This window comes from Scyliorhinus torazame, chromosome 1 (assembly GCF_047496885.1).
Source record: "Scyliorhinus torazame isolate Kashiwa2021f chromosome 1, sScyTor2.1, whole genome shotgun sequence".
Lineage (NCBI taxonomy): Eukaryota > Metazoa > Chordata > Chondrichthyes > Carcharhiniformes > Scyliorhinidae > Scyliorhinus > Scyliorhinus torazame.
In genome coordinates, this window is record NC_092707.1 from 72,057,746 (window position 1) to 72,129,834 (window position 72,089).

Consider the following 72,089-nt stretch of genomic DNA (forward strand, 5'->3'; position numbering starts at 1 on the left):
GCCCCCGCGCATGCGCCAAAATAGGCCGGCCGGTCTGTGCATGCGCAGAACCATGCTGGCGGTTTCGCACATGCGCGAGATCACGCCGGCACTTCGCGGTATGCGCGAACTGTTAACTGCAATGTTTTTGCCAAATCTAACAGTCTGCTTTTAGTCTCTGTCCGTAGGGTACTGCGTGTGACCATCTCCACCCCCAAAAACTTCAGAGCCTCTGAAAGAGCCATTGTCCACAATACACTCGCTACTTAAACTAAAATACCACACCTGAAAAGCAACCACAATACGCTCACCCCTCACTGTCTTTAGGTTCACTCAGCCAATCCAATAAATAGACTTTTATTCCGGACGAGTCCCCAATTTGTTATGGGCCAGGGTTTAGAGAACTCCAAAGTGTATCATGGAGTTCACCTGACCCACAGCTTTTAATAGATTGTGGTATGGGGAGCACACAGCCCACTCTACAGGTGTGGTACAGCAGAAATGGAAAAGTATTTTTTAAAGCAAAACAATGTTCATTCTATGAACTCAAGTTAATCTTTTTGAAACATACAGAGAACATCTTAGCAACCAGCAATTCAAATACAACCCCCAAAGAATACAACACTAAGTAATCCTTAACAACTTCCCAAACAACATCCAGAAGACAGAAGAAACACCATTCAACAGAAGCACATTAGGTTTACATGCACTGCTGAGAACATTTATAATTCTGAATTCACCAAATGATCAAGTTCTTGTCTTTTGATGGCAGAGAGAACAGCAGTACATGTGTTTTGTCTGGCTTCAGCTCCAACACTGAAAACGAAACTAAAACACACCCTGCAGCAAACAGCCTAAAACGAAAGTAAAAAGCTGACAGACAGTCCAGCTCCACCCACACTCTGACATCACTGATAAGCACCCATTTCTTAAAGGTACATTTCTTAAATACCCATTTCTTTAAGGTACTCTCACATGACACACAGGAGGGTCCCGCACCACTTTAAACTCTTCCACAATGTTTCAGCACGACAAATGGCCCACCACAGACAGCATCACTCTCAGTGGATTTACAGGACATGTACAGCAGGGATACATTATGGCCCCCGTAGATATTCAAATCGGCAACATTTAAAAAAATAAATCTTCTTATTGGCATTTCTCATATTTATAAACAGTTGTATATATACACATCACATTTTTCTCGCCTGCGCTAATTTCCTTTATTATACAGAGGTTTAGTTTGTCCTTCGTTTAACTGAGCCTACGTGCCTTTCAGTGCCCTCTGGATCGGTCTATGGTTCCTCCCCCTTCCCCGTTCACCCCCCCTCCCGCCCCCGGCTTCGGCTGTGCTTTTCTTTTCCGGACAGAGTGGAATAATCTCTCGTGGTTTACCTGCCTTCCTTCCGCCCCCCCCCCCCCCCCCCCACCCCCGCCCCGGGTTGCGCAGTCTTTTGGTAACTCATCTATCTTGGTGTTTTAATCATTTAAAAAAAAAAAAAATCTTATTAGTTTACTCCTTGTTCTTGGCCTCCAACAGGTTTTGGAACAGACCGACAAACTGCCCCCAAGTATCCAGGAAGCCGTCCTCTGACCCTCGGGTGGCGTACTTAATCTTCTCCAGGTGGAGAAATTCCGAAAGGTCAGCGAGTCAGTCTGAAGCTTTGGGTGGTGCTGCCGATCGGCAGCCGAGCAGGATTCTCCGGCGTGCGATTAGGGAAGCGAAAGCAAGGGCGTTGGCCCCCTTCCCCATGTGTAACTCTGGCTGCTCCGATACCCCGAAGATTGCCACTATTGGGCATGGCTTCACCCTCACCCCCACAACCTTGGACATTGCCTCGGAGAAGGCTGTCCAGAACCCAGCAAGCTTGGGGCAAATCCAAAACATGTGGGTGTGGTTGGCCGGGCCCCTCTGGTTCACATTTATCCTCCACCTCCGGGAAGAACCTGCTCATTCGGGTTCTGGTCAGGTGCGCTCTATGCACCACTTTGAGCTGCATTAGGCTTAGCCTTGCGCAGGAGGAGGTGGAGTTCATCCTGCTCAGTGCTTCGCTCCAGAGTCCCCATCCTACCTCTGTCCCCAGTTCGTCCTCCCATTTTTGTCTGATCCCATCCAGTGGAGTCCGGGCTCTGTCCAGTAGCTGTCCGTATATTTTCCCACTGTGTCAGGTTCTTGTACCCATCCCCTCACTCTTTCTGCCGTTGCTGCCCTGTGGTAGTATTGTAGGTTTGGTAAGGCCAAGCCCCCTTTGATTTTCCTTCTTTGCAGTCTCTGTTTTGGGATTCTTGGGTTCTTACCCCACCCCCACACAAATGCCATGATTAGACTGTCTACGTTTTGGAAAAAGGCCTTGGGGTTGAAGATCGGAATGGATCTAAGCAGGAAGAGGAACCTTGGCGGTACGTTCATCTTGATCATCTGTACTCTCCCCGCCAGGGAGAGTGGGAGTGAGCCCCACCGTTGAAGGTCTCTTCTTACTTCCTCTACCAGGCTGGTCAGGTTCCACTTGTGGATCTGTGTCCAGTCTCTGGCTATCTGGATCCCCAGGTGGCAGAATCTGTTCTGGGCTGTTTTGAACGGGAGCCCCTCCAGCTCTCTCCCTCCCCCGCTTGGGTTCACTGGGAATGCCTTGCATTGGCCCAGGTTAAGTTTGTAGCCCGAGAAGGTTCCAAACTCTTTCAGCATTTGCAGTATTGCCTTCAGTCCCTCCTGTGGCTTCGAGACATAGAGGAGCAGGTCATCTGCATAGAGTGAGACTCTGTGCTTTCTGTCTCCTCTCCGGATTCCCTTCCAGCTTTTCGCGTCCCGCAGTGCTATCGCCAGGGGCAAATCGGCAACATAAACACCAAGCATCCCGTTGTTTTAGTGGACTTGCCCCAAACAGCAGAGCACATTTTAGGAACCGACTTTGTGAGCTCACACAACCTTTCCTTTCACCCCGTGAATAAGTGTGTATGGAGAATGGCCAGAACAGCAAGCCATGCTCACAGCTGGAGACTACGAACATCGAATCGGCTCAATAGGCAACTATTGGTTTGATCTGCAAGCCATTAGTACAGATAAGATGATTAGAGAGGGCCTAAGAAAACATAAAGCATCCGTCGGCCAGCACAAGCATGATTGTGGAAAAATTCCGGCAACAGTCACAATTACAGGTCCTGATCCCAAGCCCCAGAAGCAATACGGTTTCCCACAGCAAGCCAAGGGTGAGATTGCAAAAGTTATCAATAGCTTACTAGATCAAGGAGTAATTCGGCCCGTAGCCTCAACAAACAATGCCCCAATTTGGCGCGTAAAGAAACCCGAAGGTTCATGGAGATTGACCATTGACTACCGAGAGCTCAACAAGGTCACCCCATTAGCAGCCCCCACCATTGCCACGAGTCCCGAAACCATGCTGAAGCAGGGAGTACATTCTAAGTACTTTACTGTGCTGGACATTAGCAATGGCTTTTGGTCCATTCCCTTGGATAAGGCCTGTCAACACAAGTCTGCGTTCACATTTCCAGGACAGCAGTATACGTGGACATGCCTCCCGCAAGGTTTCCACAACTCCCCCTCCATCTTTCACTGACATTTGGCCAACGGACTATCCAAATTTTCCCAACCCGAATGCCTTATTCAGTATGTGGACGACTTACTCCTACAGAAGGACACAAAGGAAGAGCATGTTAAGCTTCTTTCCGAATTGCTAGGTCTCTGACAATCAATTGGATGCAAAGTCAACCCGATAAAAGCCCAGATCCTGAAAGAAAAGGTCCATTATCACATACGGGAAAAGAGAGATCAAACAGAAACGGATTGAATCATAGTTAAATTGCCCCTGCCCCACAATGTCACTGCACTCCGATCATTCTTAGGATTAGTTGTGTCTTGTAGGAACCATATAGATGGTTTTCCAACAAAAGGAGCCCCACTTTCAGAACTCCTTAAAAAGAACGCCCCATGGGAATGGTTTCCTCAGCACACGGATGCCATCGATTAATTAAAACACATCCTAGGCACAGCCCCCGCTTTGCAGGTACCAGACCCACACTCTCCCTACGCCATAGACATAGCGACCACCGACCGAGCCCTCTCTGCAGTACTACTACAGGTAAGACATGACCGTTTAGGACCCGTAGCCTATGCCTCACGAGTTTTGGATTCCGTGGAGCAAGGATTGTCAGCCTGCGAACAGCACTTGCTCGCAGTCTTTTGGGGAGTTCAATATTTTGCATATATCACAGGCCTCAACCCCGTAACGATTTTAACCGAGCACACCCCAACGCAGCGACTGTTGGATGGTAGGTTAACGGATGGTTCAGTTAGCCAGATCAGAGCAGCTCGCTGGACACTGTTATGACAAGGAAGGGACATCACAGTTAAATGGACAAAGACCCACATATTTTTAGCGGACAACCTGCAGTATGAAGGAACCCCACATGAGTGCCAGATCATTGCAGCCAAACACCACATAGGACCCTTTATTCCGAAATCACGACCCACACGAGCAGGCATCAGAACACAGAATCCCCCGACCACGGATGACACTTAAAAAATTTATGTAGATGGTTCCTCCACCATTGACAATGGAAAAAGAATAACAGGATGTGGTATTTATGTGGAAGACGCGCAGGGACGTGCATTAGAGGAAATATCTTTAAAATTGCCAGGCCACTTAGGATCACAAGCAGCCGAATTAGCAGCAATAGCATATGTAGTGCAGCACCCAGATTCTTTCCCGACCCCCGCAGATATATACTCAAACTGTTTATATGTCTGCAATAGTTTGACAGAATTCCTGCCCCTGCGGGAATCTAGAGGATTCATATCCGCTGATGGTAAACCCCTACCCTCAGCCCCATTATTGAAGCATATTCTTGAGACAGAAAAAGGCCGCACATATGGCATAATCAAGGTGAGAAGCCATCATCATTCCTCCCCACCTAGTAACGTAAAGGTAGACGCCTTAGCCAAGTCAGGATCACGACACAGTCACTTTTGGCAATCCCCCGCAGCATTGAATCAGACCAAGGTTCCCATTTCACCGGCAGACTAATGCAGAATGTCCTCACGATTTTTGGAATAAAACAAAAATTCCACATTGCTTATCACCCCCAATCCAGCGGTATTGTGGAACATATGAATCGGACCCTGAAAGTGACTATTAGGAAAATGGTGCAACAGCACACCACATGGGACACAGTTCTCCCATTCGCCATTATGTTTATTAGGAACACAGTGTCAAGTTCCACAGGTTTCACTCCCCACACCCTCATGACCGGACGACCCATGAAAGGAACTGAATATTTATTAGGACTTGATTTGGCCAGCCCCACAGTCACAATCTCACCCACGAAAAAGCAGTCCAACAACTCACGGAAAATATTAAAGCAGCCCAGCTCGCTGCAGCTGTCGGACTAGGCGCTCGGAATAAAGCAGAGTAATGCCTGCTTTGATAAAACAGTCCGCCCAGTAGAGTATACAGTCGGTCAGCAAGTGTTGGTTTCCCTGTATAATTCCAGTTCATTCCTCACCCCTAAATTTGCAGGACCCTACTCCATTTCAGATAAAGTGAGCCCCTCTGTGTACAAAATAACGTACCCCAATGGAAAAACAGGTTGGTTCCATATCAACCAGCTTAATGTTTATGGAACCCAATGTAGTCACTCCCATCACGTCTCCCTAGCAATGGCAGCCGATTCCACCCTGCCCATCAACAACTTAGACCAGCCCCTCCCCAGCCAAGACAGCATGTCCACACCCACAGGTCCGACCTCGCCTCTGCCCACAGGTACGCCTTTCCACCTTGAGCTTGATTTGGGCGTCAGCGACAGCCCCTGGAATCACGACCAGGACATGTTTGGCCCCCTGTACCCCCTTTCAATGCTACAGCCAGAGCCACTGCCACCGCCCGACAGCGGAAATTTGCCCTTTGCAGCTACTGCCCCTCATGACAAACGAACCTCCCATTGGCACCGCGACAACTCTTGTCGATTAGTAAGGAATGACGATTCGGATCCCACGGCGGCTCACGCGGCCACGGCACAAAAATGACAGAAACGAGTTTGGCAACCGGGAGATGGTGATAACTCAGAGTCTGACGCCCATTACGGTAACCCTTTCGCAACGCTTTTTGATACGGAACCCTGAGGTGTCCAGATGATGAGAAAAAGGAACCGCATGTGAATTATGGTGTCCTATTTCCAGATGGAACCTGCCCACTTCCTTTCTTTCTTATTGCTACATGGTTTTAATTAATGTCGGCCAGTTACAAAACTTCTTGATACAGTCATGGTTACTCTTCTGACGCCATTTACTGTCCAATGACCGTTAAAGGAACAAATTGTTGGATCCCATATGTTACAAATTCTTTCCGCTCATTCAGTCACCCAGGTAGGGAGTAACGGCACTAATCCCGCCCCCTCCCCCTACCTGAGGACCCTCAATGCATCTGGTCAGCCAAGCTCAGGTAAGCAACAGTACTGATCACCACCACCCTACGCAGGGAATCCCACCCATTCTTGCCCTGCCATGGCCCACACTCACCTCATGCTTCGATCACTTTAAGTAATCTGAAATGTTTTTTTTTACACTCCTTACTGTCCTTGGCAGGTCTTTGTTTCCCCTTATCTGCTCTTTAGTGTGGTTTAAAGAATGATGAAGACAGGACTGGTGACCTACATTGTGATCATCACTGGACTCCTACAACTGCGTGCGTTGACAGCATTTGTACCCCACACCACACCGGCTCCGGACATGACCGTACAACGTGAGACCCCTAGCCCGGACACCACACCTCACATGAAAATAAACACTGATACCCCTACATGGTGCGAAAATATTGTAAAATGGTATTCCCTTTCCTGTACAGTAGAATCCCTTTTGGTAATAGCAATACTCTGCAGTGTAGTTCAGACACTTAGACTCCACAAATGGCGAAGGAGAGCCTCCCGCTCCCCGATATACACACTCCTAGCCCCTTTCCTTGGAATCCAACAAACCCCACAAACCTTTTAAACCTTTTTCACTGACAAAATAAAAAGATTGTACTTCTTTTATGACTGTAATAGATTAAGTAGAGATGTGATGCTGCTGTTTATTTCTTTAAAATTTTTGTATTGCACATAAGTTCCTTTTTGATATTTGCCAGCAGCATGAGAGTAGCTCAGGTAATGATGGTTAGAGGTTCCCTTGTGTAAATGCATTAAATATGTAATGATTAAATGTTTTCTAGTGGCCCCTTAGAGTTTATGAATTTATGATGTGTTGATAAAATTAGGGAAGTGCTCCAAAAACATAGGACAGAGTAGTGTAGAACCTATCCTTGACCAAGGGTATCCGGCACACCAAGGACGGATGAGGATCAACAGTGTGATCCACCGCGCTTCGTGTTCAGGATCAAAAGGACGGGTTGTAGCCATCTGGGCTGGCCATTTACAAAGGATCCCGGGAAATATGGCCACCTGCAAAGGACCATGGGAAATATGCTCAACCCAGGACTCAGACGCTCAGAGCTTATGTATATTGGCAACTCAGATAACTGGATGCTATCGAAACCCCCAGCTATTTTGCATTCTAATGGCCCATTTTCCTAGAACAAAAGACTCAGGTAACAAATACAGAAACAGACTCAGCGGCGCCATTCCCTTTGCTCAGGGAGCCCAAAAAGCCAAGGTCAATGACCGCTCAGGAAACGCCCCTCCATCAAGGCACCCGCCCCTTTATTGGCCAAAATCGAAGGCAGTAATCGAAGCCTGCCAAATTATTGGGTCCAAAGCTAAGGACTGCCCAAAAGAGCACGAAACCCCAGAAGGATAAAGAGAGACACTGCCATGTGTTCAGTCTCTCTTGGCCCTGGCGCTCGGTCTCTCTTGGCCCCGACCGACGCCTAAAATCAAGTGTAGCATCACGAACAGAAGACAAGTTCAAGACCAACGATCGCTACCAGGCGGATGAGCCCAGCAGAAATGAAGTCACTTCTCCAGACCCAGCCACGCAAGATCCGAACGAAGGCCTTGTTCCTCTGCATAAAGCCGGGTGCCTGAAGTTAAGTACAGGTTGTTGTCGTGTTAGGTGTAATTTAGCTTGTAGTGTTTTATGTTGCATGTCGAAGCGAAGTAATTCTTGTGTGTAAATAAACTATCATTGAATTTGAACTAACTAACTGGTTGTTGGTCTTTGATCGATATCCGGTAAAACCTTGTGGTGGTATCATTTGATACCTGACGACTCTGAAAAGCAATATCATCATTATTAACGGTCATATCAGTATCCAGTTAAAAAGAGCAACATTATTGGCGTCTCTGGTGCGAATTGGCAACAGCCTGCCACACCAGAAATAGATTGTGGGCAGCCTCATGAGCAACTGGGTGCCAAGGCAACCTGGCAAAAGGCTGCCTCAGTTTTCTGTGACTTTGTCTCAATGATTTTATTTTAGGCCTTCTAGTCCTCACCCTTCACATCCCGCAATAACCTAGAAAAATGCACTTCCATTCATGAAAGATCATCCAAAATGTGTAAATCCCCTTGGGTGATTTATCTCTTATAAAAACAAATAAACTTCTATTTATGTCCCCCACATTAAAGACAGCTAATCCTTTAATAACCTCTTTAAGCTGTCAATTAAGCTGACAATTAAACTGTAAACTGAGGATCTGCCGCTGAGATAATTATCGTTTGTGAATTATTAGAACTGCTAGAACAGAGTTTTTCAATTCTTACTGACACAAACAGCATGTTTAATGTTTTTTTAAAGGACTTGAGATTTAAATAACTTCAAATCATGACAGTTCAACAGACCTTATATGTTAAAGAATTTACATCAACTTTAAACATTTGTGACTCCCACACTGTGGGTTAAGGCCTTGGCTCCAGCGAAATGGGGTGGGATTTCCACATTCGGATCCCATCCACCATTTTTAAAGGTTCACGGAGTCTCCACAATGCCACAAAATCTGGGCCTTGATCTCTGTTCATCTAGGTTTTACTATATCAATATTATAATCACTGCTTTTTTTTTTTCAATTTCTATTCTATTGCAGATTTTTCACAGTAGAATCAAAGTCTTAGGTCAAATAATGGGTTAATAGTTCTTGACAATGAAATGGAATAAAATGACCATATTCCAGGATTGATTTACCCTAAAATGTACTTTTTAATTTTCATTTCATCGTGACATAACTATAATTTCTAATTTTACTTAATTGCTCTGTTAGAATTTGAGTTATTGATATCATCAGTGTGTTAATAAATAATAATTCAAGTTTCTCGAACAAAAAGACGGTCAGACTACAATGAAGTTAAATCGCAATGTATTTGTTCAAAGTTTTAAAAAGCAGCATCAGATAAAAGGATCTCGTAATTTGTTCCTTCAACCTTTGCATATCAAATTCAATCAATCCAACAACTGTCTGCAAAGGAGCCATTTGCCTTCTAGTCTTGTCAACTTGCCTGCATCTATAACCAGCTATGGAGTAAATACTTACCAGAGTTGTAATTATTAATCAAATATACTCACAATCAAGACTGACAATTAATGTGTTGAAATTTAAAAAAACAATGTGCAATAGAAATGGCTTGTAATTAGATCAAATAAAGAATATAATGCTTGACCCAATAGTGAATGTATACCTGCCTTGCATCCAGGTTATAAGTTTAAGCTTCCTGTGTTGGCTGTCTTGCAGATCCGCCAGCTGAGTAGAGTCAATTTAGTCAGTTCTTGAAAGCTCTGCGAGATAGAGTAATGTGTGCATGCAAGGATGTTCTGTTCCTGAAGGTTTATGACCTAACATAGCTTTCTGGCTGTCAATCCTAAAGCATCCTTTCTAGCGATTGGGGAACTTCTGCAGCTGAAACTGGCTAAGGTAGGTTGTGTGAAAGGTCTCCAGATGGGAGGAATAGGAAAATAAAATTGAAAGATTATAATGTTCGGTATGTTAATTATGGTGACTCCTTTACTAGTTTAATTCGGCATTGCAGTCAGCCAAGGTTTATTAAGGAGCTCTTTGAAACGAAAAAGGTTAAAGCTTTCAGTACTGCTCATTTATGAAACCATATCCAAATGATTAGCTTTTCAAAGTTTACTTTAATGTTGATGCACATATTGATTTTTGAACTATAAATATTGACACCAGAATAAACTTTGAATTACTACTCAGCAGATAAGAGTTTGATCAATTCATATTGACTGCGAGAGAATTGGAGCTCCATTAGTTACAAAGCATCTAGGGACCCACTGCAATGAGTCCACCAAAATTATATAAGAAACTAGCCATTATAAAGTTTATTTTGTCATCATTGTCCATATATTAACTTCTCAGCAGTTCAGGCGTTGACGTATGAGTCAATATCATCCGGACACCCATAAACAATGTGGAAGTAGCCAAAGTATTTATCAAGCAGCATTGAGAGTAATGCTGAGTATATCCTGGACTGTGTATAATGCTTTCCATTTTATGCTATGCTAATGGCAATAGAAACAATTTAGCTTTTCTTTCATGTGGATGTGGGATAAAAGCCTTGATGTATCTCAGGGGTAGGAGGAAGTCGTTTGAAAGCATCTAACGTTCTGTCCTGAGATGCCACGTGATATATTCTATTGTGACTGCTCAGTAATTGATCTTAGCTTATAATACAGTCTTACGCACTGACAACAATGAGAAGATATGCCTAAAGCATACATGGAATCATCCTTTTAGATAGGACGTTAATTGTTAAGTATGTTGTCTTATATTGGAGCTGGCAAAGCTCCTGCAACAGTCAGGAACAATGTGTTCTGAAAGCAAAGGTCAAATTGTACTGTGTTGGCTGTCAGTGCTTTTAGATAAGTAATGATGTCAATTTATAAATATATCATAGTAGGCACAATTGCCATCACACAAGTTAAAAATCAGGAAGTTAAGAGCAAGAAGGAAAGACAAGCAGGGCTTTTCATTCAAAGGATAATAGACTTAGGGAAGACGTTTCTAGTGAATGTCGCTGTGGGTGACAGTATAAATAGGTGATTAAATAATCAGTTGAGTTTATTGGGAGAGGAGTGATTGAGGCCAATAACTCATGGGTGGGCGGGTAAGGGTCATTGATCCACAAGGAACAGGCTTGCAGGGCCTAGAGGTCTTTTTCTGTTCCTAAAATGTTTTATGTTACAATACAAACAGTTAAACGACTCATGATAGCGGCAAACATCACCTTCTGAATATAGTTGAGCCTTGAGAATCATACCTCAGGTCACATCCTCAGGAGAAGATTGGTTCTGATACTGCCATTATAAATTCTCTCATACAATGGAATCCGGGGACAGTTTCTTCACTTCTGGCAGCAGTAAATGGCAATATTAGTGTTAATGATGGAAGTTGTCTTCTGCTGGTAGCAGTAACAATGTCCAGACTTGTGGCAACATTAATCATCGGACTTAAACCAATGAAGAAAATAACGTAGCCACACGGAACCCAAAATGGGGCAAAACCTATTGTGTAAAAAAAAATCAGTGTAAAGTCAATTTTGGTTTTATGGTTCTTAAACCAATCCAGAATGTTCAAGTGTTTGTTACAACGCAAAATATACCTCAGAAAAGAGGTACTCTTATATTGTGTTCTCAGAACGAAACTTGTCTTCTGCTCTTATATGGTACCAGAACAGCAACAGCTTTCAAACTCAAAACTTCTTGGGAACTACCCAGTCATGCTAAGTGTTATAAACACCATCAGTACTAATACAAAATATTGGTCTGGAGTTTACAGCAGCAAGGACATCAAAACTGATGGTGAAACCCAGAAGTTGCTATCAGTGATTCCCTTCTTATCCATAGGGTACACTGTTGAAGTCTCCTCGGATAGCAATCAATTAGAAATCACAAAACTGATTAAACTTTGCCCTTTTACATGATTAGTCTAATTGTAAAAACACGAGAAAAAGTTACACCCCTTGTTGAATAAGATGTAGCTAGGTTTCTAATGGTTCACGATGGTCATCTTTTCAGATGAACAGCCTCGCAGTCCCTGTAAACCTAATTTTATATTCATGGGATGTCACCTTTCTCCATGAATATAAAAAAACTCATATTTTTAAAATAACGTAGAAATTTTTAAAATTATGATATTTCAGTTTCTACTTTGATCCCATGTATGTGCTTTTTATTTCACTCACTAATCAAATGTAATTAAAAGTGACGGAATTCAGCTGCTTTCACTTCCGGGTTTGTAGTTTGTGAGAATACTTCAAGGAGATTGGTTGCTCATCCTGCTTGTTGACCTCATTGTTGTTGCACACCTGGAGATCCTCTTGACTTGGTGCCAGATTCAAATTGACACCAGAAAAGGAGACATCCCACCCACCCACCACCAACACCCTCACCACCACCCCCCCCCCCCCCCCACCCACACCCACCCCACCCGCATGCACACTACCCCTCCATTGCAGATCCACCTGCGGCACAACGGACCGGGCTCACACGGTCGCCGATGGAAGCGTGTCTATTGCAGGCCATGGAGGATGGTGATGACCCGCTCTGCAATGAGCTCCTGGCTCTACATCGTTGAACAATGTCTGACCCATGGCCACAGTACCACCCTCCACCCAGACCATCCCTGCATGCGGCCGTGACACTGCAGCGCACGGTCCCGTCCTCTGCCGGGGGGATGGCGAGGGCAACTCCGGGGGGGGGGGGGGCACACTCACCTGGGGCCGACGTAAGACCACCCCTCACACACACATTGGCGCTCAACGCACACGACACCCCAGCACGCTTCGGACAGAACACAAAGGCAGATTCTGTAGGTGCCCTAGCCCCTATAACTCGTCTGTGCCCTGCACCCGGGCCAACTTACTCAGTGTCTAATTGTTTGGCCTTACGGGCTCTTTGACTACGTCTAGGTGTTTCCCCAGACGGCACAGCAGGACTGGAGGTGGACTCCTGTGATTCCTGCCCTGTGACTTGGGATCCCTTTGGCGGCCGTTTCCTGGGGCAGCCCGGCCTAAATGGGCCAGGCTGTGGCTCGGGTGACTGGGATGGCGAGCTGCCAGCCTGTCCTGCCCTTTGCCCACCAGATGCACCTGGGATGGAAGGGGGGGAGTCCGAGGTGCCACAGTGTTCCAGGACCTCCCCTACAGGGGGACCCAGGACGGGCCCCAGCACCTCATCCTCCCTCAGGGTGCCCGATGGCCCTCGGGCCTCTACATGGGTCGGGGGTGCGAACGGACCGGCCATCCGACGCCCCACCCCGACACCTGGTGCTGCCAGTCCTGGAGGCCCGCCCTGGTATCGACAAGGGTCTGCAAGTTTGCAGCCATGGAGTTCAGGGAGTTGGCCATCCCTGTCTGTGTCTGGGCGATGCCGGCCAGCACATGGGCAATGGCACCAATGCTCTCAGCGATGGACTGCTGAGACTGGGCCACCGCCTGTAGAGACTGGGCCATGGCCTGCTGAGACAGGGCCACGGCGTTGAGCGCCTCTGCCATCTGCCGCTGGCTCTGGCTCATGGCTTCCTGTGAGAGGGCAGCCATGTCCTGGGCCACAGACGCTGCCTGCACAGAATGCCCCAGGCCTTGCACACTGCTCCCCATGTCTGACACCGTCGCACCCATTGCCTCCATCGCGGTCGCCATCCGTGCGGTTTAGGCCTGGGTGGCACGCACGACCGGCACCACTCCCAGCTCCTGGACGCGGGTGCACTCCTCCACCTGCGTCTGCAGCCGCTGCAAGCCATTCGTCACCCCCTTCGATCGTCCCTGTTTCGGTGACTGCATCGGGTCTGTGGGTGGGTGTGGTAACTCCAGGAACCCGGGATCCGTCTGGGCGGCAGATGTTTGCTTGCGCCGGGATGCCCTCCGACCTCTCGGCCCGTCTGCTACTCCTACCTCCACCTGCTGTACCAGGACGGCTGTGTTGTGCGCACCAATGAGTGTACCAGACGCCTCATCACTAAAGTGCCCAACCGAGGTGAGTGTCTCTGCGATGGTGTAGGGTGTTGGAGACAGCAGTGGCGTTGTGTCGTGAGCATCGTCCGACCCAAAGTCCATGGTCCCTGGGGTGGCGGTTCCTGTCCACCCGTCCGCTGTGTGTCAGTGTCCTGTATTTCAGTGTCATGTGTGTCGGTGTCCCGGGTAGTGGTGTCCCGGGTAGTGGTGTGCCGGGTAGGGCTGTCCTGGGTAGGGCTGTCCTGGGTAGGGCTGTCCTGGGTAGGGCTGTCCTGGGTAGGGGTGTCCTGGGTAGGGCTGTCCTGGGTAGGGGTGTCCTGGGTAGGGCTGTCCTGGCTCGCCTGCAACGGGTGCCTGTGGCTGTCCCCCTCGTCGCTGGGTGTCACATGCCTGCGTCGCCGCACTCGCACGAGCCGGGGGCGTCGTCACCCTGTCGCTCTGGGCCTGTCCCTGTCTTGTGGCCGCCCTGGGGCGTCGTGGAGACGTTGCATGCCGGAGGGGCTGGGCCTGTCCCTGTCCCGTGGCCACCCTGGGGCGCCCTGCGGGCGGTCGGCACCGCGGGGACGGGTGCCTCGACGTTTGGTCCTGCAATACACAATACAGCATGCATGGTTAGACACGCAGGCGGTGATAGGGGGAAATGTGGGAGGGGGGATATGGGGGAGGGGCGATATGGGGGATGTGGGGGAGGGAGGATATGGGGGTATGGGGAGGGGGGATATGAGGGAGGGAGGATAAGGGGGGATATGGGAAGGGGGATAAGGGGGGATATGGGGGAGGGAGAAGAAGGGTGATATGGGGGAGGGAGGATATGGGGGGTGTGGGGGAGGGGGGATATGGGGATATGGGGGCGGGGTGATATGGGGAGGGGGTATATGGGGGATATGTAGGAGGGGGATATGGGGAATATGGGGGAGGGGGGATATGAGGGAGGGGGGATATAGGGGAAGGGGGAAGAACCATGGGAGGTCTCACTTGGTGGTCCTCGGGTCTGCCTGCCAATTCCAGGGCCCTCTCCTCATGAACGGTGAGTGGTCTCTCATCAGCTGGGCCCCCTCCGGTCCTCTCACGCTCCCTGTTGTTGTGTGCACGCTTCTCCTGTGCAGGGCGGGCGGGCAGGGATATACATGCAGGCCAGCGGTTGTGTGTATATTGGCAGAGGTGCGCAGTTCATTAGGGTTAGGGTTAGTTGCACCTGGGGGGGGTGCCGCACATCGGGGGGGGGGGGGGTGGCTACTCACCCTAGCTGCCCTGACGAGGTCATTCAACTTCTTGTGGCACTGGGCGCCTGTCCTTGGTGTTACAGTCACAGCGCTGATGGCCTCTGCCACCTCCCTCCACAGGCGCTGGCTGAGGTGTGGGGTGACCCTGCGGCTGCGTCTGGGGTACAGGGCCTCCCTCCTCTGCTCTACTGCGTCCAGGAGCGCCTTGATGTCGCTCTCCTGGAACCTCGGGGCTGTGCGGCGGGCGGCCGTCTTGTCGGGTCTCCGGGGGGGGTGACGGTGTCTTTTGTGCTGTGACGCCGCCCGGCGTCAATGACGCCGCACGTCCGCGGCGGGTGACGCCGTCGCGAATGGCGTCACGCCGCTACTGGCCCATTCGGGGCCGGAGACTTTGCGCCATTTGGGGGGGCCCGACGCCGGAGTGATCCGCGCCGTTTTGGTGCCGGGTTCCAGCCATCGTGCCGATTATCGGAGAATCCCGCCCTCTATGTCTCAATGAGTGAGTCAGGCAAGTAGTGCATTGGCTAGAAGCACATGACATTCCTGCCATAATCGAGCCGCAGTAAATCAAAGCAGAGTTGTGCGTGCTTGTGTAAATTCACTGGGTGTTATGCACAAATCCAAATAAGTCAGAACACCTCCAAGATGCGAAGAGGTTTTCACTTTATCCTTTGATTGGGTTATTGGTCCTTGCGGGTTTCAAAAGCAAAGTTCCAAGAAGCTAAATTTAAATGTTTTTCTATTGTTTTATAATTAGGGGGCAATTTAGCTTGGCCAATACACCTACGCTGCACATTTTTGGGTTGTGGGGGTTCTACCCATGCAGACACGGGGAGAATGTGTAAACTCCACACGGTCAGTGACCCGGGGCCGGGATCAAACCCGGGTCCTCGGCGCCGTGAGGCAGCAGTGCTAACCACTGTGCCACAGTGCTGCCCTCCAAGAAGCTAAATTATGACCTCCATATGCACGGTATGAAGTATTGCCACCCCGTGCAATGCCCCCCTCGACCTGTAGCACTCCTCCGCCAACCCCCTCACCCACTTCAATCCCTTCCCAAGCATTTGTGTGGCCAAATTTTCCTCATCTGTTCTTTTTAAGCTTCATTTGGAAATTTTCCATAATGTGGCTTCAATATTCATTTGATTGGCAAACTATTAATTTCTAATTTTAATCTGGAGTTTACATTTTCCCACCATGTACTTCTGGCATCGAGCCTCGCCCACGGGGAACGTATGCTGGGAAACTGCAGCTCACAGTATTTCATCTATTATTTTAATGGATAATGAATCAAGAGCTGTGCATGTGGTTTACCGATAAGACTGCACAGTAGGCAAGGGTCTGTGCCAGACGGGCATTATCGGGAAGTTTACCATCAGCTGTCAATTCAAAGGCCAACAGGAAATGTAAAACTGAGAAAAACCTATTTATTCAATCAAGATCGTGCCCTTCGACAACTGCATAGTAACAAGCAGTGCTTGATTAATTCAATCATCAGACAAAGATGATAGCCCGGATTTGACTGTGATAATAAAGGCAAAACTGCCAGCAATCATCATCACCAACTCCACTGAAAATAGACAGCAACTTTGGGAGTTTGGACATGCGCAGAATACTGCCAAAAAATCAGGAAATACCGCTCGTTAGTCTGTGCCCCTCCATGGGGTGTACTAATAGAAGTACCCACAGAACGCTGTCTCATGAAAACTCCCACTCTAATTCTCTTTGTCTGCAGTAAAAACCCTGGAAACAGCTACACTTTGTTGAATGATTTGCAACTTTTTAACAGCTTCCAAACTTCATAAATTCTGATGAACAGCATCACTATCATGAAATAAAAAATAATATTTGTGGAACGTCAAATTTCTTCACATTTAAAATTCCACATGAATTTTTTTTGAACTTTTCCTTTTTTAAAAGTCTGTTCATCTTTAGCCTCTATCTTAATACAGTCACTTTGCTGTCTGAAAATTTAAACGAAATGTGAAGGAGTTTGAGTGCTCCTTAAATTTCCAATTTGCTTTGTGTGAATGTTTCAATGTGATCGGTTGGCATTACTGCTGCTGCATGCCAAGACATCCCTTTGATTTGGCGCCAGACTTAAACTACTGACAGGAAAGAAGAAAACCCATACCACAGAGATTGTTTTGTTGAAGACCTCCAATTCCAGGCCCTCAATTACAGGTAATACTTTCAGGGAGAACCTGAAGGCAAACAAATCAGAAACTGTATGATATCAGCCGAATACTATTCAATTTTGATTGTTGCCATTCCACAATTATATTCGCAATGTCCTAAAAGAAGGCATGCCATGTCCATTACTTATCCTCCTGCCATTTCATTTTATTTCCTTAAAGCCTCAACGCTTATTTGAGAAAAGATGAAACGGCATTGGAGGTAGTTCAGAGGAGGTTGACTAGATTGATTTCAGAGGTGAGGGGTTTGTCTTATGAAGAGAGATTGAACAGTCTAGGCCTATACTCTCTAGAGTTTAGAAGATTGAAGGGAGATCAAACTGAGGTATAAAAAATGATAAAAGGATGGATAAAGTAGATGTGGAGCAGCTGCTTCCTCCTGTGGGGCATTCTAGAACGAGAGGTCATAGTTGCAATGATATGTATATAGGTACGCCAGTGAAGGGTTAATTATTACATCTCAGTGTAATACAAACACTAGAGGGCACCACTAGTTCCCAGTATAAATATCAGACCTCAGGGAATCTTGGGTAGTTAGGTGTTAGCAGACGAAAAGTATTGATCACAGCACGAGGAGTCGTTTAGATTAGAGAGTAAGCACAAGAACATCATTAGTTATAGATTACTGTTTAACAGATTCAACCTTTCCTAATTAGTAGTTATAAGCTCTGTAGTGTGTGCAAACTTAATTTAATTCATCGTTATTCAATAAATTAGTTTTGCTTCAATCTAAAGATTGGTGGTTTCTTTATCATCATCGCATCAGCCCATTCTGGATCAAAAGACAAAGAATAATGACATATTACCACAAAGTGTAATATAACTCTCAGGATAAGGGGGAGCAAATTTAAACAGAGATGTGTCTGGTGATATGCCTGTAAGCAAGATAATAGATGGATGGTGTGTGATCTCCTACCAGTAGGTGGTGGTGCAGACACACCATGTGGTCTCAAGACAGTGGTCTTGTGACCAGGGGCTCCAATATAAGTGGGGCACATCCGGCCAGATGGTTGTAAGACGTACAAGGCAACAGTTGTGCTAAGTGTAGTTCCAGAGAAGTACAAAGAAACTCCATGATAACTTGCTCTGACAGATCGCTATCTTACCAATTGTGATGTGGAGATGCCGGCGTTGGACTGGGGTGAGCACAGTACGAAGTCTTACAACACGAGGTTAAAGTCCAACAGGTTTCTAAAGTCCATCGAAACAAACCTGTTGGACTTTAACCTGGTGTTGTAAGACTTCGTACTGTTACCAATTGTGATTCAATAAAGCTCCTGGTTTGGACAAGTTAAGGTGTTTGGTGAATTCCTTTGCAAGACATCGAAAGCCAAACACAACAATGAGGAGAAACTACTTCTCCCAAAGGGTCGTGAATCTGTGGAATTCACTATCCAGAATGCGGTGGATTCTGGGACAGTGAGTAAACTTAAGGTGGAGTGAGACAGATTTTTAATTAGTAATCAGTTGAATGGTGACAGAGAACAGGCAGGACAGTGGAGATGAGGCCATAATGAGGTCAGCCATGATCATAGTGAATGGTGGAGCAGACTCGGGAGGCTACATTTTCTACTCCTGCTTTTAGTTCTTATGTTCTGAGGAAGAACTATTCTGTCTAATTCCACCTTCCAGCTCTTGGTCGTAGCCCTGTAGATAACAGCACCTCAAGCACAAATCTGGTGTTCTTGATTAATAAGGGGATCAGAGATTATGGGGAAAAGAGAGGAGAATGGAGATGAGGAGCACATCGGCCATGATCGAATAACAGAGCAGACTCACTGGACCGAATGCCCCATTTTTACTCCTGTATCTTGTGGTCTTATGGTTTAATTAATCACGGTCCAAATGTGGAGTGAAAGAATATAACAAACACTGTCCAAACTGTGTGAACCTTTTAGATTCCAAATATTGTTTGGCCTTCATCAATATTCTGGAGATGGTCCTCAATTTGAGTACCCATCTTTTCAAACAATGATGATAGTACTTGCTAACTCATACCACAAATGTGATCAGTTCCTATATAGTTTAAACAGCACAAGGTTATTTTCTCACCATTTTCCTGGCGTGAGTGCATCTCCATCTTCCTGTTTAATAGCCTCCTCCTCAAGAATTTGGGTCCGAGATAGGAAAGCCATGGTTCTAAGGCAGCTTAATGAATCACACCCCATTACTCACCCAACAGCACCCTCTGGCGCACATCACTCTGGCCTAACATCCAGATACCCCATCTCGCATGCACGCAAGCACACATACATACACTCTTCAATACTGACAGCCTCACACTGACCTCTTATTGCTTCCACGTACCGCCAGCTACTGAACCATGACATGTGCATTACACAGAAACAGTGCAACACAATCACTTTTCATTGTTGGACAATGTGGCACACAGCAGAAGGAAGCAGAGGAAATTTGGTTCACAGCAACATGCGGCTGACCGTGTTGGTACCTGTCACGGTGACGGGAAATAATGACTAAGTGAGACCTACCTTTAAGTTCTGCAGCTAACCAAGTGATGTGTTGGGTAGGCTGCGTCGATGGGGACTGCACTTGATGCAGTGTAGCGAGAGACAGACCTCCAACACTTGATAAGATGCAACACGATTTTATTTAACATCTAAACTATTATACATATTCAACTGTGGGTTGACACTATGCTGACTTGACTGGAGACCTGATACTAGCCTAACCAGACTTACTAGCTACCACATAGTGTTTGCACTGGCCAGCTCACTAACTCTGACTGTCCCAGAGGCTGGGTCCCGAGAGAGCGGGAAAACTGGTTCCCTCTATCTTTATAGTGGTCGTGTACTGTCTGGTGATTGGCTGCTCTGTTCTGTGTGCTTACTGGTCATCCTGTGTGTCAATCACTGCCTGTCTGCACTCCATTATATACATAGATGTATATTATGACATCTCCCCCCCCTTTTATTGTGTGTATTGAGATAATAAATATTAAGGTGCATGTGCGTGTGGATGTGTATATGTGCGTGACTATATATAGAATGTGCTAAAATGACCTTATGTACACAGGAAGGTGTCGCTAGTGCAGATGAAGGGCAGATGAAACGGTAAAAAATGATATTTACAGAGGTCAAAACGATAAGGTAACACAGTTGTGCAAAGATTCAGTCTATAAGTTTAGTCTCTGCGGCGGGCGACAAATTCTGGTTGACCGCCTCAAGGGGGATCAGGGGCCGCCTGTACTTGGATAGGCGGGACCGCCGCCAATGCGGTGGTCGCAGAGGTCGGCAGGATTGCTGGTAGATCGGTGGCCTCGTGGTAGGGCACGTCCGGAGGAAGCATTGTGTGAGGTGGGACATCATGGTTAGGTGGCGGGTGTGGAACTCTGCGCAGCGCCCGTCTGTTGGGTCGTAGGAAGGAGCCATCAGCCATGTGGACGAGGAACTATCTCGGGGCCACTTGCTTGACCACCACAGCTGTGGCAGACCAGCCGACGTCAGGCAACTGCACACGAACACGATCAGTTGGGACCAGCTCGGGGAGATCCGTGGCATGAGCGTCGTATGCTGATTTCTGTTGGGTCCGAGATTCCTGCATCTTTTGTATGACTGTGAGGTGGTCAAGGTCTGGAACATGGATGGCTGGAACCGTGGTTCGCAGTATGCGGGTCATGAGCATCTGCGCGGGAGACAACCCAGTGGACAGCGGGGATGCTCTGTATGCCAGCAGCACCAGGTTGAAGTCGGAGCCTGTGTCTGCAGCCTTGCATAGTAATCTCTTGATGATATGGACCCCTTTTTCGGCCTTCCCGTTTGACTGCGGGTAGTGGGGGGCTGGAGGTTACGGGACGCAAGTTGTATAGGCGGGCAAAATCAGACCATTCCTGGATGTAAAAACAGGGACCGTTGTCACTCATCACCATGAGCGGTATCCCATGCCTGGCAAACGTTTCTTTGCATGCTTTAATCACCACCTTCGACGTGAGGTCGGACAGTTTCACCACTTCAGGGTAATTGGAGAAGTAGTCGACCAGGAGGACATAGTCACGCCCCGTGGCGTGGAAAAGGTCGACACCGACTTTAGACTATGGGGTGGTCACTATCTCATGTTGCTGCAGAGTTTCTTTGGGCTGAGCTGGCTGAAATTCTGACATGTGGGGCAACATCCTTGTTGATGCCCGGTCAATAGACTGCCTCTCGAGTACTGCGTCGACATTTCTCGACCCCCAGGTGACCCTCATGGTGTTGGCCGAGCACCATAGCTCGCATGCTCTGCGGAATTACAATCCTATCGAGCTTCATGAGGATGCCGTCCACCACCATCAGGTCATCCTTGACGTTGTAAAACTGGGGACACTGCCCCTTCTGCCAGCCATTTGTGAGGTGCTGCATCACATGCTGTAGCAGAGGATCCTTGGCCATTTCCTCACAAATTTGGATGACCCTCTCATCAGTGGCTGGAAGGTTGGAGGCACACAATTGCACCTGCGCATCAATCTGGCAGACAAAGTCAGTTTGTTCACACGGTATGGTGATAGACCTGGAAAGGGCATCTGCAACAATGAGTTCTTTGCCTGGCGTGTAGACAAGTTCAAAGTCACAGCGGCGTAGCTTGAGAAGGATTCGTTGTAACCGAGGCATCATGTCATTCAAATCCTTCTGGATTATGTGGACTAATGGCCTGTGGACCGTCTCAACCGTGAATTTTGGGAGGCCATACACATAGTCGTGAAATTTGTCGATTCCCGTTTGGAGGTCCAGGCATTCCTTCTCAATCTGAGCGTACCGTTGCTCAGTGGGCGTCATGGCTCTGGAGGCATACGCAACTGGGGCCCATGAGGAGGAGTCATCCCCTTGGAGGAGCACCGCCCCAATACCGTCCTGGCTCGGGTCAGTGGATATTTTGGTCTCTTTGGTAGGGTCGAAAAACGCCAGAACCGGGGCTGTGGTGAGCTTTGCCCTCAGCTGCCACCATTCGTTCTCATGAGCGGGCAGCCACTGCAATTCCGTCGACTTTTTGACGAGATGGCGGAGGACTGTGGTGTGTGCTGCCATGTTGGGAATGAACTTCCCGAGGAAGTTGACCATCCCGAGAAAGCGGAGGACCACCTTCTTGTCCTCTGAGGTCTTCATGGCGTTGATCACTGAGACCTTGTCAGCATCTGGCCGCACGCCTTGCTGCAAGATGTGGTCACCAAGGAATTTGATTTCTGATTGACCGAACGAGCACTTGGCTCTGTTGAGTCGGAGGCCATGCTCATGGATTCTGTGGAATACCTGCTTGAGGCGATCGATGTGTTCTTGAGGACTTGTGGACCAGATTATGACATAGTCAACAAACACGCGCACCCCCTCGATACCCTCCATCATCTGTGCCATGATGTGGTGAAATACCTCTGAGGCAGAGATGATGCCAAAAGGCATCCGGTTGTAGCAGTAGCGACCAAACGGGGTATTGAATGTGCACAGCTTGTGACTGGATGCATCCAGCTGTATTTGCCAGAACCCCTTGGAGGCGTCCAGCTTCGTAAAGAGTTTGGCATGAGCCATCTCGCTGGTCAACTCTTCTTGTTTTGGTAATGTTCCCTCATGATGTTGCAGTTTAAATCCTTGGGGTGCATGCAGATTCGAAGCTCCCCTGATGGCTTCTTGACACAGACAATGGAGCTGACCCAGTCCGTGGGTTCTGTGACCTTTGATATGATGCCCTGGTCCTGAAGGTCCTGTAACTGCTGCTTGAGGCGGTCCTTGAGGGGTGCCGGCATCCGACGTGGTGCGTGGATCACAGGGGTGGCGTTTGGTTTGAGCAGGGTTTTGTGTCGGTATGGGAGTGTTCCCATTCCGTCGAACACGCTGTGGTCTGCGTGATGATGTCATCAATTTCAGCCTGGAAGTTTTCATCAGGTGAGGCCGTCGCCTGTGAGGATGACATAGTGTGGACTCGCTGAACCAAGTTCAGGAGTTTGCAGGCCCGAGCACCGAGCAGGGATGCTCTGTCAGGTCCCACGATCTCATATCGCAGTGTTGCTTTAATTGACTTATTGGAAACTCCGAGTTGGCATGAGCCACTGGCAGCTATGGCATTGCCATTGTAGTCAAGGAGCTGGCAGGCCGGTGAGAGAATGCTTGGTCTGACGCGGATGGTGTCGAGATTGGATTTGGAGATGAGGTTCGCCGTTGCGCCGGTGTCCAGTTTGAACCAGATGCGAGCCTTGTTGACAGTGAGGACAGCACACCACTCATCGTCGGGATCCACGCTGAGGATCGGGAGGTGCTTCGCTGTCTTGGAGAAAGGCAGCGCATGCTTCGTAATGATGCCCACCCGGTATGGAGATTTGAGGCATGCAGCATCAGGATCTGTTGGACCGTCAGGGTCAGAGTCTGGCATGGCCTGCTGTATTGAACGGATGCTTATGCGCCGCGGCTTGCATCGCTGGATGCTGGGAAGTGGAACAGATCTGCAAAGGGCTGCGTAGTGGCCAAGCTTGCCACACTGTAGACACCATCGTGATTTTGCCGAACATTGCCGCTTTAAATGGGTGGAGCCACAATTCGGACACGTCATGACGCCGACATCAGCGTGTTCCGTGCGCCATCGCGCATGCGCAGTGCAGTTGAACGACGTACGCACCTGCGCCATCTGGTTGTCGGTCTCGCCGCCCCCTCCGCCATGGCACGCATGCGCAGGGGCCCGGGAAAAGCGTTCGGAATGGCCACTCTCGTCGATACTTAGGCCCTGCATTTGTGCGATGGTCTGCACCCGTTCCACCTCGTGGGAGGTTAGCTTTGCCGTTTTTGCCGCCCTGATGTGGGAGTACCGATTGTTAGCATGTTCGTGGAGAACGCACGTTTCGATGGCAATGGTGAGGGTGAGCTGCTTGACTTTCAGTAGCTGCTGCCGAAGGGAATCGGAGTGGACCCCGAAAACGATCTGATCCCGCATCATGGAATCAGTGGTCGAGTCATAGTTGCATGACTGCGCAAGGATGCGGAGATGGGTCAGAAAGGATTGAAAAGATTCAAACTTCAGTAGGACTGTTTTAAATTTTGTCTTGTCTTCGCCTTCAGCAAATGTAAGGGAGTTGTAGATGTGGGTGGCGTGGTCCCCGGCTGTGGAGAGGAATAGTGCGATCTTCCTGGCGTCCGATGCGGCCTCGAGGTCGGTGGCTTCTAGATAGAGTTGGAACTTTTGTTTGAAGATCTTCCAATTTGCACCGAGGTTGCCGGCGATGCGGAGCTGCGGAGGAGGGCGGACGTTTTCCATGTCACCGGATGGCTGTTTGTTGGTCAACGCTGATTCACTCTAGATAGGTCCGTCTGTTTGCTGGTCAACGCTGATTCACTTAAGGTAGGTCCGTCATGGTGTTTGCACTGGCCAGCTCACTAACTCTGACTGTCCCAGTTGCTGGGTCCCGAGAGAACGGGAAAACTGGTGCCCTCTGGCTTTATAGTGGTCGTGTCCTGTCTGGCGATTGGCTGCTCTGTTCTGTGTGCTTACTGGTCATCCTGTGTGTCAATCACTGCCTGTCTGCACTCCATTATATACATAGATGTATATTATGACACCAAGGACACATTGAACTGTTTACTGAACTGCTTAAAGAGGACCTGTGTTTTTTTTTATATATAAGAAAGGCCACAGACAAAAGATGGATATCGGCAGTCATCTGCGATGCGTTTGACGGAAATGAAACAGAGTTCTGTGTCCAGTGCATTTAGTTGGGTGTTTCCCTGCATTGGCAGCACAGAGAATGACCCCACTATTAAACTGGACTCTGTTTCATCCCGCCCAGAGTGTCCAGAACATTAACACCAACAAATATATAATTCTCAATGTATTTAGCAGTTGGTAGAAGCTCAGAGTCCATAGACTGTGACCCTTCTCCTCCATCTTAACCCTTTTAAAAAAATATCCCATCCATTTTATGTCTCATTGCAACCACTCCCCACCACTCCCCCCAACTCCACCCCACACTGGGTCACCCGTCTCTTGTTCTTAAGAGTGCTACATTTTTGTTGCAATCTCTCCTAGCTATGGTTTATTACCAAACACATTTTCTCTCTTTTTAGTTCTGATAAAGAGTCAAATGGACTTGAAACATTGGCTCCACTTTCTCTTCTTGCAGATGCTGCCAGACCTGCTGGGTTTTTCCATCATTCTTTGTTTTGTTTCAGATTCCAGCATCTTTGTTTTGTTGGGTTGTCTGTCGGGGTTAGCTGCATTTAGAGTTATATAATCACAGAGATCACATCACGTCTGAGCTGATCAAAAACAACCACCTAACTATTCAATTCCATTTTCCAATACTTGGCCCATAGCCTTGTATGCCTTGGCATTGCAAATGCACCACTCTTTCAGGCAGCGAGTTCCAGACTCCCACCACCCACTGGGTGGAAAAGCCTTTCTTCACATCCCCTCTAAACCTCCTGTCCCTTACCTTAAATCTATGCCGCCTGGACATTGACCCCTCAACAAGGGGAAAAGTTTCTTCCTGTCTACTCTATCTACACCCCTCATAATTTTATACATCTCAATACTGTCCCCCTTCAGCCTCCTTTGCTCCAAGGAAAACAACCCCAATTTATCCAATTTCTCTTCATAACTAAAACTCTCCAGTCCAACATCCTGGTAAATCTCCTCTGCACCTTTTCCAGTGCTATCACATCCCTCCCATAATGTGGATTCCAGAACTGCAAAGAGTGATCTAGCTGTGGCCTAACCAACGTTTTATACATTTCCAGCATAACCTCCCTGCTCTTAAAATGTATGCCTTTGCCAATAAAGGCAAATATACCATATGCCTTCTTAACCACTGTATCCAACTGCTCTGCTATATTAAGGGACTGGTGCACATGCACACCAAGCTCTAATACTTATACTTCTCTTGTGGTCTTCACAATTGTGGTTTGCCTTAGGGGTATTGATTTCCCTTGTTCTGTTGCTTTGGGGGGTGGGTTTGTCCCCAATCTGATCCAGGTCATTTGATGGCTAGCCAGCTTATGTTGCATTGCCGTACGACATTTTGACTGAGTGAGGCGTCTCCTTCACTGTCTGTCTGCTAGTTTAGGAATTTTCTCTGTCCCTATTTTAAACCTGATAGAAGGTGTTTGCCAACCAGACCACTGGTTCAGTAGCTTCATTCTTTTAAAAATTCTACAGGCCTTGACTTGGGTTCCTCAAATCTCCTGGCCTGGTTTTGGCTTCTGTAGCTGTTATAACCTGCCTACTTACCATTGGCTGGGGACTAATGACAATCCCACAATCCTGTGGGAGTATGAGCTTCCCCAATGAGGGGGGCGGAGAAACCATTAGTAAACAGTATAAATACAGCTGGCCAGTTTGGTGTGTGCGTGTGTGTGTGTGTGTGTGTGTGTGTATGTGTATGTGTATGTATGTGTCAAACAATATCACCGCAAACGAGCGCCAGGTGGTCATATTGCTCACCGCCTGCGGCCCGCATATGTTTGGGGTGATTAGGAGCCTTACGTACCCAGCTGCGCCGGACACCAAACCGTTTGATGAACTTGTGAATATAGTGGGGCAACATTGTAACCCAACCCCGTCCACGATAGTCCAGCGTTACCGGTTTAATACCGCTGAGAGGACCCCAGGAGAATCCCTTGCCAATTTTCTATCCAGGCTACGCAGGATTGCGGAGTACTGTGACTATGGTGAGACCTTGTCAGAAATGTTACGCGACCGTTTGGTTTGCGGTATTAACAATGCGGCCACCCAGAGAAAGTTGTTAGCTGAGCCAACATTGACTTTTCAACAGGCCATTCAAATAGTATTGTCCCAAGAGAGCGCAGAACGAGGAGTGCAGGAGCTACAGGGAATGGAAGTGCATGCCTTGCGGCGCAACCCCTTCCGTCCAAAAAAGTCCCCCCGCACTCCTGCGGTACCTTGGGCGAGGCAACGTCCGGACCGACGCCAGTGGCCGTCGGACATTCCTCCCCGAAGGGAGCCTTCTCCAGAACCAATGGATGAGGAGCCATGTCCGTGTCAGACTTGTAGGCGCCAACCCCGTCGCGGATGGCAGTCCTGGGGGCTCCAGAGGCACCGTCGTTCCGACTGAAACTGGGACCAGCCCAGGGGCCGTACCTTCCATGTGGATGAACCTGCGGCGACTACTCCTGAGGACGTGGAGACGGAGGACAACTGCCTGCAGCTGCATTGTGTGGCAGCTCCCCGTGTGGCCCCCATTAAGGTCACAGTACGGGTCAATGGCCACCCGCTTGAGATGGAGTTGGACACTGGCGCAGCGGTCTCCGTGATCGCCCAGAGGACATTCGACCGCATCAAGCAGGGTATACAGACCCTTGCATTAACTGACTCACAGGCCAGGTTGGCCACCTACACGGGGGAACCGCTGGACATTGCAGGAACTACAATGACCCCTGTTGTTTATGGACGCCAGGAGGGGCGTTTCCCACTTATCGTGGTGCGCGGCCATGGGCCCAGCCTGTTGGGTCGGGACTGGTTGCACCATTTGCGGTTGCAATGGCAGCACATCCTCCAAACAGTTTCTGAAGGGTTGACTGAGGTGCTAGGATGATACCCAGATGTATTCCAGCCTGGTTTGCGGAAAATAAAAGGGGCCGTAGCCCTTATCCAAGTCAAACCAGGAGCCACACCGTGCTATTTCCGGGCGCGCCCGGTGCCTTACGCCTTGCTCGAGAAGGTAGAAGGGGAGCTCATTCGTTTGCAGAGTTTGGGTATTATTAGGCCCGTCTGTTTTGCTGACTGGGAAGCACCAATTGTACCTGTAATGAAGCCAGATGCCACAGTTCGCTTGTGTGGCGACTATAAACTTACAGTGAATACGGCTTCCCAACTCGACCGATATCCAATGCCTCGCATAGAGGATCTCTACGCGAAGCTTGCAGGTGGACTCTCGTTCACAAAATTAGTTAGGAGTCACGCCTACCTGCAGTTGGAGCTGGACCCTGCCTCCCGACCACATGTAACGATTAATACACTCCGGGGCCTGTATGAATATACACGGTTGCCCTTTGGAGTATCCTCTGCCTGCGCAATATTTCAACGTGTTCTGGAGGGCATTTTGAAAGGTTTACCACGTGTTGCTGTCTACTTAGATGACGTTTTGATTGCAGGGACGTCGGAGCAGGAACATTTGGAAAATCTGGAGGCTGTCCTTAGACGCCTTTCAGAGGCTAGAGTCCGTTTACGTCGCACAAAGTGCTTATTTCAGGCAAAGGAAGTAGTCTACCTAGGTTATCGGCTGGACCGCGAAGGTTTGCACCCCATCGCTGAGAAGGTGCATGCAATTCAACAGGCCCCCGCCCCGACTGACACTTCGCATCTTCGTTCTTTTCTCGGTCTCGTAAACTATTACGGGAAGTTCCTCCCCAATCTGGCAACTACGCTGGCCCCTTTGCACCTTCTGCTAAAGAAAGATCACACAGCCGCAAGAAACCGCTTTCCGGCGGGTTACTAACCCACTATGATCCTGGAAAGCCTTTGCTCGTCACATGTGATGCATCCCCGTATGGTATTGGGGCTGTCCTGTCCCACAAGATGGTGAACGGGGCCGAGCGACCGATAGCTTTCGCCTCCCGCACATTGACTGCAGCAGAGAAAAAGTACGCGCAGATTGAGAAGGAGGGCCTGGCAGTGGTTTTTGCGGTGAAACGCTTCCACCAGTACGTGTATGGCCGCCATTTCACTATTGTGACTGATCATAAGCCTCTGCTGGGACTTTTCAGAGAGGATAAGCCAAGACCGCCCATTGCTTCCGCACGGATCCAGCGCTGGGCTTTGTTGCTTGCTGCATACGAGTATTCTCTGGAGCACAAACCAGGTACGCAGATAGCAAATGCTGACGCACTGAGCCGATTGCCTTTATCGACCGGCCCCATGTCGACCCCCACGACCGGTGAGGTGGTTGCAACCCTAAATTTTATGGACACCTTGCCTGTCACGGCATCACAGATCCGTGAGTGGACCCAGACGGAGCCAGTCCTGTCAAAGGTTCGGCACATTGTCCTGTATGGTGGGCAGCATAGACAGCTCCCAGGCGAGTTGCGGGCATTTTCCTCCAAGCTGTCAGAATTCGACGTGGAAGACGGCATCCTCTTGTGGGGACGCGTGTGAGTGTCCCGGAAAAAGGCCAGGAGCTGATACTAACAGACTTGCACAATGGGCATCCAGGTGTGACCAAAATGAAAATGTTGGCCCGGAGTTATGTCTGGTGGCCAGGCCTCGACACCGACATTGAGAAGGTGGCCCAAAACTGCTCCATTTGCCAGGAGCATCAGAAGCTTCCGCCGGCCGCGCCCCTACATCACTGGGAATGGCCAGGGCGGCTTGGGCACACTTGCATGCAGATTTCGCAGGCCCTTTTCAAGGATCCATGTTCCTTCTATTAATTGACGCCCAGTCTAAATGGCTAGAGGTGCATAAGATGCAGGAGACAACGTCCTGCTCAACAATTGAAAAGATGCGTTTGTCTTTTAGTACGCATGGCCTCCCCAAGGTGCTGGTCACGGATAACGGCACTCCATTCACGAGTGAGGAGTGTGCTAGGTTCACGAAGATGAACGGCATACGACATATCCGCACTGCCCCTTACTACCCGGCTTCAAATGGGTTGGCAGAGCGCGCAGTGCAGACATTCAAAAGAGGCCTAAAGAAGCAGTCTTCCGGATCAATGGACACGAGACTGGCTTGCTTTTTATTTACATATAGCACCACCCCCCATGCGGTGACTGGGGTAGCTCCCGCAGAACTCCTAATGGGCCGGAGACTTCGCACCCGCCTTAGTATGGTTTTCCCGGACATTGGCGCAAAAGTACGCCGCACACAAGAACGGCAGGGACAGGGATTTTCTCGGCATCGGCCGATTCGGCATTTTGCGCCCGGTGACCCAGTGCGCGTTCGGAATTTTGCTGGTGGTGCCCAGTGGGTTCCTGGTGTAATCTCTCGCCAAACTGGCCCTATATCTTACCAGATGCAAGCCCAGGGTCATCTCCAGCGCAAACATGTAGACCACGTTCGGTCCAGAAGACTATCCCCTCAAAAGATTCCCCACCCCCGAAGCTCATTTCTACAGCCGCAGAGACCAGAGACAAGGGAAGGTAGTCCTCACAATCTTCCACTGGTGCCTCACTCGAAGCCTGCGCAGGTCACTACAGAACCGAATGGAGATAGAGACGCTGACATGACGGAGGCAGCAGACTCTGACTCCGAGATGGAGACACAGGATGCATCAGAGGGGGAATCCTCAGGTCCACGGGCCGTGGATGTACAACCGTTGCGCCGTTCATCATGGAAGCGCCGGTCTCCGTCTCGTTACACGCCGTCCGATCCAGCATTGCATGAAAATGGTGTCCGGCCTGCGGCAAAACGGGTCCGACGCCCTCCTTCGCCAGGGTCTTCGGTGGATTCCTTGGACTTTGGGGGGGAGGGATGTTATAACCTGCCTACTTACCATTGGCTGGGGACTAATGACAATCCCACAATCCTGTGGGAGTATGAGCTTCCCCAATGAGGGGGGCGGAGAAACCATTAGTAAATTCCAAGCATAAATACAGCTGGCCAGTTTGGAAACAGCAGGAAGGAGTGTGCAGCAAGGGAAGTTGCTGCTGCTGTTATATAGATATATTGTAGCCACGTAAAATGGCTGCGTTCCGATTAATCTGGCCAAACCCAGTTTGAAATGGCTAACCCGAAAGACTGCTGGGAAAAGCAGCTAACAAGACACAAGCAGGCAGCTGCAGACAGTATTGCATATTCGGCTCTGGGGAAGTTAGCCCAGATCAATACTCAGGGCTATCAACAGCCCATCAACCCAGGTATTTGCAGTTACATTCAGGACTGTTTGCAGCCCATCTATCCAGACATCTGCAGTTAAATCGACTATCCCCGGGAACAATTGCAACATATTAGCAATTGAATACCGGACCAGACCGGTCGGCGCCTGCAGTGGCCGAAACAAAGACAGGTGAACGACCACCCCCCGATCGAGGAATCACCTCACCATTGGACACATCGACCCCAGGGATTGGGAACAAATCCAATCACTTGGGACTCAGGGTCAAGGGCCGCCCCGGGAGGCGGGAAGGCCCTGGGCCCTATGAAAGTGAGGGGCCAAGTTCCGATCTCTCTCTCTCTCCTCTTCGCCTGCTCGGCAACTGTAAGTTTGAATCCAGCGATCGCTATCCGGTAGAGACACCTAGCCACCGACCTGTAACAGCCTTTTGAATCCCACGGGCCAGATCTGATTGGACAAGCCATTTGTTTCCCTGACCTGGTGGGCTCTTCCTAAGTTAAGTATTGGCCAGTAGTGATAGGTTTATTATATAGAAAGTAGTATTAGGGTATTAATATTGCTTGTTGTATATAATAAATGACCGTTGTTTTAATCCTTACTAAGCGGTGTGCTGTATTATTAATCATAACCTGAACTTGAACCACGTGGCGGTATCATAAAGATACCTGGCGACTCGTGAGCAAAGGTGACGTAATCAGAGCCAATAGACTAAGGTTAAAAAGAGCAACATAATCGGCGACATCCTGACGGGACCCGACTTAGAAGTGGAAAACCACTCCGGGAGAACCCCAACATTTTGAATTAGAATCCAATCGGAAACAACAAAAAAAAAATCCACAAGTGTTCAAGCGGTTCTGGTTAATAATTCACAATTCGGAAGTGTGTATATGCATGCGTAACTAACAGGGTTATAAGGCAAAACTGATAGATTTTTTGTTGCGTCAAAACTATCGGCAGTTGGTATTTCAGAAATTAGCGCAAGCCGTATCCGCATCTACCACACCACCTTAGCCCCCTGTTCCAAATTCAAACATAACGAGCAGATAAGAGAGAGCCATGCAGGCAATGCAAGCGATGCAGCGCCTCATGAACCCCGAAGATTTTGCTGTCGCACCAGTCAGCAGCGTAGGAGCAGGACAGTGTCCCGTTTGGGAAGTGGAAATCCGCAAATTTCTGCAGGACAAAGGATGGCCCATGTGGAAGGATTTCTGCAATAACGACGACTCAGGTCCTGGAAGTATAGGGCATACTTGGTGGGAGAACCTGAGTGAGATCCACAAAAAGAGTTTAGCAAAAGCGCGCAAGCCGATGGCAATTGTGTCCTGTCTGGCACAATTGCGAGGCACAGAGGAGGTCGTCAGGACTCTCCGCAAGGAAATAGAAGGCATATATCGGATGAGTAAAATCGATGTATGCGAAATTGAGAAAGAGAATCTGGAGTTAAAAGGGAAATTAGCAGCAAAGGACGAAGAGGTGGCTGACGCCAAACGGGATCACCAATCTTGTCTGGCGCACTTGAGTAGTTTCCAGTCACAATATGAAAAGGCTTATCAGGACCTGCAGCGTGCAGTCCTGGTAAAGAAAGAAACAGAAAACCAGGTAGAGACGCTCCAGAAACAATGCAGTGATCTCAAGGCAGCCTTGAGAGCGCTCCATGCCACAACCACGGAACAAAGGCAGAGTACTTTGGACCATGCAAAGTGCCGAAAGCAGATTGCAGACTTGAAAGCACTGCTTTCTGTCCAAAAGGGATTTCAAGAAACCTTTGGGGAAAGTTTCGACCAGGAAGACGGCCCTGATTGGGAAGAATTGCAAGAGACAGCGCAGAGATATGTTCAGGGAACATGTGCGCAGGGAAAACCCCAAAGGAGGAAAGCACCCCCACCCCCCACACAACAGATAATACAGGCTCCCATGAACCCTGTAACAACCCACCGCACCGCCACAGCAGACGAGGCGGAGGTCTTATATTCCACCCCCCTCACAGTGACCCAATTACGGGACGCGTGTGCCAAAATCACACCGTTCCTCCCCGCTTCAGACCCCCACCAGTTCTTTGCCACCGTCAAACACCAGGCGACCATGTACGGCGTGGGTGAGAAAGAGCAGGTAAAGCTCACGGTCCTCAGCTTAGACCCATCTGTCGCAGCAGCCCTTCCCGACCCACAGAATGTAGGAGGAGGCACCCTTGCAGAAATGCATACCGCCATCCTGGAAACGATTGGGTGCAACCGGGGCGACCCCGTAGACGGTCTGAATAAATGCAGACAGAAAAAGTCTGAACACCCCACAGTGTTCGCAGGACGCTTGTGGATTCATTTTGAAGCCGTTTTCGGCAACGTAGATCGTGCCCATTTGTCCCCAGACAATATGGCCAAATGGACCCACACCCTTATCTCCCATGCCACGGAAGCAGGACAGAATGCCTGGAGCAATTATGACCCCTCGGAGGAGGCTCATAATGAAAAGTGGGTGGTCAAAAGATTGTCCCGCGTTTGGGAACAAGCGGCTCATGGCAAATCAGCAACTAGAACCCCCGAGGAAAACCAAGCCGCCGCAGACGTGCAGGCAGTAAGACCCACTCTCCACAACCCCGCCTTGGTAAACGAGGGAAAGAACAGCCCCCCAGCCAAACCGCAAGAGTGCTACAATTGCGGACACTTGGGACATTTTGCTAGAGAATGCAATGGCCCTAAAAACCCACAGAGAGCCCATCAGACCGGCACTCCCAATAAGAAAAAGGCAGAGCCCACACACAGCGTTAGCGCCCAGTCCGATCAGACAGACGTGACCGGAACAGTCTGACGGTGTATAGGCTCACCCAGCTGGGTCTGCGATACCCTTTGGGATAGGTCAGGACGACCCGTAGTCGCAGCAAAGTTTAGGGGACAGCCGATCGAGCTTCTCTAGGACACAGGAGGGTCCCGCACAACCTTAAATTCCTCCACCCTTGGTAAGGACACGTGGCCCACCACACCCACTATCACCCTCAGCGGCTTCACAGGCCACTCACAACAGGGGCATATCACGACCCCTGTACCCATCCAGATCGGAACTATTAATACAAAGCACCCCGTAGTGTTAGTCGACCTGCCCCCAACAGCAGAGCACATTTTAGGAATCGATTTTATGAACTCACACCACCTCTCCTTCGATCCAGTCAACCAGTGTGTCTGGTAGATGGCGAAATCCGCTAGAGCCCCCGCAACACTCAATATAGGGGACTACATGAACAAAATCAGCGCCGTAGGCGAGTTTTGGTTTAACCCCAGCACACTCAGCACGGACAGACAGGTTAGGGCAGTCCTGCAGAAAAACAGGGCAGCATTTGCAACCCATAAACACGACTGTGGACGAATGACCGGCTCCATACAGATAACCGGACCGGACCCAAGACCCCAGAAACAGTACCAATTTCCCCTAGAAGCAGAGGGAGAAATCCTAAAGGTCATAGAAAGCTTGTTAGAACAGGGCGTCCTAAGACCGGTAGCCTCGACTAACAATGCCCCGATTTGGCCAGTAAGGAAACCCGACGGATCATGGCGTTTAACCATTGATTATCGGGAACTCAATAAAGTCACCCCCGCAGCAGCCCCCACCGTTGCAACAAGTCCCGAGACCATGCTCAAACAGGGACTCCATGCCCGATATTTCACGGTTTTGGACGTCAGTAATGGGTTCTGGTCCATTCCATTGGCAAAGGCGTGCCAGTACAAATTTGCCTTCACTTTCCGAGCTCAGCAGTACACGTGGACATGCCTGCCACAAGGCTTCCACAACTCCCCCTCCATTTTCCACCGACAGCTGGCAAATGGACTAGCAAAATCTTCTCGCCCCGAATGTCTGGTACAGTATGTAGACGACCTATTACTGCAGACAGACACCAAGGAAGAGCACATTGAGCTTCTGTCCAAACTCCTGGAATTGTTACAGTCAATTGGATGTAAAGTAAACTCCAAAAAGGCCCAAATATTGGAAGAAATGGTGATATATTTGGGTACTATCATCACACACGGCAAACGCGAGATCGAGCACAAAAGAATTGACTCGATCGCTAAATTGCCCCTTCCCCAACACGTGGCAGCCCTCCGGTCGTTTTTAGGATTGGTTGGCTACTGCCGAAACCACATTGACGGTTTCGCCAGCAAGGCAGCGCCCCTCTCGGACGTCCTAAAGAAAGGAAGCCCCTGGGAATGGCTTCCGCAGCATACGGAGGCTGTGGAATCACTAAAACAGGCACTCATAGCCGCCCCCGCACTATAAGTTCCCGACCCGCTTTCCTCTTTCGCCATAGAGGTAGCGACCACAGACCGCACCCTTTCAGCCGTGCTCCTGCAGGAACGGCACGACCAGCTAAGTCCCGTAGCTTATGCCTCCCGAATTTTAGATGCTGTGGAGCAGGAATTTTCAGCCTGTGAGAGGCACCTGCTCGCAGTTTTCGGGGCAGTCCAGTACCTTTCCTACATTACCGGACTGAACCCCATCACCATCTTGACCGAACACCCCCCCCCACACAACTTTTACTGGACGGACGACTTAAAGACGGTACCGTCAGCCAAATCCGCGCTGCTAGGTGGGCCCTTCTCTTACAAGGACAGGACATCACAGTAAAATGGACAACGACTCACACATACTTAGCGGACAATCTACAATATCCCGGAACCCCCCATGAGCGTGAAATCATCTCGGCCCACCATAATACAGGCCCCTTTATAGCCAGAACACCCCCCAGAAAACTAGCCACTCCATCTCAGAACCCCCCTCACCCGGACACGTGTGATCCCATCAGGATTTATGTGGATGGATCTTCCACAATCCTGGATGGGCAACGCATAACAGGTTGTGGGATTTATGTGGAGGACGCGCAGGGACGCGCCCTCGAAGAAATCGCATTAAAATTGCCCGGGCACTTAGGCGCGCAGGCAGCAGAGCTTGCGGCCATCGCCTACATTGTAGACCACCCAGATTCCTTCCCCAGCCCAGCAGACATATATTCAGACAGTCTGTACGTCTGCAACAGCCTCACCGAATTTCTGCCCCTCTGGGAAACAAGAGGATTTGTTTCCGCGGATGGAAAACCCCTCCCCTCAGCCCCATTACTCCGCCATATTCTGGAAAAGGCCAAGAACAGGACTTTTGGCATTATAAAGGTCCGCAGCCACCATCGTTCTTCCCCCCCGGAAATGTAAAAGCCGACGCGCTGGCTAAGGCAGGATCCAGGCATGGGTACTTTTGGAAGCCCCCCGGGAGCGCCCCAGTGAGTGCGCCAGTGAGTGCAGTTCAGGTCGTGCAGACTAGGATCGAGGATCTAGTAGCGGCCCAGAAGCAGGATCGCGCTCTCACTGAGATCGTGAGAGGGAAGTTTCCAGCCTCATATGAGAGGTTCCGGAATACCATAACCACACATGATGGTGTGGTGCTAAAAGACAGCCTTTACGTGGTTCCTGTACAAGATAGGAATCAGATGATCTGTCTATTCCATGACGGCCATGGACACCAGGGAATAGAACCCACCGCAGCCCACCTCAAGCAGCTTTGTTGGTGGCCAAATCTTAAAGAGGATGTATCCCATTACATCGGAAATTGCCTCATCTGCGCGCAAAACAACCCAGATAGGTATGCCAAAAAGGCACATCTCAGCCACACCCGCCCCGTTAACGGCCTCTGGACTAACCTCCAGATCGATTTTATAGGTCCATTGCCCCCTTGCAGGAATGGCTATAAATATGTTCTGGTGGTCATTGACACTTTTACAAAGTGGGTGGAAGCATTTCCAGCCCGCACCAACACCGCGAAAACCACCGCCAAAATCCTAACCCACCACATCTTCACAAGATGGGGACTCCCCCGCAGTATTGAATCGGACCAAGGTTCTCACTTTACGGGACGGGTCATGCAGAACGTCCTCACGATATTTGGCATAACTCAAAAATTTCACATTGCGTACCACCCTCAGTCGAGTGGTATAGTGGAGCGCATGAATCGGACCCTAAAAACCACCCTTAGAAAAATGGTCCAGCAAAACACCACTTGGGATTCGGTCCTCCCCTTTGCGCTGATGTTTTTGCGCAACACTGTTTCCACCTCCACAGGTTTCACCCCGCACACCCTCATGACCGGACGCCCCATGAAAGGGACAGAATACTTGCGAGGTTTAGACCTAACCAGCCCCGAAGTCACGGCCCTCACCCACGAGAAGGCCAACTTCCAAATATAAAAACGGCTCAGCTAGCAGCCGCTGTTAAACTGGGCACTAAAAGAAAACAGAGCAAGGCCTGTTTTGCTAAGGCAGTACATGCCACGGAGTACAACATAGGACAGCGTGTACAACCCCAGCACGTTTCTGTCTCCAAAATACTCGGGTCCCTATTCAATTACGGACAAAATAAGCCCGTCGGTATATAAAATTAAATACCAAAATGGTAAGACTGCATGGTTTCACATAAACCAGCTCAAGGTTTATGGAGCACAGTCAAACCACTCCCACCACGTCATGCTTGACGCAGCTGACCAAACCCCGCCCACATCCAACGTGACCACTCCCACCCCTTCCACGTCCAGCCCAGACACGGACTCGCCACCGACTCCACCCACGACCTTTACGCTCCGCCCCGGAACGCCCACAGACTGCAGCGGCACAGACAGCGACTGTGACTCTGACGACAGCCACAGCACGCCTCCCTACCATCCTGGTCCCACACCCAGCAACTCCGACCTCGACTCCAGTGACCCCTTCCTCATCACCTACTTAAATAAACCCCACCACCGACCACCGAACTACACGGACGACCCCGACTTTGTCCCCACCCAACTCGATACCACTCATTGGCACCGCGACAACTCCTGCAGACTCGTCTGCAACGACGAGGACGATCCCAACTCATACCACGCAGCCCTTTCCGCCCAGATCCACTCCAGAGTTTGACACCCGGGAGAAGGTGACGACCTCGGGCCTGACTCCGCCAACCCTTTTGCGACCCTGTTCGCAACCGAGAACTGAGGTGTCCACATGATGATTTAAAGGAGACACTTGGTGAAAAGTGTTGTCCTTCCTGATGGAACCTGCAGAATGTTTTACGTTGTCTGTCTGTTTGTTAAATGTTGTTCGTCCTACAGGAGACCGTTCTCACTACCACACACCCATTCACCTGAACTTTTTAACTTTTCCCACTGACACCCACCGCGGCCACACGCCCAGTCGGCTGATACCTCTGAGGACTTGCCTCAGACACCCACCACCGCCACACGCCCAGTCGGCTGATACCTCTGAGGACTTGCCTCAGACGCCCGATCGTAGCTACTCTTCTGATTGGATGGTAGAATCAGAACAGTAACCCCACCATGATGACTACATTTTTGTCCGTTCTTTGGTTGCTCAGGCAGTGGAGAAACGGCGTGAGACCCGCCCTGCCTGGGGACCCCCCCGTTGGTCAAAAACGCTCGGGTAGGGAAGATACGGTATTGGTAGCCGTCCTACCCGGGGACTCCACCCAAATCTTACCCGTCGCGGCCCACACGCACCTCATTCGAACTTTTCTTTCAAAAACAGTTTTATTTTATTTAGGCAACCTTTGGGTACATGCTATTTACATCCTAGAACATTTGGATGATAAACCTAGCACTGGTCCACCATTGGGAAGTGTGCCGTGTCCAAACATTTGTTTTGGAAAAAAAAATGGGGGGGGGAGAGTCACATACTGTGACCAATTATAAGGGTTTAATTGGCCCCAAGAAGGACAGACACACAAACACACCAGACATTAAACCAAAGTATTTACACACACTACGCTTGTCTTACAGAACTCCAGAAGCTCCAAGTCCGGAGAAAACCAGCGAACACAGGAAAAGGAAAGAAAGAAGACAGCCATGAGGACTCCTTTCTTCGTGCTCAACATGTTTGTGCTGGACTTTTGGTTGCGCGGGAACGCGGACCCCATCACTCCAAATCCCTTTACTTTTAACACTTCACGGCCCAGTAATACCGAGGGCCCAGTCACCAACCACGCTGCATTATCCTGGTGTGCCAAGTTCATAACTTGGTACTCCTTATCGTACATCATTGAGGCACTGTTGGCATTGGCTATACTCAGTTGTGCAGTACAGACCATGTGCCTCCGCAAGTGGAAAAGGAGAGCGTACCGCGCTCGAACCCCGGTCTATCGGATCCGATCCCCGATATGCGCCTATGACCAGACCCCAGACCCCCGCGACATATGAATAATAAAACATGCACTGGCGGTTTTTCCTGTAAATAAAAAGAAAATGTATGGAAATGTATGATCCTGAACTTGACTGCCAAGCCAGGAAAGAATATATTAAAGGTTGTGACTGTTATTGTATGTTTAGAGAGATAAGATTGTATAATGCTTGAAAAATTGTTTAGGTAAAATTAGAGGTTCCCAGTTGTTTTTTTTATAAATACATGCCCCTGCCTGACGTAGCGCCCTCAAGAATTGTTTAGGTAAATTTTTGTGCATAGCTAGGGTCAGAGTAGTGGCCATGTAGGAGGTGCCCCCCACCCCCCCGGTCATGGAACGAAGAGGACAACATTTATGTGATCCTTCACGCTTTGCGTTAGGATCACAAGGCAGGATGTAGCCACGTAAAATGGCTGCGTTCCGATTAATCTGGCCAAAACCCAGTTTGAAATGGCTAACCCGAAAGACTGCTGGGAAAAGCAGCCAAGAAGACACAGGCAGGCAGCTGCAGACAGGTTTGCATATTCGGCTCTGGGGAAGTTAGCCCAGATCGATATTCAGGGCTAACAACAGCCCATCAACCCAGGTATTTGCAGTTACATTCAGGACTGTTTGCAGCCCATCTATCCAGACATCTGCAGTTAAATCGGCTATCCCCGGGAACAATTGCAACATATTAGCAATTGAATACTGGGCCAGACCTGTCGGCGCCTGCAGTGGCCGAAACAAAGACAGGTGAACGACCACCCCCCAATCGAGGAATCGCCTCACCATTGGACACATCGACCCCAGAGATTGGGGACAAATCCAATCACTTGGGACTCAGGGTCAAGGGCCGCCCCGGGAGGCGGGAAGCCCCGGGCCCTATGAAAGTGAGGGGCCAAGTTCAGATCTCTCTCTCTCTCCTCTTCGCCTGCTCGAGACCTTCGCAAGAACAGCAACCGGCAACTGTAAGTTTGAATCCAGCGATCGTTATCCGATAAAGACTCCTAGCCATTGACCCGTATCATCCTTTTGAATCCTGCGGGCCAGATCCGATTCGATAAGCCATTCGTTTCCCTGACCTGGTGGGCTCTTCCTAAGTTAAGTATTGGCCAGTAGTGATAGGTTTATTATATAGAAAGTAGTATTAGGGTATTAATATTGCTTGTTGTATGTAATAAATGACCGTTGTTTTAATCCTTACTAAGCGGTGTGCTGTATTATTAATCATAACCTGAACTTGAACCACGTGGCGGCATCATAAAGATACCTGGCAACTCGTGAGCAAAGGTGACGTAATCAGAGCCAATAGACTAAGGTTAAAAAGATCAACAATATGTTATTGTAAATAAATGTTATTACTTTGTATCCTTAAAACTCGTGCTGTATTCTTCGTGGCCCTCACAAAAGTAGCCTTTATGTGTTATAACCCATACAAGACCTCTGGGGTTGGAGCAATCAGTCTCCCTGTGAGTCTCGCCGAATACCAGCTCCCCCGCTGAGAGGGCGAGGAGCATGAGATCGTTCATGATCTGTAAAAAGTCTGCCAGGTTTGGAACCGATAGAGCAGACCCAGCTGGGATCTGATATATATTGTAAATAGAATTGCTTAACAATAAACCATTTCTTTTTGCTAAATCGGTCTGGACTCATTTGTGGTCTACAATAGTCCCCTTGACTTCAATAAGTTGTCTGCTTTTCTCTGGAACGTCCTCTAATTTTACTTCTATTTCTTTAATCTTTATTGACTCTACTGCTCCCTGGAGGGTGTTAGGGACTTCCTCGTCTCTCTGCAGCTGAATATATATCTTCTGGTTCCCTTCTGCCCACCATTCTCCATGGACTGCATTTGACCCTCTGGACACAGTGCCAGGTATCTCACCAAGGCATTCCCCCAAAATAGGCCCACTCCTTCAAGAGTAAGCTCAGCACAACACTGGCCATCACTACATCAGTGACCTACTTACTCTGCAGTCAACTTTTTATCAGGGGAACTTTTAAAACATGTGCCAGCACCCATTTCACTAGCATTGTGGTATTTGTCCTGCTTTTGGCATTGTGGTATTTGTCCTGCTTTTGGGTGGCATTTCAGCTATAAGCAATGTTTGCAAACACACTGTGTATCTCTGAAATTGGGTATTTAACTTCTTTGACCTTGCAATACAAAAGGAGTCATTGTCTCTTTTGCAAGAAGCCTCGGCAGGTATTCTGTCCTACCTTTGCTCCATTTCAGTCTGGTACTTTAAGGCTATGGGCACGGTTCTGACCCTGTTGGCTTCTTGGTTAACCAAACATTTTCTTTGATGTATGCAGGCATGAAGACAAGCTGGGTGGGTTACAGCTGGTTTATTTTCCATGGTCTTTCTTTTTAAAGTTGGGGATTGATCATCCCTGTCTTCCCAACTCTTCTTTCCTCTAAAGTCTATTTCTGTTCCATCTACCTACTTGTTATTTCTCCAAGAAAGTAACTCTTCAAGTGTTCATGGATCAAAATTTGTTTTGGTTTATGGGTTAAATCGTATTCATCAGTCATGATAGCTGCTTCTCATACTTTTGAAATCCTTTATTCTCTATGTGAGTTTGAGGCTGTATAGGAGGCAGTTTTTGAACTCCTCCAACCAAATTACTTGCCTTAATGTGTTATAGGTGTGGTCAATTTTGAGGGCTTACACACACACCGGTCAAAAGCTAACCATTTAATTACCTCAAATTCAAGGGAAGTCCATCTGGGCTTTTTAGGGGAATGCCTGAATTGTTGGCGATATGCCGCTGGTACTTCATAGGCTCTGAGAATAACAGCTTTGGTCTGATTAGGCAGCTCAGAATGAGCCATGTGGGCCTTTCCTACTGGCTGACCTTGTATCAGGAATGTCCAAATCTCTGCTGGTCATTGTAATTGAGTTGCCAGTATCATTAAATTTCCACATCCTCGTCTTCAAACATGGGGATACATTGGGAATATTTTAGGACAATGAAGCTTGTTTCTGGATGAAGGATATCTAAATGACCATGGGATAAAGTCTCCCTAGCTGCTACAGTCTGTCTCAGTTCCCTACCTTTCAGCGCCTGTAACCATCTCTCAATTTTTTCCCAAGTTGGAAAGCACATTCTCTCACTCTCCTGTAACTCTAAATCCGATTCCAATGGGCCAGTAAATCGCGCCCCTCAACTCAATATTCAGAGTTCAGTATTGTTTCTATTTTATTGAATTTATTTCAGGGTTGCACACAGAAAAGTTGTTTTTTGCATCGAAGAAACTACAGTCCTGCCACAAAGAAGACTGAGATTATAAGCTGTAACAGTATATTAACTTCATCTGTATTTAATCATGTGTATGTGTCAGTGTGTCTGAAATGAGTTCCCAATGGTGGGAGTGTCCAGAACCAGAGGTCTTAGTCTAAGGATACAAGGTAACCTTTTAGGACTGAGATGTGGAGAAATTCCTTCACCAAGAATAGTAAGCCTATGAAATTCGCTACCACAGGCAACAGTTGAGGCTAAAACATGATTTCAAGATGGGGTTATAGTTCTTGGGACTAAAAGGATCAAAGAATATGGAGGGAAAGTGGGAACAGGTTACTGAGTTGGATGATCAGTCATGATCATATTGAATGGTGATGCAGGCACGAAGGGCCGAATGGCCTACTCTTGCTCCTATTTTCTGTGTTTCTATGTTTCTATTTCTGTAATCTCCTCCCCACAAACCCCTCAGATATCTGGGTTCCTCTAATTCTGGTCTCTTGAGCATACCCAATCGTAACCGCTCCACCACTGGTGGATGTGTCTTCTGTTGCCTCTGCCCCGAGCACTACCTCACTTTCCCCCATTAAGCTATTTTTTAAAAACCTACTCTTTGACAAATATCTCCCAAAATAATAACAGAAATGGCTAGAAAATCTCAACAGGTTTCCTGGCAGCATCCGCGGAGAGGTTTGAGTCTGTATGACTCTTCTCCCGAGTTCTGAATTTCCAGCATTTGCAATATTTTGGTTTTATGCCAATATCTCCAATGTAGCTCGGTGTTCTACTTTGTTTTATAATGCTCCTGTGAGGTGTGTTGGGACATTTCATTACATTAAAGCTGTTACATAAATACAAGGTGTCGTTGAGCTTGCTACTTCTTTATCCTTTCCTGGCATTCCCTGATATTCTTTGCTTTCAAACATTCACCTTTTAAATGTTGTCCTTCTAAGTGTTGTTCTAGACATTGCCTATATTTGTGGCAAAGCACTCTACATTACAATAATACTTTGTGTGACAAATAAAATTTTCTAACTCCCTTCTCTAATTTTCTGGTGGTTCTTTGTCACCAATTTGCTAATCGATGAGAACAATCTGTCACTATTTCCCCTCAAAGTCTTTCAGAAATTGGAAAGCCTCTGCCCACTGTGCTGGTTTAGCTCGGTTGGCTGGACAGCTGGTTCGTGATGCAGAGCGAGGCCAACAGCATTGGTTCTATTCCCATACCGGCTGAGATTACTCATGAAGCTCCCACCTTCTCAATCTTGCCCCTCGCCTGAGGTGTTGTGATCCTCAGGTTAAATCGTGACTGGTCGAGATTCTACGAAGGGTTAATGCAATATCATCATGTGCTAGATTAGGATTAATACCATTGAAGGTTGTGCACAGAGCCTGTTTAACCAAATTCAAGATGAGTAGAATGTTTGTTAAAGATGAGTGTGAACGGTGTGGAACTGGCCCTGCAAATCATTTTCACATGTCCAAAACTCATTGGATTTTCAGCACCATGTCGGCCATTCAAAAATTAAACTGAATCCCTGTCCTCTAATAGCCGTATTTGGGGTATCGGATTTACCGAAGCTACAAACAGGGACTGGGACTGATGTTTTTGCCTTCACTACTCTAATTGCTCGCAGGCTGATACTAATGAGTTGGAAATCATTTTCTCCACCCATTGCCTCAATATGGCTTGGAGATTTTATGGCATTTTTATATTTCGAAAAATTTGAAAACACCCTGAAGGGCTGAATTGAAGAATTTTACCGGAGATAGCAACCGTTCATTTTATACTTTAACAATTTGATCACCATTAGCTGTTAATAAAATTGGGGAGAGAAAAGGGGAAGTTTGTTATTGTTGTTGGAAAGAAATTGTTACTGTTATTGCTTGTGATTTATGTATAACTTTAACAAACTGAATAAAAACATTTTTTTTTAAATCACCACCAGTCAGCTCTCTCCCTCAGAGGGGAAAACAGCTTATGGTCATCTGGGACTACGGTGAGTTTATTTTATTACCTCCCCACCTAACGTCTGTTCAAGTAGAAATAATCCTGATTTTTAAAAATCTTTCTTCCTAATTATAACAGCTGTAATCCGAGTGAATTTTCATTTTCCCTTTCCATAACTTGAATATCCTTCCCACTCCAGGACTGCATACAAAGTTCCAATGCCATGGATGTTATATTGGACACTATCCACAGTGTGAATGGAGTATTTGTCAGGCATCTGTCTCCAATATATATTCTGACAACAGAATAAGGAAGAGAAGCAGAGTCTTGAAAGAACAGATTAAGAAAAATTGCTTTTGAGTAGATAAAAATGTTTAGATTTTCGTATCTGATGAGACAATGAAAAGATAAAAAATGGAAATAAATTCTGGAATTTAGAAATAAAACACAGCTGGTGTCAACTGAATTTGACATACCCTGGGTCAACTCCATTGTACGTCCAGCATATTTTTATTAGGGTAAAACTGATGGCTAACATCAGAAGTGGGATTCTCCGAAATGGGCATGATGGCCCGACGCCGGGGTCAAAACGGCGCAAACTACTCCGGCGTCAGGCCAACCGGAAGTAGCGGAATTCTCCGCACTTCCGGGGGCTAGGAGGACGTCGGAGGGGTTGGCGCCACGCCAACTGGCGCCGAAGGGACTGTGCGAGTCCACGCATGCGCCAAAGGGCCGGCGTGATCCCGCGCATGCGCGGAGCAGCGGCGTATTCTAGCGCATGCGCAGGGAGGTGTCTTCTCTGCGCCGGCCATGGCGGAGCCCTACAGGGGCCGGCACAGAAGGAAGAAGTGCCCCCACGGCACAGGCCCGCCTGCAGATCGGTGGGCCCCGATCGCTGGCCAGACCACCGTGGCCCCCCCCCCCCCCGGGGTCGGATTCCCCCACGCCCCCCGAGGACCGCCCCAGCCGACTTACCTGCCAGGTCCCACCGTGTGGGACCATGTCTAATCCACGCCGGCGGGACTGGCCAGAAACCGACAGCTGCTCAGCCCATCGGGGCCCGGAGAATTGCCGGGGGCCGCTGCCAATGGCCCCCGACCGGCATGGCGTGAACCCCTCCCTTGCCCGAAAACCGCCGCCGGAGAATATGGCAGCCGGCGTCGGGGAGGCGGGGCGGGATTACCGCCGCCCCCTCGGGGATTCTCCGACCCGGCGGGGTGGTCGGAGAATCCCACCTCTGTCTCACCCCCATTTTCTCAGGAGCAATTAAGGATGGGCAACAAAGGCTGACTCTGCCAGCAATATCCACACCCCATGAAAAATAATGTCAGCTTCCTGTTAGGTTACATTTAAATTACCCCATAAAATTGGAAGGTATGAGCAGATCCATCACAGTTCTCCTGAAGGAAATATTATGAGGGGGTTGTTGACAATGGGGCAGAAGTTAACTGCTTTCAACTGGTGCGAATCGAGCTGAATAGGTGTTAAACCGAGAGTTTCCCCACTCTGACCAATTTTAACAGTGGGCCATTGAGGTATTTATGTGACTCATACTGATTCCTCATTAATGTGAGCTCATTGACATCCTATCACTCAGAGGCAAGTCGAATGGTCTACTAGCTGGAGAAGCAGCCTTCAACCAGTGAAACCTACTGGATTCTTAGTGAAGGCCTGAGAAGGGAGGTTAAAAAAACATTTATTTTTCCACCAGAAGGAGCAGGATTTCTCCTCCAGGCCACACAAGGAAGTTCTGGGCCAATTGTGAAATGATGTAAGTCCGTTCATTTTAATCTGCAGCAAAAAAGCAGCTGATCGTTTCAATGATTCGCAGATCTTAATTTCCACCAAATCTTTTGTTTGTTTATGGTGCCCTTCGCGTATTGTTAAAATAGCTTGTAAAGTGAACCTGGTCCTAAATTCTCCGAGAGCTGATGGGAATGTATTTCTGAGGCTGTAAAAGGAAGCCAGTCCTGAGAGCCACTGTGCTGACTGGAGTTGTACCTTCGTTTAACTTCATGTTCTTGAAGGTCAAGTTGGTTGACCTGGTCAAAGTGGTTTACTTGCTATCGGGGCAAAAGGGATCACGGGACATGGGGGAAGGCAGGATCAGCGTATTGAACTCGATGATCGGCCATGATCGTAATGAATGGGGAGCAGGCCCAAAGGCTGAATGGCCTCCTCCTGCTTCTATTTTCCATGTCAACCACTTCTACCAGATCTGCGTAAACCTATAGCCTCAGAAATACATCCCAATCAGCTCTCAGAGAATTTAGGGCCACGTCCACTTTACAAGCTATTTTAATAATATATGGAAGGCACCATAATTAACCAAGATTCGTTGGAAATTAAGATCTGTGAATTATTGAAAAGATCAGTGCCGACTGCTTTTTGCTGCAGATTAAGAACAAAAGAACAAAGAAAAGTGCAGCACAGGAACAGGCCCTTCGGCCCTCCAAGCCCATGCCGATTAAAATGAACAGACTTAGTTCATTTCATAATATTTTATATGTGACACTTATTTTGATGAATCTCAAGGTTTTCATGCACTAAAATTGAAGATCTTTTAAACAAAACACAAAATTCGTAATTTCCAGAAACCCAAATTCTTTAAAAATAACAATAAAATACATAAACGGACAGGATTTACCTTGAACATGTATTTCCGGTGCCCTGAATAGTATGGAACAAAAAAAACTTATAAAGTGAAAAAGGAAATTAAATTTACCTCATATCACTTCATGTAACTTGATCCCAAAAACCTGAAAACGATAAAGTCAAATAAATAGACTTGAAACACTTCCTGTTCAAGTTTAGTACCTTGAAGCTAAATAAAGGCAAGTCAAAAATTCCCTCTTCCTGGCTATACAGTAAATCCTAATGTTCTATAAACAACACCCTGACTGGGATTTTTTTAAAAAGAGAAATAAAATAGGTCATCAATCAACTCCTTTAGAGGCATAGCCAGGGTTACCACAGGAGGAAACATCAAAAGCAACTTTCTAAACTCCTGCAGTCTGATATATGACAACTCATATGTATGCTTTTCAGAGAGAAAAAAAACAGCCAAGTATTGTGATTCCAAGCTGGGAACCACAAGCTACTTAAAAGCATAACAAGGACAGCCAGAGTGATACCATTTTAAGCGACAGCAAATCATGCTGCAGCCAGGGAGGCAGGAGCTCCTTGAACCCACTTAGAGTTGGAGCCACAAGAGGCAATAAAACTCATTAATGCCATTCCCTCAGTCTGTAGGGAGCCAGTTGTGTCAGTTACAGCGGCTTTTTTTTCTCATTCAGCATTTGCTTATGTGATGTATGCAAGGGTCTGAGATCGCACAAACCAACAGTGGTTTGGGAAAGTTCCACTACTGGGTCATCATGGTGCCCCTGGGCTTGCAATTTCGCAATACGGAGATATTTCATGTATTTTTTAAACCATAATGAAGTATTCTTGAAAAACAGACTCGGTTGCAAGATCTCTCCAAGCTTGACGTGAGACATCAGATGGTCTGATGAGGTTAGATTAGATGGCACGTCAGAAATCTAGTGAGCAGAAAATAGGTATTCTAAAGAGACTGGGAGACGTTAACAAGCTGGTGTGCATAGACAAAGTCAAAATTGTTTTTGTTCAAGTTCCCTAATGGAAATTCTAGTGCTGTGATGAAAAAAATTCCCCTTGAATTCATGCCCCTCTGTACTAAGGCAAAGAACGTTTCTGCTTTGTAAACTAGTTAGTTGAAATGAATACAAAGTCATTTTTGGCTCACTTCACTGCAAACCAAGTCACCAGTTCATTTCAAGAAAGGGATTCACCAATTTAAAGCTTAAGGAGCATATTGGACTTCATAAAACTTTATCAGTCTTGTACAGGAAATAGCTGAAAATAAAACTCTTGAGTGCTACCAGTTTAAAAATTCCTTCCATTATTAATTGAGCATTATATTTGTCCTTCACAGAGGACACATGGCTGCAGAATAGCTCAGTGTATCCCATCACTCATGCTGATGATTGTTGAACATTCTGATTAAGCCTCCCACGCTAATTAAACTCTTGCAGCCAGGACTCTTGCAGTTCCTGATGTTGGTGACAGCAGGACAATTGGCCAGGCCGTGAGGATTGGCGAGGTCTAGAAAGCACGTTGAGTTGTGTGGTCCCTGGAGGTTGATGCACAAACCAAAAGTGCATGGAAGACATTCTGCCATTGAACCAATTATGCTCAGTTATGGATTATAATAGGTGAGCACTCACCAAAATTTGCTTTGGCAGTGAGGTTGACCACAAAGCATTGTGTTTAGTGACTGGGATGTTGCAGCAGCAATGCACTGCTTTGCAGAAATGTATGTTAGCACAGTAAATAGCCACTGTCACCTATTGCATCTCATGTCATCAGTGAGATCAAGAGATTGCAACCTGTCATGTTCACAGTGCTCTTTGCTCATCATGCACAGATACTTGAGATGCTCTCTCAAAGATCTAAATTCTATGCTAACAAGGTGTGAGCATATAGTGTTGAAAACTACAAACACCAACTTGTCCATAGTAACTTAATCAAAGTTGATTGGCTATTGAAAGCAAAGTAGCATTATCTGATAGCAACTGGAGTGGTTGAGAGCCATCTTTAGAGAAACAGTGTCAACCCTGGGTAGTGTTAATTCTCAGTGACATCCATCAGCAACCTCACACTGAAAGAGCTCCAACGCTCACAGGTAAAATGGCAAGAAAACACACAAGCTAATGATTGACATAACATGGAACATTTGGCCATGAAAAAGGAATAGTCCTGATCACGATGAGAGGGAATAATAATATGAGCTCGGCTGTACATTGGCCCCCTTCGACTTTCAAAATTCTGGTTACTGAATGGAAGATGACTGGTGGAAGTCGCATCATGGGCCGGATTCTCCGCCTCCCTCCAGCCATGTGTTACTCAGCGGTGAGCCGTTTGCTGGCGGCAGGACTCTCTCTTCCTGCTGCTTGTCAATGGGATCTCCCATTGAAGTCACCCCATGCCATGGGCGGGGGTGCACTGTCATTGGGAAAAGAGAATCCCAACAGCCGGTGAATTCTGGCCAATATATTGATTGTTCTAAACACAAACACTGGAGAAGGAGGCAGTGTTGCTCTTCATTCAGACACTAAACTGCTCAACAGTCCAAGATGAATTTGCGAACAGAATTTTGACACGGCAGGAAAGCCGCACAGCAAGCGTTCCTTACAGTTAGGATAAATGTACCATTAACAACCAATAATGATGAAATAAAAAAATGAACCTTTCTGCAACAAACGTTATTTCAAAGCGCACATTGACAATCTCATCTTTATTGGATGGGTAGAAGCCCCCAGAGCTAGGCAAGGGTCACTGACTGGCGCAAACTGAATGCCAACGATCAACTCCTGTTGGTTCTGGGTGCCAAGCATCAACCGCACGCAGCATTTTAAAGCAAGCAGACAAATACAAGACGACGTACACATTCAAAGCACTGGCAGATGACAGATGGTGTAACCACCAGTTAAAATGTTATTGAAAAATAAAGTACAAGTCGGTTATGAGAAGAAGTCTGACCTGGAAAAGAGAACATGTTCACGGTGCATGACAACTCGTTCACAAAAAAAAGACTCCATTCATACTTTATCCAATGATGGAAAAATGTGTACTAACCAGAAACACCAGAGCAGCTCAGTAAATTGACATTTCCTCTTGTCGAACGAGATAAAAGTCAAAAGTTGCTTGTGTGACAGTAACGAAGGAACTTACATTTACACATTTCCTGATGACCACTTCAGAATGTCCCAAAGTGCTTTCAATGAATGAAACATTTTTTAAAGTACTGTCGCTTGTTATGTCAGCAACTATTAGTAGTGCACTGTAAACTGGCACTCACACAATAACCCCAGTCTCAAATCCAGAAGGTGAAGTGAGATCAAGGCATTAATTATTAGGGTGGCAGGTGCCAGGGTCGGCGGGGAATGCAAGACGCTGACACAGACAGGCCCGGTGGATTTTACGCTCAAGTGAGCATTGATTGATAGCAGGTGAGACTTTTGTCTATCTTTGGATGGAAGCCACACCTTGAAGAGCTGTTTGGCCAACCAGATTAGCTAACAGTTCACCAGCCCTTCCAGGCAAAGTGCTGAATTGGCCAGAAGAGGTACTGCAGCACCGTACCTGAGCTTCTATCTCCGGATCGCACTTCAGGTTAAGTATCAGGGGACCTGGAGGTGGGAAGGTAGGGAATTCCCTGGGAGGTTGGGGGAGGGTGCATGATCTCCATGTTGGGGAGAGGCTGGGGAAGGAGGGAGAGTTGGAGTTCCTAGGTTCCCAAGGAGAGGGCTCCACAAATCTGAAGGGGCCTTTAGATGGAGTCCCCGGGTAGGACGGCTACCAATGCCGTATCTCCCCTACCCGAGCGTGTTTGACCAAAGGGGGGGTCCCCAGGCAGGGCGGGTCTCACGCCGTTTCTCCACTGCCTGAGCAACCGACAAGAACGGGCAAAAATGTAGTCATCGTGGTGGGGTTGCTACAGTGATTCTATCCTTGAATCACAAGAGCAGCTATGATCGGGCATCTGGTATCCGAACCGGTGTCAGCTGAAGTGTCTGCAGACAAGCTAGTTCCATTGAACAAGCGTCTGGGCTGTTGACCAGGTATCTGCAGATAAGTTGGTACCGCTGAACAAGCGGCTGGAAAAAAAATTCTCCTGTCGGACAAACAACACAAAACAAACGTACGAACAACATAAAACATCCTGCAGGTTCCATCAGAATACGGGACATCGTAAATCCCATTTGTGCTGGGGGTGTAATTAGCATATGGAGGGAGTGCAGCGTGACCAAAGAAGAAAGGAAGGAGGAGTGAAACAAAAATGAAGTGGCCTTGCTGAGGTAACGCTGCCATGAGAAGTGGTGGGTAAGTGCTCACAGTGTGCATGGGGCAGCTGGGACCTTGTAGCTGCTGTGGGTGGTGTTCTCTTTTATATCTGGGGGCTAGTCTAGCTGGTGGGGGTCTCCTGCAATCTCAGGCGAAGTGTCCTGGCTGCTCACAGTTGTAACATGACCCCTGAGGCACATATGGTGGAGCAGGCTCTCTGGTGCATTGTTCCCTTGGGTGTGGTTCCCTGGGTGGGGGGTCGGGGCTGTTGGGGTCTTTGCTGGTTCGGGAGGCATTTGTGGGCTGATCCCGTTGCTGTTTCAGGGGGGGCTTGACATTCTTGTGCGTAATGTCCTAATTGTCCGCAATTGTAACATTCCGGTGGTTTCTGTGGGGGGCTGTTCCTTCATTTGTTTACCCATGTGGGGTTCTGGTGCGTTTTAACTGGATGCATGTCTGCCTGCTCTTCCTCGGGTTCCCTAACTGCGGGTTTGTCTGCTTTTGCCTGTTGTTCTTCGGGATTTTTAACTGTGGGTTTACTTTGTACAGACTGCTCCCAGGCGCGGGACAATCTTTTTAAAACCCATTTCTCATTGTGGGCTTCCTCTGAGGGGTCATAATTTGTACAGGCTTTTTGTCCTGCCTCTGTGGCATGGGAGATAAGGGTGCGGGTCCATTTGGCCATACCGTCTTGGGACAAATGGGCGCGTTCTAAATTACCGAAAACTGCTGTGAAATGAATCCACAGGCGTCCAGCAAACGCTGTGGGGTGTTCTGACTTCTTCTGCCTACACTTATTGAGGCCATCCAAGGGGTCACCCCGGTTATACCCGATCGCATCCAGGATCGCGGTATGCATTTCTGCAAGGGTGCCTCCTCCTACGTTCTGTGGGTCGGGAAGGGCTGCTGCTACCGATGGATCTAAACTTAGAACCATGAGCTTTACATGCTCTCTCTCATCCAGGCCGTACATGTTCGCCTGATGTTTGACGGTGGCAAAGAAATGGTGGGGGTCTGTGGCGGGGAGGAACGGTGTGATCTTTGCACACGCGTCCCGTAATTGGGTCACTGTTAGGGGGGTGGAATATAGAAATTCCGCCTCGTCCGATGTGGCTGTGCGGTGGGTGGTTACAGGGTTCATTGGAGCCTGAACTACCTGCCGTGTGGGGGGTTGGGGTGCTTTTCTCCTTTGGGGCTTTCCCTGCGCACATGTTCCCTGAACATATCTCTGCGCTGTTTCCTATAATTCTTCCCAATCAGGGCCGTCTTCCTGGTCTAGCTTTTCCCCAAAGGTTTCCTGAAATCCCTTCTGGACAGAAAGCAGCGATTGCAGGTCTGCAATTTGCTTCCGGCACTTTGCATGGTCTATGGTGCTCTGTCTTTGTTCTGTGGTTGCAGTGTGGAGCGCTCTCAAGGCTGCCTTGAGATCACTACATTGTTTCTGTAGCGTCTCCACCTGCTTCTCTGTTTCTTTCCTCACCAGGACTGCACGCAGCGTGTCCTGATAAGCCTTTTCATACTGGGACTGGAAACTACTCAAATGCGTCAGACAAGACTGGTGACCCCGTTTGGCGTCAGCCACCTCTTGGTCCTTTGCTGCTAATTTCTGCCTTAATTCCAGATTCTCTTTCTCAACCTCGCATACATCGATTTTACTCATATGATGTATGCCCTCTACTTCTTTGCGGAACGTCATGACGACCTCCTCTGTGCCTCGCAATTGTGCCAGACAGGACACAATTGCCACCGGCCTGCGAGCTTTTGCTAAGTTCTTTTTATGGATCTCACTCATGTTCTCCCACCAAGTATGCCCTACACTTCCGGGACCTGAGTCTTCATTATCGCAGAAATGATTCCACATGGGCCATCCTTTGCCCTTGAGGTATTTCCGGATTTCCTCTTCCAAAATGGGACACTGTCCCACCCTACTGCTGCTGGTCGCTGCGACCGCAAATTCCTCAGGGTTCATGAGGCGTTGCATTGCCTGCATGGCCACCTTTCCTATCCGCTTGCTTCATTTAAATCTGGAACAGGGGGCTAAGGTGGTGTCGTAGATGCGGGTACGGCTTGCGCTAATTTCCGAAAATACCGATTTCCGACAGTTTTGATGCAACAAAATCTATCAGTTTTACCTTATAGCCCTGTTAGTTACGCATGCATACACACACGTCCGAATTATGACTTATTAATCAGAACTGCTTGAACACTTGTGGTTTTTGTTTCCAATTGGATTCTAATTCAAAATGTCTTGGGTTCTCCCGGAGTGGTTTTCCACTTCTAGATCGGGTCCCGTCAGGATGTCGCCAAAATGTTTCTCTTATTAGCCTTTTATTTTATTAGCTCTAATTCTGTCACCTTTGCTCACGAGTCGGCAGGTATCTTTCTGATACCGCCACGTGGTTCAAACTCAAGTAATGGTTAATAATGCAGCACACTGCTTAGTAAAAGTTAAATCAACGATCATTTATTACAGACAGCAATAAATACTTATACAATAATCCTACTCCTAGACTATTACCTACCACTAAAGGCCAATACTTAACTTTGGTGATGGCCCACCAGGTCAGGGAAATGAATGGTCTATCGAATTGGGTCTGGCCTGCGGGATTCAAAAAGGCTGGTACGAGTCAATAGTCTGGAGCACCTATCTGGTAGCGATCGCTGGAGTAACACTTCCTTGTTTCTTCGTCGAAGGGTCTCAAAGGTTGCGAGTAAGAGAAGAAGGGTCGATCTGAACTTGGCCCCTATTTTTATAGTCCCTAGGGGCTTCCCGTCTCTCGCGGCGGACCTTGACCCTGGTTCCAAGTGATTGGACTTGGTCCCAATCACTTGGTTCGATATGCTCCAACAATGGGGCGATTCCTTGATCGGGGGGTGTTCGTCCACCTTTTTCTGTCTCAGCCACTACTGGCGCCGAAAAGTCTGGATCGGCTTTATGTTGCTAATGTGTAGCAATTGTTCCCGGGGATGGCTGCTTACTGTGCAGATGGCTGGGTTGTTGTGATGTTAATGGCTGCAAGTATCGGTCTGGGCCGACTTCCCCAGTGCCGAATACACTGTTTTGTCTGCAGGCGTCCGTTTGAGTCCTGTTGGCTGATTTTCCCATCAGCCTCTTTCGTTCGCCATTTTAGATCGGGGTTTGACAATTTTAATCGGGAATCAGCCATTTTTGGTGGCTACAAGACCGAATGTTGAGGGACCTGCATAGAGAGCAGGTGTCCAAAATGAAAATGCTCGCCCGCAGCTATGTTTCATGGTGGGATCTGGAGGCAGATATAGAACGTGTAGCCCAGCTGTGCGACATTTGTCAGGAGCAACAGGGCCTTCTGCCAGCCTCACCTCTTCACCCCTGGGAAGGCCCGGATGACCGTGGGTGCAGTTATACGCTGACTTTGCTGGTCCCTTTCAAAGCCCGATGTTCGTACTCCTGATAGATGCCCACTCTAAGTGGTTGAAAGTCCACAGAATGTCATCGCCCACTTCAAAGGTAACCGTAGAGAAATTGTGCCTGTCTTTCAGTGCGCCTGGTACCCCAGAGGTGTTGGTGACTGACAATAGAATTACATTCACCAGTGAGTAATTCACAAGATTCATGAAGGTGAACGGGATGTGACACATCTGCAAGGCCACGTATCACCCGGCTTCCAACAGGCTGGCAGAAAGGATGGTACAAACATTCAAATGAGGCTGAAAAAGTAGACTTCGGGATCAATTGACACAAGACTGGTCAAATTTTTGTTCTGCTATCAGGCCACTCCACATGTCATGACCAGAGAAGCTCCGACTGAATAGCTAATGGGCCGGAGGCTTTGAATCCATCTTAGGCTTGCATTCCCTGATATTGGCAGGAAAGTATGTTGCAGTCAGGAGCAGCAAGGGCGTTTCCCTGTTAGATGAAAGCCGACCCGACTGTTTGTACCAGGTGACGCAGTCAATGCTCGCAGCTTTGCAGATAGCGCCCACTGCATCTCAGGAACAATCATTTTCCTGACGGGGCTGATATCTTATCAAGTTCAGACACAAGATCGTGTCATGAACAAACACGTCGATCACATCAAGTCCAGGAGACCAGTTTTATGAAAAGTTCCTCGGGAGAGGAAAATTACAGTCAAACCGAATCCGATGCCAGTAGGGGCTAGAGCATCACCCGAAGCAGGTCATCACGCTGAAATGAGAGAGGTCGTAGATACGGATTCCGACATGGAGGCCCGGGAGTTGGAACTCTCGACGGAGTGCAAGCAATGCAGCAGCCTCAGACAGTACCTCCACCACAGCATTCCGAACGGAGGTGGCATGCGCCGTCCAAAGCTACACGGCCTGATCCAGCCCTGCAAATGCAGGACATATAGCCACAGGTGAAGAGAATCCGGAGCCTCCCCCTCCGCAGTCATCATAAAACTCTTTGGACTTTGCGGGGGAGGGTTTGTTATAATCGGCATGAGACTTACGGGGTTGGGACAATCAGTGTCCCTGTGAGTGTTGCCGAGTGTGAGCTGCCCGGCTAAGATGGTGGGGAGCCCGAGTACATTCATGAGTGAGATCTGTGTAAAGTTGGCTAGGTATGGAACCAACAGCATAGACCTGGCTGGGTGCTGATATATATATTGTAAATATAATTGTTTTGCAGTAAACATTGTTTTCTCTCACCTACTCGATACGCACTCATCTGTGACCTACAAAACCCATGTTACACAAATCTGAAGTGAGAAAACATGCACCATTCTGAGGCCTGTGCTAAATGATAGACTTAGAGATACAGCCCAATTTGTAATCTTCGTCATGACTGCAGAATGATGGAAGTGATTGCGTGTGATATTGGCTTCAAAGAGCTCAACCCTGTAAAGAGCCAGAGCTGGCTTGATGGGACAGATGCTGAAAGTTAATGAACTGTAGGTGCATGATGGGGATGAAGACACAACACGGCTGGTTCACGGTGGCAGGGAAGACAACACCTGGGGCATCAATTTTATCCCTGAAGAGATTTCCCCCAGCACTGGAACCTTAAAAAAATGTTTTCTTGCCTACCTGCTGTCGGTTTCAGGGTGCCCAGACTTCCTCAGCAATGGGCATCGCTCATGGTGGCATTACAGAGGTTGGTGAGCAGCCGTCGCTCTAGAGGAACGCTGCCTTGGCGAGGCCCAGGAGCGTTGTTCCCTTGCAGGAGGACTCCTCTAGCCCCATCCATTCCGTATTGGGTTCTCGTATCCATCCCCTCCCCCTCTCGGCTGTGGCTGCCCAGTGGTAATAATGTCGATTCGGCAGGGCCTGACCGCCCATATTTTTCCTCCTTTGCAGTGTCGACTTAGGGATCCTTGGATTCTTCCAGCGCCCCCATACACACACGCACAACCAAATGGCATGATCATTTTGTCTACTTGTTGGAAAATGGCCTTGGGGATGAAGATTGGTATGGATCTAAACAGGAAAAGGAACTTCGGCAGTATGCTCATTTTGATCGTCTGCACTCTTCCCGCCAGGGAAAGTGCGAGTGCATCCCATCTCTGTAGGTCTTTTTTAACTTCCTCCACAAGACTGGTCAGGTTCCACTTGTAGATCCGTGTCCAGTCATGGACTATCTGGATCCCCAGGTAGCGGAATTTGTTTTGGGCCAGTTTGAAAGATAGTCCCTCCAGCTGTCCCTCCCCATTCGGGTTCACCAGGAATACCTTGCTCTTGCCCAGGTTGAGTTTGTAGCCCAGGAAGGCCCTGAACCCTTCCAGGAGCTGCATGATTGCTTTCAGGCCATTCTGTGCATCCGAGACATAAAGAAGCAGGTCACCCGCATAGAGTGAAACTCTGTGCTCTCTGCCCCCTCTTTGGATTCCCTTCCAGCATTTCACATTCCGCACGGCGATCGCCAGGGGTTCAATTGCAAGGGCAAACAGAAGTGTGGTCAGCGGGCAACCCTGCCTTGTGCCTCTGTGTAGCTGGAAGTACTCAGACCTGGTGGTGTTGGTATGAATGCTCGCCTTGGGAGTGTTGTATAGGAGTTTCACCCATGAGTTGAACCCCGTCCTGAGCCCAAACCTCTCCAGTACCTCAAGGTGGTACTTCCACTTGACTCTGTTGAAAGTGTTTTCTGTGTCCAGGGAGATGATCACCTCTGTTGTTCCCTCCCCGGATGGGGTCATTATTACATTTAGCAACTGCCTGATGTTCGCAGTCAGCTGTCTACCCTTGACAAAGCCCGTCTGGTCCTCTGCGACCACCTCAGGTACGCAGTTCTCCAGTGTCTTAGCCAGGACTTTCGCGAGTACCTTCGTGTCTACGTTGAGCAGGGAAATGGGTCTGTATGACCCACATTCCGTCGTGTCTGTCTTTTTCATGGGTGTCAACGATATCATGGCCTGTGTTAGCGTTGGAGGCAGGGTGCCCCTCGCTATCGAGTCTGCGCACATGTCCCGTAGGTGTGGGGCCAATGCTGGTACGCATTATTTATAGAGGTCTGCCAGGAACCCGTCGGGTCCCGACGACACCCTTGTCTGCATGGAGCTGATGCGCTCCATGATCTCTCCCAGTGAGAGATGGGTGAGCTAATGGTTCACTTATATATGTTAATCTGGATCTCGTCCAGCGAGGATGAGATCCAGATCACGATGTCTTGTGGGACCTTTTTCGGGCGTGACGAGGTAATTCGATTTACGGCCATTGTTTTCACAAAACTAGCAGCGAAGCAGTGCATGTCGTTGAGCATCTTGTCACGATTTGAAATTCATGTGTTATCTTTTCCTCGCCACAAGTTGCAAGCCAACTCATGCATTAATAATGTTGTGCTTCATTCAGGCCTCATTATTTTTCAACAAATTCCTGCCCATTATTCATTCCACATTATGAATTGAGAGAGAAATAGTGTTAACGGTTCGAGCCCATAAGACTCTTCTGAAGATGATTTTAGATGAAGCCAGGATTTTTGTTTGGGTTGGTGTTCTCGTATCAATGTCCCATCTCAGTGGTGCAGCAAATCCACATTCATGAAATAATTTCCACAAAATAACTTGATGAATGAATTTTTTTTTTAATTTAGAGTACCCAATTATTTTTTATTCCAATTAAGGGGCAATTTAGCATGGCCAATCCACCTACCCTGCAAATCTTTGGGTTGTAGGGGTGAAACCCACGCAGACACGGGGAAAATATGATGAATGAACTTTTTTATCCGCACTCCTCATGCCCACGCCCACCCAAGTGTGACTTAACAGGCATTTACAAAATCACCCAAGCATCATGCTAGATTAGAGAGAATAGAGCAATAATGGGAAGTGCTGCCAATGTGAAGCATGTGGCATCTCACTTAACCCATAGTTGTGTTCAACAAGTATCTAGTGCAGCATAATAGATGTTAATTGAAGAGATTTTTTATTGCGATCTCGAGACTGACATTTAATTCTGGAGAAAGCAACTTATGAGTATTTGTCTGTCGTGCTGGGATGATGTGGTGTTGTGGGGGGGGGGGGGGGGTCAGGAATTATGGATGGGATTTTCTGACACCCCCTCCCGCCCCCCCCCCCCCCCCCTGGTCACAGTTGGGATCTTCCAGTCCTGCCGCTGCCAAGAGGGTTTCCCACCCTCCGCCCCCGGGGAACCCACAGCGGGGGCTCACCGTCGGCAATGCAGGACATTCCCGCTGGCGGGAACAGCCGGAAAATCCCGCCCTGTATATTACAACATCTAAACATTACATTATAATTGGTTCCAGGAGCCGTGGCAACGTGATGTTATCTGTGTGTGCACTCACTGTGAAAAGTGTTTGTCCAATTAGTCCACTTATGTGAATGCATCACTGACAAATCCAGCAAACATATTGATTATTTGTAAAAACACTGTCTTTTCGTCCAAATTGTGCACTCTGGTGCTTTGAGCTGAATTCTTAGTACCTATCTGAGGAGAATTGAATTTTTCTCACCTTGTGGGAAGACCTATAAAAAACCCCACCCATAATTTCATCAAGAATTGTGAAGCGTCTCCGCTCCCACCCACCCCCAATGTCATTGGTGACACTAATTCCCGATTCAACTGCTTGTATCACAAATTCAACCCCCTAGTGCAAAAATTGTAAAAGGCAAGATTGTGTATAGGATGTGAACGGGAGGATGAGAGAATAGTCTGTCCAATCTCAAACGTGTGTTCGGGGGATAAGTTTTGATTTTGCATTGATTTATTAAAAGAACGAGCATTATCATTTCTCACACGGTGAGTGCCCCATCTCAGTGGGATTATTAGAGAAAGGCAGAGACTAGAGGCCAGATTCTTCCCCAAGGGGGAGAGGGACAGATATTGTTTACGACATGTCCCTCAGGCTGCTCTTAGCTGAGAGACCCGAAAGCTGACTTTCTCCATAGTCATTCGACAGTAATAATGCCAACCATGGGATGTAGAGTTATTTAGCTTACAGGGCTGTGTTAATATTTTACATCAGTACAGATATCACATAAAATAAAGGGGCTATGTCTTCCAGACAGAGATTTGAAGTACTTTTATTATGATCCAAGACCAGACCCCAACAGTGGCTAGGATACTGAACCAAACCCCAATATGTTTTTAAAATGTTGTAAGACTGTGAGGAAAGGATACTTTTTCTCCAGGAGTGATTGCACAAAGAAATAAGGATATGGCATTTTAAAACAAATCTTTATTACTAACAAAGTATTAAAATCTTTAACGTCACACCCAAAAGTTGCTTACAATTACCCCTTAAACAATGCTACTCAACACAATGAATACAATACCCTTAATTATTATCTTTATTCCCATTTAAACAACAAGAAAATAGACCATCTCAGCTCTCAATTCACCATAAATACCAACAGCACATAGTAATACTTGCTTTACAGGGTTATTCTTTGAGAACGAGATCTCCTGACACTGGGTTATGGAACAGATCTGACTCCAGTCCTCCCCATGCAGAAACTCTGTCCAGATGTCTTTAAAAGCTGTTTCAACTCCTCATTTCAGCTCCCCCTTGTCCTCAGACAAGTCTGCACTGCTTTAAATCTTTAATACAGTTAATCTCTTTTAGCTAACCTATAGTGAGAGCAAAACTGTTTCACAATGCACACCTTCAACCAGATCAGAACTGAACTTGAAATCTACTTTCTCAAAAAGAACCTGATGCCTTAGCTCCATCCAGCAATGACATCGGGCACAATCTTGTGGACTCGTTATGCTCATGCTCAAGCGTAATGAGGCCAGTGAATAGGGGGAGAGGCCAAAAACGGGAACCGCGCCAGGCGCCAAACAGTTTGCGAGGCAACCGGCCTGCTGCCCTCGGCGAAATTGGAATCTCGCCACAGCGAGGTGAGAAACCAATTATCACCACTTAAGCCCCATCTCCATACAATTAACGAGAGCCACCCATCATCCAATGGCCTCCTGTCATTCACCGGCCTCCCCAGCAAGTGTTGGCGCTGGCGCCGATTACTCCTTTTGCAAAACGTGAACCTGGCGGAAGGGCTTCTGTTCGGTGAGTAGCAATCTTTGCTCACAGGCAAAGAGCCCGGGGTCGCTGGGCTTGCCACCCCAGTGCTCACAGGGGGGTCGGGGCCCTCCGCAGGGGTGGGCCACCATAGGAGGGTGGGGGGAGGAACTGAAGGGGCAACTGGGTGGGGGGAATCACTCATGACACCACCATGCCAACCCCTGGATCCCAACCCTATTCTAGGGGCAACCCTTGTCCCTGCCCGCCTGCCACAACGATCACCCATAATCCCCACCGACTACTGAGGCCTCTGGCTGCACGGCTGAAGGCTATCGCTAATAGGGGATTGGCAATCATGGTTATGTGAGCACTTGACACATGCCAAGTGGATTCCCAAGAGTCATTGCCTGGCATTCCGATTGCACCTTGATTCCTGGACACTGTGTGGGAGGCACCTTACACAGAGCAGCCAACATCCGAACACCGAGGGGATGGGACACAGCTCTGGGGAGTCGCTCACGGCTGGAGGGTGTGTGCCATGGGGAGGGCGGTTTGCCTGGAGAGATAAGCAAAGGGTTTGGAGGTCAGCCCGCATTGCGGAAGAACGTTACAAGGACATCATAATATTTGTGCAAAAAGTTGTTTAATGTGCTGTACAATACCTTATTCGTGTTAGTGCCGCCGCCCCAACCCCACTCCTCCCAATCCCCTAACTAACCCCTCCCCCCTACTCTGGTACCCTCAGTGATGCTCAACATGCCTGGCCCTCCAAGCTCTCCCACTATGCCGAGGTGTGTCCCAGGATGCAGATCTGAGGTGGAGCCTGCCAGCTGCTTACCTCGTCCCATGGTCTTCGATGCTCCTGGCAAGCGTCCTCTGGGGGTTGTGAGGCCAGTGGGCACCAGCTCATTTTTGATGGCACATTCACAGCTACGCCGCCCTGTCCTGTGTGCTGACCACGAAGCGCGGCCTCATCAGGGGGGAGGAACCGGGAGTGCTGTTGGCCACCCCATGGGGCGGGCCCGGGTTGGCACTCAGCGCCTCCTCCTGGTCGGTGCCCATAGGGGCCTGGGCTTCACCTTGGGATGGAGCGGCAGCTGGTTCAAGCCTCAGCTGCCTCTGCATCATCTGGCTCTGCAAGCCCTGGTGGTTCCCCATGGTCCGCAACATTGTGTCAACACCCTCGGTGATGCTCCTCAGTGACTTGGACACATTCTCCACTGACCAGGCTATGCTCTGCAGTGACATAGCCATGCTCACCTGCGACTGGGACAAGCTCCGCAGCACCTCGGCCATTCCCATCTGAGAGTGGGACATGCCCCACAGAACCACATCAAGGTTGGCCTGGTACTGTGTGACATCTCCCAGTGAGGCAGACATTCTGCCGAGACCCTCAGCCATGACAGTCACTGACTGCACAACACCTTGGACACCTTCACTCATGGTGCCAATGTCGTGCCTTTCCACTACGGTCACCACCCTAGCAGTGTTGGCCTCGGTGCCACTCAATGCCCACGCCATCTTCTGCACCCGTAGCCTCTGGGACTCCTCCAATCAGCTATGGATCGGCTGGAGTGATGCTGACATCTCCCTTTGAATGCCCAGGTTTGTCCCTATCATCCCCATCATCTCCAGGTAACTCTGTTCCAGAGGCTTAGCACCAGGCTGGGACCCAGCTGGGACCAGGGATCCAGCTAACCCCCAACTACTGTCTCGCCTGGGGGTTCCTGCCTCCATCTGATGTACATCAGCAGCAGTGTGGTGCTCACCTTGTGTCCCAGAAGGCTGACCACAAACATTTCCCATTGAGGTGTGTGTGTCTGCGCTGGCAGAGGGTGGGGATGACAGCTGTGCCGCGACAATAACAGTTGCATCCTCGGAGCTCTCCTCCGAGGTGTTCTCCTCGGGTCAGAGGGGCCACCCGGGAGGGGCCGGCGCCATCGGCTGCTGGACCTGTGGGAGAATGGACATGTGGTCAGTGTAAGGGATGGGTCAGTAAGTAAGGCAATCACTACTCACGTTTGACAGGTCCTCAGGGTGGAGCCTGGTGGTCCCTCATCTCTGTGGCATCCTGCAGCTTCCACGCGGGTGACCGCCCTGTCCTCAGCCACACCAGTCACTTCCAGGGTCCCTTCCTTTAAGGAGGTGAGGATTCTCAAGTCTGGCGCACCCCACCTCCAGTCTGGGCCCTCTCCTGACAATTATTGGAAAGCTTTTCCTGAAGGGACACAGAGAGGGCATCGTTATCCACACACGTGGTTCACAGTTGTAGGGATGGGTGTGAAGGGAGGGTTGAGGTGGAGGGAGGGTTGAAGGGGTGCATGGAGGGAGTGCTGAAGGGGACAGGGGATGGAGGGAGGGTTGGGGGGTCACCTGGGGGGATGCTCCCTTGGGGGGTGGGGGAGCAGGACATTGGTGTCTACTCACTCGTGCTGCCCGATGTAGATCATCGACCTCCTTCCGATGCTGGAGGCCAGTACTCCTGGTCACACTGTCTGTGCTGACTGCTGCCACCACCTCATCCCAGGCAGCACTGGCTGCCTTTTGGCTCATTCTCTGGGAACCTCGGGGGCACAGGACATCCCTCCCAGCTTCCACTGTGCCCAGGAGCCTCCCTAGGTCAGCATCCCCAAATCTTGGGGCCGGTCTCCTGTGCGCCATTGTTGCGAGCTGACTGGGGTTGGCTGAGCAAGTGCTGCTTAAGTGCTGCTCGACCTTGTTACCGGAGGCCTGGCGGGCGCGATCCCAGCGAATCAGCTGGCGAGCCAGAATTTGGGGCGAGAAGCCCTTGAAGCCTCGTTAAGTGGACTAATTAACGTTGAATAGTGTTGCCGGCCTCGCGGGCCAAAGTGCCAGGAAACCTGCGACAATTCCCGCTCGCTAGCACATTTGAAAATTTTTCCGGAAGTTCGCGACCGATCTCACCAAGCTGAAAACTAATTAACTCTCCAGGGAATCCCCTTAATCAAAACAAAATTGCATTAACCCAAGCATTTACTATGGTCAATTGTATCTCCGGCACTTAAAAGCTTAGTTGTATTTCAAACCAAGATCCTTCTAAAAGCATGACTGCATCAGTCAGACACACTCTAACCCAGGCTTTCAACCCTAACTTATAATCAATAGACCTGAAATTTCTATATTCATCACACTTCTATATTTAAAAACTGTAACCATTGACAAATGCGCATTTTTGTTACCACCCGTTCCAGTCGGTAAGAAGAAATATGCTGTCTTCTCTTGTTCCAGCAACAACAGAGAGAAACATTTTTGTGGGTATTAAGAATTGCGGCCAAATTCTCCGGCTCTGCAGCCGTCCAGCAGACAATGGCGAAATGATGCCAGATGGAAGTGTAAATGGGGGAAAGTAACGGAGGTGGGAAACTGAGCTCACCCTGCCTTACTGAAACTCGTACTGTAACATGGCACCTTTGGTGGCAGGCAGGTGTTCACTGGGAGGTGGATTACGAACACCAATCAAAATTGACTTGTTTGTTCCTCCTCCCGTTGGAGTCTGATTTAAGCAACCCCAAAGCACCACATGGGGTGGGCAAACTGAGGAGAAACTAAATGATAGGGGAACAAATAGATTTCCAAAATTAAGAATGCACTTTGATAAAGTACTATTTTGTTGGTGCAGATCAAAGTACCAGCTGAAATATAACTGTATTTTGGATTAATCGATTGAAACAAGCAGTGTGCTGTAAATAGGAGAAAGCAGTTCATAGTGTAATTGCATATCTATGATCGGAGAATAAATATTATGTAATTGTACGCTTTGATAACAAAGGCATTGTGTTTTGAAACAGTTGGATTATAGGTGCCTACCTGATGCCAGGAGAGGTGATTATTAATGAATGTGTGCAATGTGCAGTCCAGGCTGCTGTGTGCAACTTCCTATGAGGAGAGTGAACCTTTGTGAAGAAAACAGCAAAAGCATTGTCCAATTCATGCTGAGTTAGGGCTGATCCATTGGCAGCAATGCCGCTATTGAGTCTCCTCAAATTTCCAAGAGTTCATTGGTCAGTCAGCTTCATTACTTTTTTTTGTAAACAAACTAAACTATAAAATGTGATTGTGTTCTCCACAAACATTATGATTTCAACAGTGCTGAATGCAATACAGTTCCAAAAATGGTTTTCTTCCTGCCAACTTAGCTGATGAAAATTCAAGTGGAAAGCTTGTTTTGATATGCAGAAATTTCCCAATATCCTATCCAAGTCTTTGAACTCTGAACTCTGAGCAGCTGGATGATGTGCAGTTCAGTTCTCAGGTTCGATGGGAGTGGAGTGATACCCTTCATTGCATATAGCTGGTTAAACTGTCAGGGAACTGTATGTCACACTAACAACAGAATAATCTTTATTAGTGTCACAAGTAGGCATTAACACTGCAATGAAGTTACTGTGAAAATCCCTAGTCTCCACACTCCGTTGCTTATTCAGGTACACTGAGGGAGAATTCAGAATGTCCAATTCACCTAACAGCACATCGCGATCTACCGGCCGCGTTACCCCCGAAAGGCGCTGGTGCACGATCAATTACACAAAGACGAGAGTTGAATGCAACTGAGGCTTTATTACACTAAGATGTGTGGCCTCATATAGCAGCTGGCGAAATGGCTGCTGTATGGGGAGCACACATATTTATACTCTGGCTACTGGGCGGAGCCAGCAAGCAGGGAACTACCCCCGTACCTGTAGTACAGGGCCTTACCACAAATCACCTAATATATACATCAGTGGTGACTACCACATTCACCCCCTCATCGACCACACTGAGGAAGTACGTGTTACAGTCGGTGGAGGGGAGGGACCCTTTGAAGTCCACGCTGAGGCGTTCAAAGGGGCGGGAGGCCTTCACCAGGCGCACACGGTCTGGCTGGTAGAAGTGTGGTTTGCACTCCGCGCAGACCTGGCAGTCTCTGGTGATTGCCCTGACTTCCTCGACAGAGAAGGGCAGATTGCGGGCCTTGATGAAGTGGTACAAACGTGTGACTCCCGGGTGACAAAGGTTATCGTGCAGAGTCCGGGGTCGGTCCACCTGTGCGCTGGCACATGTACCTCGGGATAGGGCATCGGAGGGCTCGTTGAGCTTACCGGGGCAATACAAACTCTCGTAGTTGTAGGTGGAGAGCTCGATCCTCCACCTCAAGATTTTATCGTTTTTGATCTTGCCCCGCTGTGTGTTGTTAAACATGAAGGCTACCGACCGTTGGTCAGTGAGGAGAGTGAATCTCCTGCCGATCAGGTAATGCCTCCAATGCCGCACAGCTTCAACGATGGCTTGGGCCTCTTTTTCGACGGAGGAGTGCCGAATTTCGGAGGCATGAAGGGTTTGTGAAAAGAATGCCACGGGCCTGCCTGCCTGGTTGAGGGTGGCAGCCAGAACGACGTCTGATGCATCGCTCTCGACTTGGAAGGGGAGCGTCTCATCGACTGTGTGCATCGCGGCCTTGGCGATGTCAGCCTTGATACGGTTGAAGGCCTGGTGAGCCTCGGCCGTTAGGGGAAAAAGAGTGGATTGGATGAGTGGGTGGACCTTGTCCGCATAATTTGGGACCCACTGGGCGTAGTAAGAAAAGAACCCCAGGCAACGTTTGAGGGCCTTGGGGCAGTGGGGGAGGGGGAGTTCCTTGAGGGGGCGCATGTGGTCGGGATCGGGCCCCAGAACTCCGTTCTGGACCACATAGCCGAGGATGGCTAAGCGGTTCGTGCTGAACACACATTTCTCCTTGTTGTAAGTGAGGTTGCGGAGAGTGGCGGTGTGGAGAAATTTGGCAAGGTTGCCATCATAGTCCTGCTGATCATGGCCGCAGATGGTGACATTGTCAAGGTATGGGATAGTGGCCCGCAGCTCATACCGGTCGACCATTCGGTCCATTTCCCGTTGGAAAACCGAGACCCCGTTGGTGACGCCGAAAGGAACCCTGAGAAAGTGGTAAAGACGGCCATCTGCCTCGAAGGCAGTGTCTGGGTGGTCCACCTTACGGATGGGGAGCTGGTGGGGTTCAGGTCCACAGTTGAGAAAACCCGGTACTGTGCAATCTGATTGACCATATCAGATATGCGTGGGAGGGGGTACACGTCGAGCTGCGTGTACCTATTGATGGTCTGGCTGTAGTCCACGACCATTCTGTGTTTCTCGCCAGTTTTCACCACTACCACTTGGGCTCTCCAGGAACTGTTGCTGGCCTCGATGATGCCTTCCCGAAGCAGTCGCTGGACTTCGGACCTGATGAAGGTCCTATCCTGGGCGCTGTACCGTCTGCTCCTGGTGGCGACGGGTTTTCAATCTGGGGTTAAGTTTGCAAATAGGGAAGGTGGGTCGACCTTCAGGGTCGCGAGGCCGCACACAGTATGGGGTGGTAGGGGACCGCTGAATTTCAATGTTAGGCTCTGTAGGTTGCACTGGAAGTCCAGGCCGAGTAGTAAGGCAGCGCAGAGGTTGGGGAGGACGTAGAGGCGGAAACCGGTAAACTCCACGCCCTGGACAGTGAGAGTGGCTATGCAGTACCCCTGGATCGCCACAGAGTGGGACCCGGAGGCCAGGGAGATTCTCTGATTGGCGGTGTGTACCGCCAGGGAACAGCGCCTTACCGTATCGGGATGAATGAAGCTCTCGGTGCTCCCGGAGTCCAGCAGGCAGGAGATTTCGTGCCCATCGATTTTCATATTTGTAGAGGCGGTTGCTAGGTTGTGTGGGCGAGACTGGTCAATTGTGACCGAGGTGAGACGCGGCTGATCGTCGATGGTGGCAGACGATGGGGTGCCCGGGGGGGCATGGGTCCTGGTAAGATGGCGGCACCCACGGGCCGCACATGCCATGGGGGAGACAAGATGGCGGCGCTTGATGTTCCTGGGGTGGACAAGATGGCGGCGCCCACGGGCCGCACGTGGTCCGAGGAGGGGAAGATGGCGGCGCCCACTGGTCGTGCGTGGTCCGAGGAGGGGAAGATGGCGGCGCCCACTGGCCGTATGGGGGGGGGGGGGGGTGTCGGAACAATAGCGGCGATTGAACGGGCCTGGCACACTGCCGCAAAGTGCCCCTTCTTGCCGCAGGACTTGCAAAGGGCGCTCCGGGCCGGACAGCATTGTCGGGGGTGTTTTGGCTGCCCACAGAAGTAACATTTGGGGCCCTCGGGGTTGGTTGGCAGCCGCGCGGCAGAAGTGTTGGGTTGGCTGAGTGGGGTCCCCGATGAGGCGGCCATCTGCGGAGTCCACGATGCGTAGGAGGGGTGGGCCACGCGGCCGGGGGTGTAGGCCTGGATGTTGTGCGAGGCGACAGTCAGCGAGAGCGCAAGCTTTTTGGTTGCCGCGAGGTCAAGCATGGCCCCTTCTAAAAGGCATTGGCGGATGTAATCTGACCCTATCCCCGTAACAAAAGCGTCCCTCATAAGAAAGTTTGAGTGTTCCGTGGCCATGACGGCCTGACAGTCACAGTCTCTGACTAGGGGAATTAGAGCATGCCAGAAGTCTTCTACTGACTCACCAGGGTAGTTGACTGCGTGTGGAGAGGATGTGTCTGGCGTAAAGCGTGTTAGTCCGCTGAGCGTAGTTTTCTTTCAGTAGAACCATGGCTTTGTCGTAGTTTGGCACGTCCTGGATAAGCTGAAAGACGTTGGAGCTCAGCCGCGTGTAGAGGATCTGAATCTTCTGAGCTTCCGGAATTGGGTCTGGTGCAGACCTGATGTAAGTTTCAAAACAAGCTAGCCAGTGTTCAAAGTCAATTTTTGGCGATGCCTGATTGCGGATCCAGCTGCAAGCGATCAGGCTTGATGCGGAGGTTCATCTTCTGAAAACTTTAGTGGGATAAATTGATGCACAATCAATTACACAAAGACGAGAGTTGAATGCAACTGAGGCTTTATTACATTAAGATGTGTGGCCTCCTACAGCAGCTGGCGAAATGGCTGCTGTATGGGGAGCACGCATATTTATACTCCACCTACTGGGCGGAGCCAGCAGGCAAGGAACTACCCCCGTACCTGTAATACAGGGCCTTACCTAATATATACATCAGTGGTGACTACCACAGGCGCCAAGACTCGGCACGGCTGGTAGATGCCGGGCATTCCTCTTCTGGGATCTACCTGGCCTGCCACGCCTTATGAGGTCTAATACGATCTTGTGAGACGTTGCGATGTGAATCCCGCCCATTGTGGGTGCATCATTTTTAGCAAATCTGCATATTAGAGCGAGGCAGCTAGTTAAGAAGAGAGAAAAATTTACATTTCTGAAGTACAGGTTCACTTAATCCTATCCTACAGCCTGGCAGCTAGAAAATTAAGTGGAATGATGGGGTTGGAAATACTGAACCACACCTGTCAGCCTGATGTATAAATGTATGATTTTATGTTGTGGTCCCTCAGCCTCTTCTCCCTATTAGTTGACTGGATCACATGTAAGAACACTACCAAACGTCTAGGCTGGCTTTGCTCTGAGGCTTTCTGAGGTGACAGCACGACAGATGTTCAGGCAACTGCTGAATGATTCCTTACAGTAGCAACAATGAATTGACCTTCAGTTGATCTGTGGACTCACTTCCTATCCATGGCAGGTATATTCTGTATAAAGGCTGGTTTCTGAATATAGTCAGGCTGTAACTCGGGCAAAAATACATAATCTGTATCATGAAATGAAAAATGAAATGAAAATCGCTTATTGTCACAAGTAGGCTTCAAATGAAGTTACTGTGAAAAGCCCCTAGTCGCCACATTCCGGCCCCTGTTCGGGGAGGCTGGTACGGGAATTGAACTGTACTGCTGGCCTGCCTTGGTCTGATTTCAAAGCCAGCGATTTAGCCCTGTATCAACTTGGATAAGGATCAATTGAAGCAACCTCTTCAAATACAAGCAGTGACCTGTCTGATGTAGCTCCTTCAGTTCCTTTGGGTAACAATTCACCATCAATATGGTTGTCATTATTGTGACGATGATGATTCTTGCTAGATAGCTTCTTTTAGTATTACCTTAATTAGTATGTGCTTCTACAACATCTGTAAAACTAATATTATTTCTATTCAATGGCATCACCATTCGGCACAAACGTTACTGCTAAACGGCAAGTTTTCTGACTACACTAGCAGGGAAAAGAATTTACATTTTTATACTACCTACCATATTCTCAGGACCTTTCAAAATGATTCACAAGCATATCATTATTTGGCAAGTTCAGTTACTATTAAACACCAACCAACCTGTTGCCAGCAAGGACGTAGAAAGTGAAACAAATGGTTGATTAGTTTACTCTTGCAGTATGTCCTAAGTCACCTAGTGGACTGCCTGTTCTGCTTTGAATAGTGCCCTCGGAACCACTGTGCCTATTTTAATAGGCAGAAAATGCCTCCATTTAAAGTCATATCCAAAAGGCACCTCTTCTAGTGAAGTGTCTGTCCCAGTTCGATACTCAAACAGGCCTCAAACCCACAACCTCCTGACTTGGCTACAAGGGTCGCCAGTTACAAACTGAGCCAAGCTGGCACAACAACTGCTAAGGAAATGGTTTATAAATTTGTTTAAGTCTGTCGTTATCAACGAAAAAAAGTCATTCCCAGAGATGGGTTGACAGAAAGTGACCATCTCAGTAATAATTTTGTGGTTGCCATTTTCAAACAAACTTAGCAGACGGGCAGTCCCAGCGACACCCCACAGAATAGAATTTGGGCTGTTGCAAACTTCATTACAGAACATGTTCAATTCTGAGTCACTTGGGTAGGATTTTCACTCTCATATGATGTGGAGGTGATTGCGGGTGGAAGTGGGGGGGATCACGAATGTTGGAGGGCAGGCATGTAGTTCCATGCCACCGTCTGGCATGACAATTTGTTGGTCCCGTACAACCCGCAGATGTTTTCCTGGAAGCTGTATCAGGCACAGAACAGTTACCCACCCGCAAGCATCATGTCACCAATCGAGGCAATTAAAAGGCTAACTTTAGTAGGCCGCAGACGAGTCCGAATCGAGTTGGTGAAAGAAAACTATGCTTATTGCAAAGCAATTATATTTACAATATACATCAGATCCCAGCCAGCTCTGCTCTGTCAGTTCCACACCTGTACGACTTTCTATACAACTAAATCATGAATGTCGTTGGGCTCCCCGCCCCCGTAGCACTCACAGGGAAACTGATTGCTCCAATCCCGTAGGTTTTATATGGGTTATAACACTAATGAGGTCATTGATCAGAATCTGATTGGAATTTTCCAGTCAGACCCTTTGGAGTGGCAGGAGCACCACTGTTGCCTGGGGGTGCTCTCCCTGCCACATACTGAAGAGCCAGCATTCAAGGACATCTTTGAGCCACTCCCCTGACCTCGCTGGCCAGAGCTCATGCTGCCTTGTCAAGGGGTTACCCCTCCACAATAGTGGTCCTACAACTGTGGCCCTATTTATTTCAGAAGTTTTGAAAGTGCTGAGACACCACCTCAAGATGGAGGTGCCTCACTTTTTCCTTTGGCAGTCTGCTGCGCCTTCTGGCTCCTACTGACCCTCCAGCTTCAAGAATCTGGCTTCCATCCATAAGTGGGAGGTGAGCACAGCATATGCCCACTAATGGGCCAATCCAGATAAAATTGATATGGGGTTGCTACTCCTGATACATTGTGGGATCAAGACCCACATTTGACCCCCAAAACAAAAAATTCTATCCCCTGTCTCTGATACAGACACTAACTGGTTCACAGCATGTGCCTATCTCTAAGCAAACCTCTAGTTACATTTAGTTTTGTTTCCACAAACATGACCCATTTGCTGGGTCAATCACACACATTGCATGTTCTCTTTTGTCTCTGCTGAAGATGATCACTAAATTCAAATTAAGTCAAACTTATTTGAATTTTGTAACCGGAACCTCTTCAAAAACATCCAATAAGATAAAAAGTCAAGTGATTTTGATTGAAGGTTTGAACTTGATTAACTTCTCAGCAATTTAGGGTAGAATGGTGGTGCAGCGGTTAGCACTGCTGCCTGATGGCGCTGAGGACCCGGGTTCAATCCCAGCCCCGAGTCACTGTCCCTGTGGAGTTTCCACATTGTCTGCATGGATTTCAACCCCACAACTCAAAAGATGTGCAGGATAGGTGAATTGGCCACGCTAAATTGCCCCTTAACTGGGAAAAAAAGAATTGGGCACTATAAAGTTATTTTTTAAATCACTTCTGAGCAATTTTATTGACTTATGAGAGGTTGCAAGGGAAAATGGTGGCAAATACAGGGGACAAAAAAAGCTAAAAGGTTGTTAGCGTGAAAAAGAATCTTAGTACAAAATAAAAATCACTTTGCTTCAGAGTTGTGTGGTCTAGCATTAAGCAACCAATGTTTCATTAGCCTTTCAGTTTTCTTAACCTTAACCTCATCGAAGCAGTCAGCAATTGTTAGGCAAAT

At 48.5% G+C, this 72,089-nt stretch overlaps 1 long non-coding RNA gene across 1 annotated transcript; it reads left to right on the top strand.

Annotated features, from left to right (window-relative positions):
• The first annotated feature begins 9,708 nt into the window (after positions 1-9,708).
• LOC140429517 (uncharacterized) lies at positions 9,709-40,871 on the top strand. Its single transcript, XR_011949108.1, has 2 exons — positions 9,709-9,828; positions 38,854-40,871. It is a non-coding gene; the product is annotated as an uncharacterized lncRNA (long non-coding RNA).
• The last annotated feature ends 31,218 nt before the right edge of the window (positions 40,872-72,089 follow it).